Source organism: Bactrocera neohumeralis, chromosome 2, assembly GCF_024586455.1.
Source record: "Bactrocera neohumeralis isolate Rockhampton chromosome 2, APGP_CSIRO_Bneo_wtdbg2-racon-allhic-juicebox.fasta_v2, whole genome shotgun sequence".
Classification (NCBI taxonomy): domain Eukaryota; kingdom Metazoa; phylum Arthropoda; class Insecta; order Diptera; family Tephritidae; genus Bactrocera; species Bactrocera neohumeralis.
Window position 1 is genome coordinate 79,905,681 of NC_065919.1, and position 72,089 is coordinate 79,977,769.

The 72,089-nt window shown below is 36.5% G+C and overlaps 1 protein-coding gene across 3 annotated transcripts; it reads left to right on the top strand.

Moving 5' to 3' along the window:
- Positions 1–4,823: 4,823 nt before the first annotated feature.
- LOC126751592 (dopamine receptor 2) lies at positions 4,824–37,477 on the top strand. Of its 3 annotated transcripts, none has more exons than XR_007665896.1 (4): positions 4,824–6,798; positions 10,883–10,964; positions 16,111–16,696; positions 30,961–31,032. XR_007665896.1 is itself a non-coding variant. In XM_050461974.1 (3 exons), the coding sequence occupies exons 1-3, from the start codon at positions 5,027–5,029 to the stop codon at positions 31,048–31,050; spliced, it is 1,944 nt and encodes a 647-aa protein (XP_050317931.1). In that variant the 5' UTR covers positions 4,824–5,026; the 3' UTR covers positions 31,051–37,477. The 3 variants fall into 3 exon arrangements, 1 of the variants encoding a protein (XP_050317931.1); XR_007665897.1 differs by lacking the exon at positions 30,961–31,032 and adding an exon at positions 26,681–27,531; XM_050461974.1 differs by lacking the exon at positions 16,111–16,696 and having other exon boundaries at positions 30,961–37,477.
- Positions 37,478–72,089: the final 34,612 nt, after the last annotated feature.

A 72,089-nucleotide genomic window follows, 5' to 3' on the forward strand; every position in this document is an offset into this window, starting at 1 on the left:
TTAACGAAAAAGACAAGATTTGCATGACTCTTTTTTTGAATTTCGACATTTTTTTTTTTAAATGAAATTGACAGCCGCTATCACCATGACCAGTGAACTACTTTTTTTTGTTGGGGACTACTTTGATTTGAAAAAAATATATATTAAAAATGAAAAAAACGAAAAAAAAAAATTTTTTGTTCATTTCAAAATTCAAATAAAAATACGTTAAAAAATTAAAATTGTTGAATTTTGTTGTCGCATAAAAAAAGTTTTCTTAAAAAGTGGTAAAATGTATGCGTTCACATGAGAGTACCCCCTTAAGAAAGGGTACTCAGTTGAGTACGTACCTGTAAATATAGAAAATTTATACCGGACTTATGTTGGCAGAGATAACAAAAGTACAATTTTAAGTAACTACTTTAAACAGATCAAATACCATACACTTCTTCAAACAAAAAAATTTAAAATATCTGATCTTTATATAGAAAAATTATGATTTTCATCTTAAATATATTTTCAACCTCTTTTTAATGAACTCATTTCTGTATTTCACCGTTGTTACGCCTCGCGAACCAATCAAATGAGGATTATAGTTAATATCACTCGGCAAACTTTAGACTTTGCAACGCCACAGACTTTAAGCTGTTTACACTAAGCTCAGCATTACTGGAAAGTTGTGCTAATAAAGATTTAATCTATAATTTATATAGAAAAGAAGCCGTATCCCACAAACTCGCATTTTAATTGAAGCTTGTGAAGCATAAAGCAGGGATTGCTTAGCGTTAATCTGTGTGGAATGCAACAATTTTGCTGACTGGCTAATTTTACCGCAATATAATACGAACGCATATATACAAGTACATATATATGAACATATGGGTAGTAACAGGCACACTTATGTATGAGTGGGCACATAGTAAAACCTATATTTAGAAGCAGTCTCGTATGAAGCCACAGTGTAAGTAAATTAACATTGAGCACATTGCATGTGGCATGCAACATCGTTAATGTGGGCGGTTTGTAAGTGAGCGCTTTTAGATATTATATTGCACAATGCAAATTAACATGCTGCGCAATGATACTGTGATTATAACATACCTACTATGTAAATATGTTTATTGGCTTTGCTACGGCATGGCATTGCAGCAAATTGCGGCTGGTGAAGCTGGCTGCGGTGTGGCGTAGTAACGGTGTATAGTGTTGCCAGCACGTTTTGCTAATTAAGCGAATGCACTAAATGTACATATGTATGTTTGTACATATGTATGTATGATAATAAATGCGTGTATGTGCTTGAATGTTACCACATAACCCTCAATTGACTTCGCTGGCATGGCTGCACAATTAAAGCGTATTTGCACATTGCTAAGCTGGAAATAACAGTGCCGGCGAGTGAATTGAAATCGTTATGACAATTCGGTAAATTGTCAAACAAATGTGTCACTTACGAAACAGATACTGATGTATTGAGCATTTTTGTATTTCAATTTTTTTGTTTTTTTTTTTTGGAACGTAATAAAGTTATGGTTTTACATTTCATTATTGAAATTCCTTGCGTTTTTTGACTTGGTGAGAAGATAGGGGTCCGATCTAGTTGATGGTTTTTCGATCCGGTGACAGCCAGGTTGTTTGATGTATTTTCTTATGCTGGAATATAGTACTACAGATAACCATATTTCAGGCCCCAGCGAAGTCAATCACCCTTTTCGATTTGGGGACGTTTCATCGTGGAGGTTCAATTTATCGACTGTTGTGCCAAAGATACCTACCTTGTCCACACTGGAGTTAAAGTCACCCAGCACGATTTTAACATCATAGATTACATCTTTGATCCCATCGTTCCTCTCTTCCGTTGGGGCGTGGGTCCAAATCAGCAATATGTTGAAGAACTTCGCGGATTGTATCTAGGCGTTCATTTTCCGGGGTGATTCCAGGACGCGACGACAGAGTCTCACTCTCACCGCGATATCCACACCGAATTGGCCACTGTAGTAAATGCCACAAGGACCTACTCGCTTCAGTGCTTGTCCCGTCCATCGGATTTCTTGGATAGCGGTGATGTTAGCCTTGACTCTTATGATGAAATCAACCAACCAAGCAGCGACACCTTCCTAATTAACGGACCGGTCATTACCTTAAATCGTAATCCTTAATATGCTTGCAGTAGTCATCATCAAAAAGGGGTTCTCTCATCCGAGGCTGTTTTGTTCTGTTCATTGGGTGTATTTCTTATCTGCGGGCCTCAAGCCCAGCGCAGGACACTGGTCACTGGTGAGGGATGTTTCGTCTTCTCGCTTTAGCTCGCCTTCAAACGGATGTTCTTAGGCTACCCACAGGATACTTGGTCTAAGACCAAAAGTCGTGAGCTGCTTGAGCCATATGAAAAAGAATCATTTCTGAGCACTCCCAAGTGAATGGCGATCAGAGAACTTTCCTCACTTGCGTTAACTTCTACACATCCTCCAATACATCTTATTCAGGGAATAAAAATAAATAGGTTATTATACGGTTTTGTGTTTTTGAAGAAGGAGGAAAAAAGATTGTGTGTTCCTGGACACGTTTCCGGTCATATGGAAGACGAAAAACATTACGTATCCTCGATTTTCACAAATGTTGTATTAACCAACAAAACTATTTCTTCATAAAAATAGAAATTATCGTGATTACGAAATAGTTTGTAATCTTAAGTTAAAACTTAACCGGCCAAGTTCACACAGAAATGGCAAAATAATTGGAATCCTTTGAAGGAGCTGTCTCACATACTATTTAATTAATTTTAAGTTATATCTAAAGTGTCGGAATATGATAAAAAATATTGCTTTCTGTTGTTTTCAAATTTTTCCTATAAAAAGAAAAAAAATTTATGACATTGCGTATAAGTAACATTTTGCAATCGTTTCCAACATGATTAATTCTCAGATGGAAGGTGGAATATTCATTCGCAGCGGGTGTCCGAAGTATGTTTTCCAGTGCAAAATCAACTCACAGCAATATGGTTATGCATTTTTAAGTGTTTCTAGCGACCCTAGCATAGTTTTTAACTGCCTTTTGTAGGGAAATTATAAACAGAAAAAGATCATTCAAAATTCGACGCTGATTTCCTATATTTCGATGCTCGATTTCTTGTACCAAAGACCTACAAAAATGTATCAAAAATAATATTTACAATAAAATACAGATAATTGTATCAAATCGAAGGGAAAAAAATTTCAAATGTTTGACATCAGCAGGCGACAGTCACAATCGTGCCATCCTAATTCGAAAATTCCAATGTAATCATAAACAATAAGTTCACTGTATGTCCTTTTCTTATTTACAAATAAAAAATTTATTTGACATTAGTAAAATGATTCAATTAAGCCATAGATAATCTCAAACCCAAAAGAGATTGGTAATATTTATTTACCTACACCATGCAGCAGTTATTCATTTTGCAAGATAATAGCGCAAATTTGCAGATAATAGAGAAGTTAAAATCTGTTGCTGTTTATGCTATTTCTGTGCTCAAATTTATGAATGTCGAAGATTTATGTTGCATGTAATTTTCGACGACAAATTGTACCTGGCTGCCTGAAATATGAACTCAATTTATAAAAAAAATAAAAACATAAAAACACAGCCAGGCAAGGATGTTGCAAATTACGCCCGACATTAGCGTTGCTGTTGTTGTTTGCAAGCATTTAAGTAACACAGTGGCTCTTCTTCTTCTGCTTGTTGTGCGCACTTTTCCCTCACATTAATTTGCGCATTTGTCAACGTTGACATTAACCTAAATTGTTGCTATTGTATGCACATTGAATTACGATGTCAACAGACGGCAGTACTGCTCAATGTGCTATCCACTCAAAGTGAGCTACAGCTAGCCCCATGAGTGGCAGCAAAGCCACTGAGCGAATGGAAATTGATGACAGAAGATGCGTGAAGGCTCTGTGATGATTTTGTGAGGTGCGTTCGAGTGACAGGTTAGGTGGGGGAAAAGGGATGGGTGATGATGCGTACAAAGGCTAAAGGACCGAACAAAAGTCACAAAATAAGGTGTTTGTTTGATTTAATTCTTTTTCGCGCTTTTTTCATTATTTATAGCTAATGATAGGGTGGTGCTTATTTTTATTTTATTACTAAATAATGCCAACGTAATGAAAGATATGAAAATAAAATGTTGATAATGATTTTAAGCTTTCAAAAACTCAAGTTTTGGAATCATACTGAACTTGTGGAACACCAAAAAAATCAACTTATAGAACACTTATGAACTTGTGGAACACCACAACCAACTGAATAATAATATAATTTGGAAGTGCAATATGTTAGATACAAAAAAAACAGTAACTTGACAAATAATTTTAAGAACTACCCTAATAATTATATAAGTACAGAAGATAAGGGAGAAGGCAACAAAACGACCGTTATCTGCCAAGTGTTTCCTGATATCCCTTTCACGACCAAATTTGCGGAACACATCTTAAAGCTCTCCAACAGACATCAAAACTTACAAGTATTTGAAAGATTAAACTATACTAATTTACTATACAAATTTAAGCACCACCCTAATTTAAGCATTTTAATACTGCACAAGCGAGAGCAAGAAGCAACGCGACCGTTATTTGTCAAGTGTTTTCCTCCCTTCCAATTCTAATTAATTACCTGGCGGCTGACAGGCTGAATGAGTCCCTTAGGAAGCGAAAAGCAGGAAGTGACCTAAAAGATTACAGTTCAAGATTCGCACAATTAAATTAAATTAAATTAAGACATTAAGCAAATTAAAACTCAGTTAGATGGCGCCTTTGTATTTACATATATTTGATTTCACCGCTCTCTTTTCTTCTCTTCTCAGGGTCATAGTCGCACAACTACTGGGACCAAATTAAAGCAACTGAGAATTCTTAAGAAAAATGCAAAGCTCAGCAAACAACTGTGATATGGCTGCATGCTAAGAACTACAATATACAGTTAGCGGCGCACACATACGCAACCAACTTGCGAACAAACACTCACACACTTAGGCTTCAATACATTCGACCGCGAGCAAATTGCGCATGCGTCAATGGCGATAATAAGATATGCGCCCACGCAAGATGTCGCCAGCAGCATCGGTAGTACGAACACCACCACGATCACTACCACCAACAACAACAGCAACAACAATGACAGCAATAACAATAGCTACCTACCGTATGCACGGAATAGCAGCAGTAGAGTCGCCGCGCCGGCTGAACCAGCCGTCAACGTCAACAACTCACTCTACTACTGGGAGTTTGCTGCGGAAGAGTTGCCTGAGTTCTCACTGGTCGCACCAGAGTTAGAACCTTCCATACAACAACTCGCCGCTGCAGCCCAAGAACCCGCGTCATCCTCCTCGTACTCATATCAAGAAACGAATGCCCGCACGGACAATCACACGACTGAGGTGCAAGGCGAGCCACCGCCTTCTTTCTACACAAGTTTCAATATTTCCGATGATATCTTCGATTATTTTAATGGATTTCTCGAAAGCACCGAGCAGCAGCAGCAACAACAACCATTGTTGACCACCACCAGCACAGAGAGCGTAACGAACGCGATCAGCAATAGCGTGGCCACGGCGAACTTAACGCTCACCACGTACGTACAGACTGTTAGTAATGGCTCACGTGACCCAGCATTGGGTGAATTTCTCTGTCTACTACCCAATGAGCGTATTTCGTTGCTGTCATTTCTGTTTCTCTTCTCCTTCGCCACCGTGTTCGGAAATGCACTGGTGATACTGGCTGTGGTACGCGAACGCTATCTGCACACGGCCACGAATTACTTCATCACAAGCTTGGCGGTAGCCGATTGTCTGGTGGGCCTGGTTGTGATGCCCTTGTCGGCGCTGTACGAAGTGCTCGAGAATACGTGGTTTTTCGGCACCGACTTTTGTGATATCTGGCGCTCATTGGATGTGCTCTTCAGCACCGCTTCCATTTTGAATTTATGTGTGATATCATTGGATCGTTATTGGGCCATAACGGACCCATTCTCCTATCCGATGCGTATGACGGGAAGGCGCGCCGCCTTTCTGATCTGCGCCGTGTGGGTGTGTTCGAGTACCATTAGTTTTCCAGCGATTGTGTGGTGGCGTGCGGCGCGCGACGGTGAGATGCCCGCTTATAAGTGCACGTTTACGGAGCATCTTGGCTATTTGGTCTTCTCATCGACGATTTCATTTTACCTGCCACTACTAGTTATGGTCTTCACCTATTGTCGCATCTATCGTGCTGCGGTCATACAGACACGTTCGCTGAAAATCGGCACCAAGCAAGTGCTGATGTCATCGGGTGAACTGCAATTAACCTTGCGCATACATCGCGGCGGCACGACACGTGAACCTTCGACAAGCGCGTCGCATCATCCGACAATTCATGGCTCGTTGGGTGGCGCACCGAGCGGCGATGGCTTGCAACATCATCGCCATCATTCACATCAACATTCGACGCTTCACAATCACAGCGCATCGGGCACGACGACTTCAACGCCCGAGGAGCCTGACGATGAACCACTATCGGCGTTGCATAATAATGGTCTGGCACGTCACAGGCATATGGGTAAAAATTTCTCCTTGTCGCGTAAGTTGGCGAAATTCGCCAAAGAGAAGAAAGCAGCCAAGACGTTGGGTATAGTGATGGGTGTGTTCATCGTGTGTTGGCTGCCGTTCTTCGTTGTTAATTTGCTATCCGGTTTATGTGTGGAGTGCATCGAACATGAAGAGATAGTGTCGGCAGTGGTCACATGGTTGGGCTGGATCAATTCATGCATGAATCCGGTGATATACGCTTGTTGGAGTCGAGACTTCAGGAGGTGAGCGATAATGTCTATATGCAAAATTTGTTTGAATTTGATGAAGTTATTGGTAAACAAGAAAAAACGTTAACTTCGGCTACACCGAAGCTAATATACCCTTCACTGGTGCATTTATTTTAGTAACTATGTTTCCAGTTCCTATGGAAGCTATATGCCATAGTAATTCGATCTGAACAATTTTTTCGGAGATTATGTTATAACCTTAAACATGTCAAATTTCATGAAGATAGCACGTCAAATGCAAAAGTTTTCCATACCAGCACTAGATTCCGATCGTTCAGTTTGTACATCAGCTGTATGCTATAGTAAGCATCTGATAATTTCTTCGTATATTACATTATTATCTTAGAAAATAACCTGTGCCAACTTTTGTGAAGATACATTGTCAAATGTGAAAGTTTTCCATATAAGAACTTGATTCCGATCGTTCAGTTTGTATGGCAGCTATATGTTTTAGTGGTCCGATATCGGCAGTTCCGACAAATGAGCAGCTTCTTGAAGAGAAAATGACGTTTACAAAACGTCAAACAAACGGGCTCAACAGCATCATCAGCTCAACATACTGATTATAAATGTACACTTATAGAGTCTCCGACGCTTCCTTCTGAGTGTTACAAACTTCGTGACAAACTTAATATACCCTGTTCAGGATATAAAAATAATTTAAACTCTAACTGTAACCTTAATCTCAACACTAACTTTAACATTCACCTTAAGATCAACCTGAACTTAAGCTTTAACCACTATCTTAAGCTTAATCTTAATCTTAGCCTTAGCCTTACCTTTCAACTTAACCTTAATCTGAACTTAAACAATTACCTTAACATTAACATTAACATTAACATTAACATTAACATTAACATTAACATTAACATTAACATTAACATTAACATTAACATTAACATTAACATTAACATTAACATTAACATTAACATTAACATTAACATTAACATTAACATTAACATTAACATTAACCTTAACATTAACATTAACATTAACATTCACATTAACATTAACATTAACATTAACCTTAACCATTAACATTAACATTAACATTAACATTAACATTAACCTTAACCTTAACATTAACATTAACCTTAACATTAACATTAACATTAACATTAACCTTATTACCATTAACATTAACATTAACATTAACATTAACATTAACATTAACATTAACATTAACATTAACATTAACATTAACATTAACATTAACATTAACATTAACATTAACATTAACATTAACTTAACATTAACATTAACATTAACCTTTACCTTAACCTTAACCTCAACCTTAACCTTAACCTTAACCTTAACCTTAACCTTAACCTTAACCTTAACCTTAACCTTAACCTTAACCTTAACCTTAACCTTAACCTTAACCTTAACCTTAACCTTAACCTTAACCTTAACCTTAACCTTAACCTTAACCTTAACCTTAACCTTAACCTTAACCTTAACCTTAACCTTAACCTTAACCTTAACCTTAACCTTAACCTTAAACATTAACTGCAATTCAGCGGCAATTTTTTCTTAGCCTTAACATAAATATTAAATTTAACCTTAACTTAAACCAGTAAATTTTAAACTTTTCTACAAATCGGAACTTAATCTGACGCAACTTTAACTCTAATCTTATAGTAAACCTTATTGCCATTATTTTTAATGGTCAAATAAGCTTTAAAATTTAATGGCTTGACAAATCTTTAGTGCTTCCATATTAAGTTTGGTGTGGTAAATGCCAAAATTTTATCATTCCTTATCTTAAAGAGTATCCAAAATGTCAGGCAATCACGCTTACATAAAATAATTTGTACATACATATGTACACACTCATGTTTCGCCTCAGTTTCGGTAATTGCCACATTTTAACGTCGAGTCATTGCTGCAGCAAATGATGATGATAAAATGATTACACAGATTTACCGCATTCTTCGCTTGTAACACAATCCAATCTAATATTTACATGCATAATATATACAAACACACACAACCGTATTATATCTGTTTGCTTGCGAATATTAAGCCAACAAAATTATCGAACACTTACAAAGCAATTTTCTTAAACAATAGCCTTAATATGCCCTTGGGAAAAGCTCTTAACTCTGAAGCCACACTTTGGCAGTCAAACTGTTGGCTGATTTTTCGTGCACACAAGCAAACTTGTTTATTCTCCCTGCGATTTGTTTGTGAAATGAGAAAATGATAATATGGCACCTCAGCGTGTTTGTGTGGACGTGTGTTGCGCAGATTGTGGATTTCTTGTCAATGTCTCGGTGGTGAAGAAGAACAATATCGACATTAAAAGGATTTATTGATTGGCTTATCAATTAAGTGCTGATGATGCATTGTTGGTTAATATTTCTAGCAACTGTTGAATGTCAGATGCAGAGGCTCACTTATTGCACAAAGGGTAGCAGACCGAAAGGATATCCTCTTGAGTTTTACGTCTTCAGCTACTATATATATTTCACTTTACTGCTCCATAGTAGGTTTTTAGCTTTATGCTTAAGGAATTCTAAAAATCTAATCTATAAGCTAGGATGGAGTCATGTGTAGAAGTTCATGCAAGTGAGGAAAGTTCTCTGATCGCCATTCACTTGGATGGCCAGTCATGTATACTCAAGCAGTTCACGAGTTCCAATTAGACCAAGTATCCTCTAGGTAATCAAAGAACATCCGTTTAAAGGAGAGACAAAGTGAAAAGGAGAACCATTCCTACTCAGGGTTGTGCCACGTGCGCCACACAATCGCCAGCCTATGAGAGTAGTAAAGTGGAACAGAAACAAAAGCCTCAATCATTATTCATGGAACAGTGCACGATGACAACATCTGATGAGTCGACGTTACGAGCAGAGTTGCCAAGACTATGAGCAAGAGCTCCAAAGGAAAATATACATGCGTTTTACTCACGAAGATGGTTGTTGGCCTAATCACAAGTCATAAGTTACTGGCATCATGCAGGAAGTGCAGGGAAATCAGCATGACAAAGACTCTGGTATACCCACTTTAGATCTCTTCGCCCTTATCTAGAACTCCGCTTATATATCTAGGAGCTTCGCAGTTCACGGGACTAGATGAAGTATCGAAAATAGGTTTAAGGTTTCCCCTAAACTTTGCCGAAAGTACTGGCATTCTGAGTGACGATTACTTCCGCTTGTATCAAACTGGACCTCTATCTGGCTTTACCGAGAACCAATAGGTCTATGTATAACATGAGAGTCAACCGATATATCCTAACCTAACATAATCTATAAGCTTGATATTGACTAGCCTTAATTGCAAAAGTAAATTTATTAATGCCCTAAAAAGTTTTTTTGGAAGAATACTAAGAAGAAGCTATATCAAAGCAGAAGAATTTATGGCGAATTATACCACGGTATAAACCAGAATGCGATGAGTATTATTTTGATTTTTGACCAAGTTGGACTTTTTTTTGGTTTCGGATCATTTTTAGAGTAACAGTCGCTAGATTCTTGGACAGTTTTCACCAGAAACAGTGAGATCACTGGACATTGTTTATGCAAATGAGCTGACTTTAATTTGGACTCAGGTGGAAATTATAGCCGGTTGGCAAAATATCAGTTTACCGTTGCCTGCCTTGGGTCTTGAATGAACCCGAGTGTTCATTAAACTAGACAAACCACTTTTCCCAACTAAAGTGACGTATCGTGCGATTCTCTCATTGATTTTACAAATTTTCTTAAATTTTTTAATTTTGACTTGAGGCTTTTACACAATTTTTTGGTGTAAAACTACAAAACATACCTTTTGTAAATTTTGAGTTATCAGCACCTTACCTTTCGGGTACATTTTAGGGTAGTTTAATGGGGACTTGACATCAATCAATGGAAGAAATTAACCTCGCTATATTTCAAGTTTGCACATTTTGAGCCAAAAATGAGTTGAGCAATCAGTATAGACCTTTTTTTCCAACTTCCAAATCTTTTCGCAAATCTGTTAAGTGGATTTCTGTGCGACTCTAACGCGCCCAATTCAGCCACATTACTTAGAAATAATGCTGATTTACAAATTAGACGCATTTTATATGTATTTTCTTATTGCACCTTTCTTTCAGAGCATTTGTGCGTCTGCTGTGCGTTTGCTGCCCGCGCGGAGTACGCCGCAAATACCAACCGACAATGCGTTCCAAATCGCAGGTAAGTTGGTGGTGTCCCAAAATGTGGCGCGCCGCCACGGCCGCTTTTGCGGTCTACTGCCTTTCTTTTGTTTTTTTTTATTATTTACTAATTTTTTTTTGTATAAATTTATGCGTTATTGTTGTTGTTTTTTACTGCTTTTGCAGTTATTCGCTTTAAAGCCGCTATAATTCGTTTATGTGCTATTTATGTTTTGTAAAATTTAACAGTTATTTTTGTAAACCGAAATAAAAATATGAAAACAAAACAAAACAGACAAACCAATAATAATTTGCGCAAACAACAAAAATAATTAAAACATAATACTCACTCAATATATATACACATATCTAGAGAAAAGTAGGAAACAAGAAATAAGTTTGCTTTAATAGAACCATCTACTCAACCAAGCGAAAATGATTTACAACACAATCAAAATGAATTATCGAATCCACAAAATCTACGACAATCCCACTGAAATTGCACCACGTCACAAAAACTTACTTACACATACATACATACACATGCATACAAAGCAAATAAATGAGTAAGTAATCAGCAAAATTCCGGCGTTGCTCAATCACTTTCGCCACACCGACCACTGCCAACGAGCTGAGTCGCTATCAAATCAAACACAGCAAGGAACCAGAGCGATTTCGCACAGCAACAATAATAATAAACAACAGCAACGAATTGAATTGAATTAAATTGAATTGAATAAATAACAACAAAAGCTTAGCGCAGCCCTGACGTCGACGTCTCACCCGAGCACTTGCGATTTCTTCCCTCCCACACCACTGCCTGTGTACCGATTTAAACTTTCGATTTATTTTATCTTTATTTTTTCATTTTTGGTTGTTGTGTTTGTTTGTTGTTATGCTTTTCCTGCAATTTGGTGCTCACCGCGGCATTTCGGCTACGGGTCACCAAAATATGTAGGAGTAAATTGAAACTTTTTAATTGCACCAACTGCCGAGGAGCTTATAATTCATTACCAAGTTATTTGCAAAAACAAAAAATAAATGAAAAATGTAAAAACAGCTTAATATTTGCCCCGAGCCGGGTTTTCGGCATAACTGTACTGTAATGGTGTGCCACCACAAATTATTGTGAAAGTAAACACACAAAACCACTGAAAAGAATATCTGCGTTCTCAATTACAGCAACACAAACGTTGTACACCTGAGTACCGAAATTCATTTTTAATTACGCAATTAAGAAATTTGTGTGTTGGAATTTGCTGCAAAAGTCAATTGGCGCTAAAAATGTATCAAGTTCTTTTTTCAAAAATTTTTTAGGATATACTGTCCCTTCTATTTTTACCTGTCATTATTTTACGTTCTTGCTGTAATTACTTGTGTAATTTGAGTAATCTATGAAGTCGATAGAAACCTCCAAACTTGAAAAATTTAATTCTTCAAATATTTCTTTAAAATTATTATAAAAATAGCACACAATTTTTTCCCCTCGAATATTTCAATACGCTTGTCTAGCTCAGAATACCAAAAAGGTAAAGTCAGAGACAAGCAGGCTTTTTCAATTTTTTTCCTATATATGAACCTATATTTATATCAAATACTCAAACTAGATATATATTGTGACAAAAAAGTACCCGCAAATTGTAAATAAAACGCAAAATATTTAATTATTCATCAGTATTTATTCTGTCGCTTTCAAAGATGCAATATCCCCACCAGACACTTATGCCAACGACATTTCTAGTCTACGCAACACTTTTCACTTTTTGGGATGGCCTTCAGCGAATCTCGTTTTATCTCTTCGATCAACTGCAAACGGATTCCACGGGAAGGCAATTTCAGTTTATGAAACAAGAAAAAATTACACGGAGGCAAATCTGGTTTATATAGTGGTTGAACGATGGTGTTCATTGCGTTTTTAGCTTATAATCGTGTAAAATCTATAAATTGTTCATGCACAATTCCAGCCGTTTTGGCGGTTGTTCTCACGCAAATGCCTCAATGCGGCCAAATACATTTATCTCCTTATTGACTATCTGTCTCTCCGGAACAAATTCGTGACGCACCAAGCCACGAATATCCAAAGAATAATGAGCATCACCTTGATTTTTTAGCGGTTTTGGCGTGGATTTTTCTTTTGGTTTTGGGTCCAGTTCCCCTCTATTCCAATGGTTGTTGGTTTGTTTGCATGTCAAACTCATAAGCTCATGTCTCATCGGAAGCTATAATGCTTTCCATGAATGTGGAATCGGAATTCGCACGTTCAAGGATGTCCAAACAGATTTGCTTATGGTACTCTGCTGTTGTTCAGCTTTATCAGGATGAGTCGAGCAAGAAAGCGTTTCATACCCAAAATATCCACCAAAATCATTCGAACAGACTAGCGACAAATGTCGAGCTCTCTTGCCATGTCTCTAGCACTTGCCTGACGATTTTCAAACACCATATTCTTCACTTTTTATACTTTCGCAACAAAGTTGCTAAGGAGAGTATTATAGTTATGTTCACATAACGGTTGTTTGTAAGTCCTAAAACTAAAAGAGTCGGATATAGGGTTATATATACCAAAGTGATCAGGGTGACGAGTAGAGTTGAAATTCGGATGTCTGTCTGTCCGTCCGTCCGTCCGTCCGTGCAAGCTGTAACTTGAGTAAAAATTGAGATATCATGATAAAACTTGGTACACGTATTTCTTGGCTCCATAAGAAGGTTAAGTTCGAAGATGGGCAAAATCGGCCCACTGCCACGCCCACAAAATGGCGGAAACCGAAAACCTATAAAGTGTCATAACTAAGCCATAAATAAATATATTAAAATGAAATTTGGCACAAAGGATCGCATTAGGGAGGGGCATATTTAGACGTAATTTTTTTGGAAAAGTGGGCGTGGCCCCGCCCTCTACTAAGTTTTTTGTACACATCTCGGGAACTACTACAGCTGTGTCAACCAAACTATATAGAGTCGTTTCCTTCAGGCATTTCCATATACAGTTCAAAAATGGAAGAAATCGGATAATAACCACGCCCTGCTCCCATACAAAGGTTATGTTGAAAATCACAAAAAGTGCGTAAAACTTTACACAAATACGGTATTTGAAAAATATGTAAATGACGGATAATGAAATCTCGATTATCACTTTATCATGCGAGAGTATAAAATGTTCGGTGACACCCGAACTTAGCTCTTCCTTACTTGTTTAAATATCATTTACCTTGGGAATTTAAATTACAATTTCCGGTTTTTTTGTCACAATATATAATATATTATTAAACTATTAAATAAGGGCAGATATATATGTATAAATTGCCTTATAAACAAAATTTCCTGGAGGAGAAAAATTTATATTCTTGTGTTTAACATTCACGTTCAGTAGACTCTGCCGGTCAGAACTCTAAATAAAAGGGTTTGTGAAGTTGTAATTGGAATACGAAAAGAGAATCTTCAGGCGTTTTTGTGTCTTAGCTCGTTGGCCGGTATGGCCAGTGCAAGCCTTTTGAATGGCCTCTATGTCTGCATAACGCTTCCTTTCATGGGCAAATGAATTTTTCCTAAAAAGGAAAAAGTCGCACGGTGCCTTACCTGGTGAATACGGGGAGTGGTTAATGGTTGAAATGTGATTTTTGGTCAAATAATCGTTCTTCGAATGTTGGATTCTGAGCAATTTTTGGTCGTCAGTCAATTTGTGCGGAACAAACCGTGCACACACCTTTCGTAAGCCCAAATGTTCGGTCAAAATGCGATAAATCGATGTTTTCCATTACATTTCCATGAATTTCAATGATGATTTCGGCTGATTTTTGATGAATTCACGCACAGTTTCGTTGGAATTTCCGGTGATCACGAATTTTGATTGGCCCACAAGTTGATCGTCATTTATGTCCTCACGACCACTTTGAAAACGTTGAAACCACTCGTGCACTCTGCTACCGGATAGGCAATCATCGCCATAAACTTGTTTCATCAATTGAAACGTTTTACCAATTTTGAAACCAAATTTAATGTTGGCTCTTTTTTCGAAGCTCATTTTCGCAGCGATAACACAAAGATACTGACACTTAAAACGCAATAACTTCACTTTCAATCTATGAAATGTCATGATAACAGATTTTAACGTATTAGTCGACATATAGATGGCGCCACCAGGCGGCGCTAGCTTCAACAAGTCCTGTTTACTTTGGAACCCACCTTGTATATGTATATTGGGGCCTTTAGTTTTAGAGTCCACCCAATGAGGTTATACTACCACATTTTCTAAATACTAAATACCTTTATTAGTTGCCTGAATGTGGCGTATACGAAAACTATAACAAGGAGTGGTAGTAATACATATTACTACAAAAATTATGACTAAGTACTCTGTTACCTGTGATCAGTAGCCGGTTGTTTTGTCTAATAAAATATTAGTGTACGTAGTGTTGCCTAAAGACCACGCGCCAGTTGCAATACACAGTAGGTGTTGAGCTATTATTATAATTTTGCTACAATAAACGTTTTACTATTATTTTTTCGAATTTTGCAAATAACTTTTGGTCCAACTACATTTATAATTCATGTTAATTATTCTCTTGTGAGCGCAGCGGGTCTGCCATGCTAATCTCCGCTTAGTTGCTATAATTTTTTGTACAAAGCTAATAATAACCTAACCCAGCAAAAACTAAAACTTTTAGTGCAAGCAATTAAATCAGCGCTATGCAACAACAACGCCTGCTAAGCATGCGCCAGCAACAAAAACTATTTAAAACTTTGTTAAAATAGCAACAGCCAAACACCAAAGTCCCACAAGCAGCAGCCAAACTAGAAGAACAACTCGACAGAAACCTCGTTAAACAGCAACAACAAATTACAGCAAAAATACACGAAAACATTTACCAACACTTAAATCCGCTTGCCACTTTAAGTACTTAACCCACAATAAGCACGCCAACTACGCCCCAAACCCCGCCTCACACACACATATGTATACACGCAAGTGCCGACTGCATGTCAACAACAGCAAAAACATACAAAATTTTGCAAAACCCAAAACAAAACAGCACTAAATCCTCAAGCCACAAAACAATATTCTGTTATATGCAAACAAATTACAGCAACACACATAAACATAATAACCTATACATACACACACCTCTATGGAAATTTGTAGTGCAGTGACAAAGCGAAATTTCGTCAATTATCTATTATTTTTGCAGAGATTTGCGACGCGCCGTTGCTATTCGACATGCTCACTGCATGGCATTCAACATGTGCGACACAACTCCTGCGAACAGACATATATCTAGTGTTAGTTGAATGGGTTCTGGTGCGACAAACGCCAAGGGGCCGTCATTAGAGGCATGCGAATGCTCAAATACAAATACAAGCTCAAACAAATCAGACAAAATGAAAAAATCATAAAACAGAAACAGAATCAGAAACAGAATCAGAAACAGAATCAGAAACACAGAAGCAAAAACAGAGCGACGTGGCATAATGTGCAAATGAATGAATTAGCGGTGTAAAATGGCGGCAAACCAAGCAAGCGCCACTACCAATACAAAAACAAAAAACATTTGTTCAATTCACAACCTGTCGTAAAGCATCGTAAAATCGTAAAATTATAAATTTTTACACTTGTTTTTTTTTATAATTTTACGATTTTACGATGCTTTACGACAGGTTGTGAATTGCTCAATTGTTAAATTTTGAACAAAAAAAAAATACAACTCGGCATCCGTTATATTGCTCATAACAATAAAGTTGTTGCAATTACAACAAACAAATTGTTACTACAACAAGGTATGTACGATTTCCCGGAAGTGCCGTTATGTAAACCCCGCTAATGCGTACATATATAAACATATATGTATGTGTTTGCTTCATATCCGGTATCATAAGTAATCGTCCACCAATTCACCGTTCCACAATTGTACCGAAATCACGCAAATTGCCTCAGTCGGTATGAGCCGACCATATTTGTTGTAAATATGTTGGTTGTTTATATACATACATACGTAATCAGTTGAAAATTTTACCGTTATGAGTGTAGCATATTATGAAATTTTTATTCAGAATATTAACAATTTGTGGCATTCACGCCGAAACCGTTACTTATTCAATTATTTACTTAGTATTATATATTTTAATTATGTCAATGTTCGCTGTTGTAAATATATATAACAATGTGTATATATCTCATTTATTTTTGCGTTGGTCTTATAGTTGGTTTTGTTATTTCACTTGAAGCTTTTCTTGTTAATCACTATAATTGTTAATGTTTTTATTCATAAAGAATTAGATTTTCGGAGCGTGAAGTAGTAAGCGCCCTTCACTAAGCCACACACTCTAAGCAAGCAATTCATAAAGCGGGTTTATTCAAGTTGTTGTGAGATATAAAATGTAAGACACCCTATGGATTGAAGCGTGTGTTTCTAATTTTATATGTACATAATTCATTTTTACAGTTATAAGTCGTTTTACTAGGCTCGTTCCAGAAATGTGGAAATTAATCAAAAATAGTGTTAATATTTAACAGCGGAAAGCTTTTCATTTGAAGCTTTCGAGTTTTCATCTTTTTTAATACATAAACTGATCTCCTTTTCAGCATTTAATAACAGCTCTATGATCCGCAACGAGATAAAGAATGATAATCGCATAGAAGAAACACTCTTCCAAAAAGCATGTTACAAGCATGTCTTCAATCTCTCGACCGTCTTTGAAGGCTTTGCATCACTCGTAGGCTAGTGTTTTTGCCAAAACTAGATCAAGAATCTATAGTATAATGAAAAAACAATATATCGACATATCTTCAGTAAAATCAATTTTACATAACTTAACGAAAAAAGAAAAATAAATATACATATATATTCGGTTTCATAAATCAGTTTATAGCAAACTTATATCGACTTTAAAAACTTTCTTATTTCAGTTAGCGAGGAAACATAAGCTCTATTGAAAATGTGTGTTTAATGTCCTATTAGCTTAAGGTAGGTGGAGTGGATGTTTGACTAGGCCTTAAGAAGGCCAATTGTGAAACCACTGGGACTAAAAACACTTCACTCTACAATATCCTCTCCGAACCATCCTGTGTTCCTGATGACATTCAGCAACATAAAATGTTGTAATTGTGCAACCTCCGGCATTGTCAAACAACGCTCGGACAATAGTTGCGATTCTTTTTCTACACGAAGTCTTCTATGCGAAGGATGATATTCTATAGTCTCTTCCTCTTCCACCACTTGACAGCTTTTACAACAATCATTGTATGGTGTTGCAGTCTATTATTCTGGCTAGTTCATCTGCTTCACAGTTACCAGAAATATCAATATGTCTTGGAATTCAATGCGGTTTTATAGCGAAAAAGAAAATTAGATTCCCGAAAGGATAACGGCATTCTTTTACTGTTTTAGATGGAATCCTAAGAGTCTTTAGTGCTTCCAAAGCCCCTTGGCTATCTGTATATATAGATATGTTTGTCTCTTTGCCAGAACAAGAAGGCTCTTTTTACTTCCTGTGATCGCCGCTGTCAAGACACTGCAGTAGTCAGACGAATCTGATATACATATATTTTAGCTGAAAATACACAACTTCGAATTCAGGCGTATAGATACTTATACATGTGTTCCTGTCCACTTCACCACTATCGCACACTTCACTGGAAGGAAGGCAAAATTGGGGACCGAATTTAAGTTTATTTCTAAGGCATTTCAAAAATCCAGATGTTGCGTAGAAACGGGAACATATTAAATATCTTAAAATGTCCCTTATTACAGTCGCCTTAAGAGAAGATTCCCTCAGTCAAAGCGCTGATTTCGTTGCCAGTTGCATGCAGAAGAAGTTTGTGGAGAGTAAAGGAAAAATAACGGCTAACGTCTGGCCTGCCGTTGTTCTAAAAGCTTCACTGATTGTTTTCTTACTTTTCTTTTATGGCGTAGACACCGACGGTTATAGCCGAGTTTACAAAAGCGCGCCAGTCGTTCTTCCTTTTCACTATTTGACGCCAATTGGAGATTTCAGGTGTAGCTAGGTCTTTTTCCACCTGGTCTTTCCAACGGAGTGGAGGTCTTTCTATTCCTCTGCTTCCCCTGGCGGGTACTGCGTCGAATACTCTAAGAGCTGGAGTGCTTTCATCCATTCCAATTGCTGTAACTACTTTCTAGCGTCCCATTTGGTGTCCATGAGACCGTCCTGTCTAAAATTAATCCCTAGTGGCCTGCTTCTCCCTCTCTTATTATCTTGAACTCGTCAAGAATTCAAAAATTTTCGTCTCCAGTGTTGAACGACACATAATTTATGCTCTACTCTCCCAAAAAAAATGCTAATAGTTATAGTTTAGAAAGAGCCATAATGCTTAGAATCTCCGCAAGTGCTTATGCGGTCAAATGGCACGAAGAAATCTACAACAAAAATCGAACAACGCAAAACAATTTTAAGCATCAACCAGACCGAAGACAAACCATAGCTTCCGCTAGATTTGCATACAACAAAAGCATAAAATCATAAATTCCCAGTTTGATCGCAATCACAAAAGTTCATCGAAATGTCATTGTGCAAGAATTAATATTTCGCCTAGCATTTAACAACAACAACAACATGCCCGCAGGCAAATGTTAACAAGCCATTTAGTCATTCACTGCCAAATTGTGCAGAATTCTGTGTGTATTTGTAAATAAATAACTGCATATGCTGGTTAAATCCCATAACTACACATTGTTGTTGTTGCTTGTTAACTCGTTTGCACATTTGCTTGGCACTTTTCATTTGTATTTGTATTTGCATTTGTGTTTGCGGCGAAACTTTCGAATTTCATGTTCTATGTCACTTTATCACTTTCGAACATAACCAAACAAAAGATAATGTTTGCATTCAAAAATGTGGCCACTGGTGCCCAAACTTGCACACAAGCACTTTTGCATGCCAACGAGTGGTCGTTGTTTTTGTTGTTGACCATGCAGTCGAGGAAGTTTAATTAATTCGATAAAAAACAAACTTTTTTTGTCAGCGCCTCAAGGCAAATGCGCACCAAAATATTATTTCTTCTACTTCCACTACGCTGCGCACATGCATTTTTGTATGTATGTATATATGTATGTATATACGTTATATATTCATATAAAATATATGTTATGCTGTGTATGTCATGTGACCATATTTCTAACTTTATTCGACCGCACCAAACTTGTACACACAGCCCATTAATCTGCACTCTGTGCTCCTTGTACTAGTTTTCACATATAAAATATATACATACATATGTGCAAATATACTTCGGGTGCATATTCGGTCATGACAGAGAGCACTTGTAAATCTCCTGCTTAAACCTTAATCCTTTGTAGTTTGTCGTCGGTGGTTTTATTCACCACTTGGACGCTCACATCTTTATAAGCCAAGCTGACATGTTTTACTCTAGTTTCCTTTTTAAATAATTTTCGAAGATTAAAATTAGCTTAAAATAAGAAAGGAGAGATTAGTGGAAAATTGAGGTTGGAAAATAACATAAAAGTACTAATTAAAATATTTTAGAATTTATGATATAATTCTCATAAATAGAATGAAATGCACGATAAAGTTGTCCCAGCAGCCTAATAGCGCATCCTTTATAAGAAGAGTAGTCGGGTCATTATTTGCGATACATACATATATCCTATCTCATACTTTAAGCCAAGAAACGAACCATCTTTGTTTCACTGAAAGTTAAATTGTGACCATAGCTAAAAAAAATGTAAAACAACAAAACGCCTGGAATAGGTGGCATACACAACAGAGCCCTAAAGGAAGCCTTGACTACAAAACACATTTTTTTTGTAAAACTGTACAAGACGTGTATAATAGAAGAAGTATTTCTCGACCCCTGGTTCTACTCCCAAAACCTAAAAAGCCACTTGGAGAATCCTCATCCATCGTCTTTTGTGTATGCTCGACACGATTGGAAAAGTTTACAAAAGCATACTAAGAAACCGCTTGGAGTAAGCAATCCAAAAATCCGGTAAAAAAAATCCACTGTCGACGCACTACGAGAAGTCGTCGATACTGCGAAATGAGCAGTAAGTGCCAAAAGATGGAAAGGTGGCACAAAAAAGTATTGCGCTTTGATTAACTTAGATGTGAAGCATGCGCATTCAATTCTGCAAAGTGGGAAAATATAATCGAAGCTCTATACGAAAGACGCGCCCTCCAGTATCTCGTACCTATTATAATGAGCTATTTTGAAAATTGTAGATTATTATTTGACACGGACGACGGCACTCAGAGCTACGCCATCTCGTGGGGAGTACCGCAAATGGTCATAGGGCCTTTACTATGGAACTTGATATACGACAGGGTAATAAGAATACACCAACCAAAAAATGTGATAGCAATCGCATATATGGAAGACGTCATAGTGGTAGCAGGAGCAAAACATCTAGATGACCTCCGGCTACAACAATGAGTTTAAAGCTAGCTGAGCAGAAAACGGAAATCTTGCTCATAAGTACAAGGAAGGTGGAAGAAAGAGTATCGTATCATATGGGAGTGTGAGATTACTACACAGCTGCAGCTGAAATTTTTGGGAGTAATATTGGACTCCAAGTTAAAATTTAGGGAATACTTGGCGTACATTCCGAATATATAATGCTCTATCGAGAATCATGGCCAACAGAGGCTGCGTGAGTTCCAGCCGTTGATTTTTAATAGCAAAAGCAAAGAGTTCCTGGATACTTGATATGCAGCTCCAATATGGATACAGGCGCTGTACATAAAATCATAAGCAAGACTAATAAAATCAGTGCATAAACTTTCTACAGTTCGAGTATTAAGTGCTTTCCGAACGGTATCAAGCGGTGCTGCTGAAGTACTAGCTAGCGTGCTGCCTTTTGACATCCAGGGGAATGAGTTCGCGCGACTATATCAGCTATCAGAAGAACTTTTGAAGCTTTTACAGAACCGTCGACATGGTGTGAAACAAGCAGAAAGAACCAAGAGCCCAAAAATATGACAGCAGCGGTGGCAAACCTCATCCGAAAGACGATGGAGCCACAGACTGGTTCAGACATTCATTCGTGGATACATGGGGACCTGAATTTCCACCTAACCCAAATACTGAGTGACCATAGATGCTTTAGGAAGTATCTGTTCCAAATTACTCATGAACAGGTTGCGTAGAAGAATTTGAACACGTACTTTTTCGGTGCCCCGTGCAGGGTCCGCAGTTACATTGTCAAGCATCTCTTTCGACCTCTACTCGCTGTTGGTTCTACAATATGTAGATTCAGGTCTTTTGTTACGAGTCTATCATTAGCATGCTTAATATCCAAAGCATGCTTAATATCCACCAAATTAGCCAATTTACGAAAACATTAACCAAAACACTAACCAAAACTTTAACCAAAACTTTAACCAAAAATTTAACCAAAAATTTAACCAAAAGTTTAACCAAAACATTAACCGAAAGATTAGATGTGTAGAGCCGTTTATAGGAGCCAATAGGTTGAAATTGTAATTCGTAGTCAAGTAATTCAAAGTAACGAAAAGTGAGGCTTAAGGGAGAAGCTTGCTTTAGAGGCTTCGAAAAATAATTTTTTTGGGAAGGAAAGAAATAATTGAATAAAGCGAAATTTCTAGGGCTTATAGTTATATATTTAAATCATCCGAAAATTGTTTGGATACGAAATCTTTGATATCTGTCTTTGGGAAGCAATTGCCCATGTACATTTGTCGGATGACGGGCAGGATGCAGGTTGCAATTTCTATCAGAAACAAAAAATTCAAAGAGATTCATATTTTTTAATAACTTATCTTTTAGTTAAAGAAAAGTAAGAAAATACCAAATAAAAACTGAAAACTTCTACAGTTTTTTTTAAAATTGGAAAAAAGTGATTTTTGACCAAAATATTTTAATTTGTGTTGTTTAAAAATATGTTCAAACTTGACATTTCTTAATTTTTTTTACTTTAAATAGAAGATAATTTAATGTAAAAGATTATAAACTTTGCCCCAATTCCATACGACGTTTAGTTTTTTTCTACCCTGCCCGTCAATTAAAAAAAAATCGCAAAAATGAAAAACCGAGAAATCGCGCGTCAAAGTTTTCGCTTTCTGCCCAAGCGCTCATATATCTGCTAGACGCTCGGTCACTATTTCCCTTCTAGCTTCGACAATATTTCGAATTCCCAACTACAACTTTGGGGACATATTCTTAGATATTTTTAAAGAGATTTAAGCAAAAAAATATTTTTTTTTTGAAGCTTTTACTTATTTTTAGAATCAACATTTGTACTATATAGATATATTTATGCTCACTAAGAGATTATAACTAAAGATTATTTCACAAAAAACAACCAAAATATAACTTCTATTAATCCTCAGTAGTCTTGTAAAATCTTATTTGAAAATAGATTATTCTCTTAATTGCAAACACTTTTGAGTTCTTACCAAAAGTTGTTCAACTTTCAGCAATTTACCGAGCACCGTAACAGCTGCGACAACAATATGCGGCATAGTTATACATATGTATATAGCTCATACATACGTTAGTACTTATGAGTTTATTGTAGTCTACTCTGCCAGCATTGTGTCCTTACATTTAGTGCTCCGCAAAACAGCTTAAAGCTCAGCAGATCGTTAGTTCCACATTCGAATGCAGTTAAAGTTTTGGCCGGCAACTTTGCCACAGCGGATTCACCAAACCTGCACTTGCCCTTTTCTTGTTATTGTTGTACTTCCAGTATTTTTTTTTTTAATGGAGTGCATTAGTAAATACAAAATGCGTCGACGGTTGCCACCAACCGCAGAGCTGCAACGGCCGAGCAAAGCCTAATGACACTCAGCCTGCAATTACGGTGGACTTAGCTGTACAGCTATGCTGTGTGCCCACCCTTCGTGACTTTACCCTCGTGTGTAGTGTTCGTTAGAGCACTACAATACAATTATTTGTCGCTGCCTGTCCGCAATAAACTTTTAGTGGATTATGCAAAACTTTTGCAAGCTCCACTTACTACAGCCTCGATTTGTTACGAACTACTCTAGGCCGTTCTGCGGAGCGGTTGCACTGCGGTGGATAACTGTGTAAGATTTCATTACTGAGTCGTTTTTGTGATCCATCTTTAGTCATAGAACTTTTTTGTAGCGCAAATATTTTACATTACACTGTGTGGAAAAAGTTTGACAACAGAATTTGATTTATTACGAACAAATGGTGGGCGCGCTATAAATAGATATTTCTTACAGAAATTTTGAGATTATATCTCTTTCGAGATAGAGACTGACCACCAAATATTTTGTACAAGGAATGTACTTGTAATAAGGTTGTTATACTTTTCCATTTATATCCATTAAGTATTTTCCAAACAGTAACAAAACTAGGGTATCTAGTATCTATTGAGCACCAAATGAATTCAAATGCATTTAATTAATACTGAAGCTATAATTTAGCGTCCATGCAAAATTAAAATTTCAGCAGAAACTTATTAGTATGCAAAAACGCTTCTGCACTTTGCAGAAAATACTTTTCGTAGGAATTTCTTGGCATAACTGCTTTTAGTCAAATTTGAATTGTATGCTGCTTAAGCATTTTGTGGGCCGTACACCACGTGCCACAGTACACTTGGTAACCAACCGACTCGAATCTTTTTTTGAGCGAACGACAAATTGTGTGGTATCCAACGCGAACAAATATTTTCACAGTCAAATGGGCATGTATTATTGAATGTTTGCTGTTCCCACTAATGCCTATAGTTGCCTATACAGGTCACATGACGATCAGGCAATATTAGTTTGTGCACAGCATCCTGAACAACAACTGAGTTTGAACGACCTTTACGAAATTTGTCTTGGAATGATCTACAACCTCGATTGAATTCTCCACATCATCCATAAATACTAGCACTGGATGGCACTTCATCGCCAAAAACTGAATTAAGTTCATCACTGCGCTGTTGCTGAGTTAATCCACGTCGAAAGTTGTAAAAAATAGTCGCTCGGAAATTTTCGCGCTTTAATTCCACTTTTTGGTCGAAAAGAATATTTTAGGTTACTATAAATAACACAAATAGCGCTCGCACGTCTAAGTGTTTTGAGTATGTATAACAACAAAAATTTCAAACTTACCAAATACCGAAATATAAAGGGCAACCTTAACAAACATTAAATAAAAACTGATTGCATTTCAGATGGAAAATGTAGATTTATTCATTAGTATTTTTTATGTGATTTTTATTGTCATTGAACGAGCCATCATAAAATTCACCTCCACTGTAAATACCTATAAAAGAAAAAATATAAATTTTATGGTATCCTCTTCAACACAAATACCTACATATGTACCTCATATCTACATTACTACTACATGCAAGGCATACGCCTACAAAAACTTATCGAAACGTATTTAAAAAAGGCCATATATGTATGGCCTAAATGTATATACTTTTTTTTAAAGTAGTTATATTACAGTAAACCATTTGTAAATAAAAAATGTTGTTTCATATTACAGTTATTTTATCTTTACATTCTGTGTTAGTACCATGTCAAATTGTTTCCACATAAATGTTTTTCAAGTGATTGTAACGATTGCCACTTACTTGACCCCCATCAGGAAATTTATGTAACTAGAGAATGTGTTATCTTTTCCCAGCTGTACTTCTATAGCAAACTGTTAGTTATTAACTACTTGATCTGGTATCACAAAGGACCAAAACTGGTCCATGCTTGGCAATGGCCTACCAGATTAACCTAGCCTGTTCAATAACTAAAATTTTTATGTCCATTCCTACTAATATAATATCATAAAATGTCAACAATGAATTTGGCTTATAAATATAAAGATAAAACAATTGGCATCCGTTGTTGAGTTCATTTTTATGAAGTTGCTAAGGAGAGTATTATAGTTTTTGTTCATAACGGTTGTTTGTAAGTCCTAACCTTTAAATCGGATTAGAAACTTTTTAATTGCCTGGTCATATAATTCAAGTGGAATTTTTATGTCACATTTTTAAACTATTCCTACTAACAAATATGGTAATATCTTGCAATAACTGTATGTCCAACAATATAATCATAAAATTGTCGATTTGGCTTATAAATATAAAGATAAAACAATTCGCAATGGCATCCGTTGTTGAGATGCATTTTAAGTTATTCCATTGAACTGGCATTCGTGGTGAAGATCTGTCGTATGTATTTAGTTTCGTTGGCAATGAAATATTGCATGTGTGCTCCGCTGTGTATAAATGTGTAATCAGATGAGCAACTTGACCACTCAGCTGTTGACAATTGAACAAGGTCATTAATTTTTCCAAACAAACTCAAATGGATTCATCGAGAAGTAATTGTGAGCTTTTGTAGCTGAAGTATTTTTGTGTATTTATTTTATTTTAAATTTTGCAACATATCTAACATTCCTAGAATTTTTTATATTCATTATTCATTTATGTTTTTCTCCATACTGATTTTCAACGCCCGTTGCGTGATTTATTGCTTCCAGTTAAATTCGAAGGGATCACATTGACTGATGAAACCCAAATTGCTGTCTGGTGATTTTTTCAGCTGAACTGCTTGTTTTACTAGTTTGCTTCATACGCATCATTCTAAGAAATCATTCTAATAAATTGCAAAAATGTCTGTATATATGCTTAAAAGAAAAGTGTGCAAAGCTCTTTATACGCTTTTTCGAAAATCGCTTAACTTATACCGCTAGCTGGCATGTCTTTGTGCGCTACGGCAATGTTTGTTGAATTGGATTTTGTTTTGTTATTGTTAGGAAAAAAGCACAAAAAGTATACATATTTAATAGCCACGAAATGATTTCAGCGCATATTACAGCGACGTGTCTGTACCACAAGTGACCTCTTGTCCTTTGGCGACATGGATCTTCAAACACTGCACTGACTAGCGTCGCACAAGGCAAGTTTTAAGGCCGACATTTATAATTTGATTTATTATCTGTGTGTCTAACATTAACATGTGCATATGTACATTGTATGCTTACAGCGGTGTCTGGCATATTTCCATATTTCATACCAAAAGGACCATATCATATACAAAATCATGAAAATGAAAGAATATTTCTTTTTCTCATTTTACAAGCGTTTTCGTATATGCTATAATCGGGAGGAAAATCAAATTTGTCTTAAGAGCATAAGATTTTTTTTAATCAGAATAGGATATATTTAGTTCGCCACGCTGTTTGTAGCACCCAAAATGACACTTCAGAGACCCTATAAAATGCACACCTCTCCGACTGCCTGTATATATATGTATGTGCCTTACTTTTCGAGATATCGATTTGAAATTTTGCACCTCACCAAGAATCTACTTATTTGTGGAACGGCCGATATCGTACCAAAATAGCATATAGCTACCATACAAACTGAACTATCCGAATGAAGTTCTTGTATGGAAAACTTATCATTTTATGAGATATCCTCACGAAATTCTACATGTCTAATAGTCTAAAGCAGTAGGTTAATTCCTGAAGAAATTGTTTAGATCGGACCACTATAGCGTGTAGCTGCCTCAACGAACGTAATGAAGTTTTTGTATGGAAAACTTTTTCATTTGACGAGATATCTTGCCGGAACTCGGCATGAATTATTGTCCAAAGCAGTAGACCAATCTAAGAAGAAACGATTTAGATCGAACTACTATAGCTTGTAGCTGCCTTAGAAACTGAACAAACGCAATGAATTGCTACTATAGAAAACTTTTTCATTTTACGAGACATCGTCACGAAATTTAGCATGAGTTATTTTCCAAAGCAACAGTGCAAACTCCGAAAAAATTGCTCAGATCAAGTCACTATAGCATATAGTCATACGAACTGAGCGATCAAAATTCTTGTAAGGAACTTTTTGTATATGTGATTTTTGCCGAGAAATCGTACAAAAGAAAAACGAATTGTCAAATAAAGAAAAAGCTTCAGTAAAAAGTTCTTTTGTAAACCATTTTAATGGATTTGATTATTATATAATTTAATTAATAATTCCAAAGCAAATTAACACCTTGGTTTTTCTATTTGAATAATAATAATTTTGACAACCAGGTATATGTATACATAGATAAACAAGTGTTCTTAGAAAACCCATATATTTTAATTTGCTGACAAAGGCAATTTAATTTTCAGCTTTACTTCCAAAACACACATTTCAAAAAAACACTCTATACTCTTACACATACAAATGTGGCAAGTCCAATAGCGCAGAAACCCGTACTAACCGCATTAGACACCGCAAAACCACAAACAACTTAAAGCGATAAAGCTATTTTATAAGTTTAATGAATTTAATGAACAACATGAGCTGACAAACGAATATACAAGTAACAGTACTAATTGAATTGAACTAGTTTGTTTGGTACTGGGTTTGAACTAGTTGTAAAATGACTATAGTGAACGGCAGAAGCAGACAAATGAATATCCAAGTAACAGTTTTGATTGAATTGAACTAGTTTGTTTGATACTGGTTTTGAACTAGTTCGTTTGGTACTAGTTTTGAAATTGAAAAATGTTTATTCGAAGCTTCATAAAGCTTGTACGCCTTATTTAGTAACAGTTAAATACATTTCAGACAGGCATTTATTTTAGTCAATTTGCCATGTTAATTAACTCAATTTAAAGAATTCATTTTTTAAGGATTAAACGGCTTGAATGCTGTTAAGGAAAGAAATACAAAACATATTGTAGAAAATGTTTTTAAGTATTTTTAGTTTTTTTTTTTATTTAATTTGTAATATCACAGGAATATTGTGTCGAAATTCAAAATCGATTTGGGCAAGATTGAGGAAGTTATGAGTTTTTCACACCTGCTTTTTTTGAAATTTCGTATACAATTTTTGCGCATAATTTACGAGCTGAGTAATTTTCAAATTGGAAAATCAATTTTAGCTTACAATAACAAATTGGCCAAGTTTTTCGCAGAAAATCGCGTTTTCTCTTCAAAATGTTCGGAAAAATTAAAAAATAAGCTCCAAAAATTCCATATAAAATATTTGAAAAAAGTAGGAACATGATTAGAATACTAACTTGTCACTATCTGGTGGTAACACACGCCCACAGGATGAGGCTGACAGATCGAGGAGACTGCAGGAAATGTCTAGAGTAGAGCACCAAGGAAACGATGGAGCATTTCTTGTGAACTTATCTCGCATTGCCAAAACTACGATGTTAGCATCTGCGGTCTTTACGGTATGATAAACATACAGGTATCTATACATAGTGAGGCCGCAGAGAAAAAATCCGCGTTAAGCGCAGGCATTCTAAATGATGAATACTCCTCTTGAACCTAGCAACTAAACTCTATCTGGTATCGGAAAGGACCAAACTGGTCTATGCGTGGCTTATTAGCTTACCAGATTAACCTAAACTAAATTTAAAATAAAGCGCTTGTTTACATTTTTAGCTTTCGGGTAAAAATTAAGACTTCAGCTGGAGTTTGCAAAACAAAAAACAAATTTTGAAGTAACGGGCATGCGTATATATACTTTATATAAATAAACCGCCCAGTTTCCTCTATTGTAAGCGAACTGTGTTTAATCAGAACAACGCTAGAAAGTTTGGTTGGCATTTGGATTTGGTTCTTATGCATCTGCCCGATCGCTCGTACCTGGCATTAGGTTAGTACTACCTTTTCCTGTCTATAGAGAATGCTTTTGCTGTTGAAAATTTGTCTCAAAAGAAGCTTTTGAAAATCGACTATCCTAGTTCTTTGTTAATATGGTAGTCTTTCTATGAGAGTTGCATTTTGTAATTATTTTCAAATTCTCAAAAAGTTACCAACCAAATTGGTGCATATTTAACCCAAACCAGATCATTCCAACTATGCTAAATAAAGTTTCAATTTAATGTGAAAACAATGGATTTTTTTTTACAAGAACTACATACTACAAGTATGTATATCGTCACCTATAATGCAAAACAACGTATCACCAGAAAAAAATTGAAAATCGTTATCAGATATAATAACCAATATATAACCATTTCATAACGAAAACTCAAATTTTGTTTCCATATGCGTGATGTATAAGCATTTAATAACCAAAACTCAAACTCTGTTTCAAAATGAGTCTATGATGACCAATATAAAACCGCTTAATAACGAAAACTTCAATTTTGTTTCCATATGAGTGAATGATAACCAATATGTAACCACCTTATAACCGAAACTCAAATTTTGTGTCAATATGAGTGTATAGTAACCAATATATAATCATTTAATAAGCAAAACTCAAACTCTGTTTCAATATGAATCTATGATAACCAATATATAACCAATAGTGGTTTCTATTATATCGTTTTACCTTCGCCTCTAAACTTATGAAAAGTGATTTTACGTTATTTTGCATTTTGGGTGACGATATATAGAGATATTACCCAAAGCGTCCATGCCACCAAGCACTGTGGTATTCAAAAAGCTTTTAACCAAATTTTCGATAGAAGATAATATCTAACTTTCGAATTTCTGGACACGTAAAGCCTATAGATTAAATATATCGATATTACAATAATAACGAGTTCCTTCCTTGGCTTTAGTGAAAATAGTTTTTTTTTTTCAATTTCATCAGATATCGACAAAATTTTTATTATAAAATTTCTACTTGTTCTTGTTATTAAAGGTAACTAATAACACCACTTCCAAAAACATTTTTATATTACACACACGCACATATGTATGTACACCCAATCGGCACTCTAAGCACAACTATACGTACTAACACAACACATGTGAAGACCACAAGCCCTGCAAATAATGCATATTAGTACATGATTAATACTGTAAATACACACAAACACACAAACAAATGTAAACACACACCCTTACAAGTATTCGCTATTCTAATTGTACAACTGTTCACACACAAACAAACAAAGCACCAAAGCTAGTTCGATACCTACACAACCAAACATAAGAGCATTGAGCCACTAGTAAAAGCATAGACACCACCAAACGCACACACATACGCACACATTTGCATTATCATGTATTTTGTGTTGTTCGCCCCGCCCCCAAAGAAAATTAATATTCTCAAAAGTTACAATAAATAAATTGAATACTAAATTTATTCTTATTCTCCTCTCCTCCCACCCACCGATGCAGTGCAAAGTTGCTGCCGCCATGGTAGCCGCCTCAACACCCTTCAGCTACACTTCGGTGCAACAATTCGACGGCAACCGTTCGATCATGTGACGACAGCTCAGCAGCTGTAGCTCCTGTAGTGGGAGCAGCAGCTGCGGCCGCAATGCCATACATCATCATCACCTACACCCGCATCCGCATGCGCACCACCAATTGCAACAGCAGCAGCAACAACAACACTTGCAACGCAGCTGCACGCGCTGTCAAAGCTTCCACCGGCATCACCATCGCCAGCGACGACGCAGCTCAATGCTGCGTGAGGATTTCACCAGTTTGCCAGGCTCGTGCCAGAGTGGCGCTAATGACTACGGCGCCGACCACGTGGACCTAAGCGGTGGCAAAGCCAACGGCGCTAATGGTAACGGCAGAAATGTACACATAACCAAGGCGATTGTGACGTTTTCACCACCAGTGGCGGCGGACTCCTTAAATGTGCCGTCTTCGCTGTCCGGCTCCATGCTAACCATCTCATCGGTGCCGACAACGCTCATGTTGGGCGCGTCAACAACACCAGCCGGCAGACACTCATTAAGCGCAGCCACCACACCGCTGGCCAATACGACAAACATCAGTCCGAGTAATGCCAAGCACTGCAGTTTTGCGCTCACGCCACTCCTGCCGCCGCCACCAGCGCCTAGACAATTATCGTTCCTCACAACGGCGCGCTTCCATGCGAATGCACAATGCGGCCCGACGGCGTCGGCAACAACGACGACCACAATGACGTCTACGGTTTCGGCCAATACACGACGCATGCCGTCGACCACCGTCTCGGCGCCGGCACTTATCGAAACGGCGGGCAATTGGCCGACGACGCCACTCACGCCGCTTACACCCGGTTTACATGCGCCGCAGCACATACACGGCAAGCATGCGACGCTGGAGGCGCGTCACAGCGCGGTCAGTCAATTCACCACTTTGGAGGACTTGGATGCGATTGTTGTGGACGAAACGCCGAGTGACATGATGCGGAAGCTGGCATGAGCAGCAAATGAGAGGTGTGTGAATGAGCGGTAAATGTCAAGTTGTAAATGCGAATTTATTCTAAGAGGAAAAGAGAGAGAAAGAAAAACAAAGCTACTGCAAATGCAACGCTGTGCCCCGCTCATGCACACTTCTCACGCACTCACAGTCACAAAGGTAAATGTCAATCGTCGCTCATTAAAAGTGAAATTAAAATTTTAGTAATTACTTTTGTAAAAAAAAATTTGAACTTTACTTTCCTATTACACTTAAGCTCTATTTATCTGTACTCATACTAATTGTAAGTAGTGTATTTTAAAAAATAGTTAGCTAATTAAATGCGTATTAAATGTTATAAACATATTATAAATAGCTCATCCACAAGCATTTAGTATATGATACTAGTATTGGACATCAATTACTGCATCCCATCAACTCCAAGCATTTCCATTGCACATGTACCTGTCACCCTACAAGAAAATACAAAAACAAAAGCAACCACAAACACATCATAAATTATTATAACTATTTCTATCTACTTTTACTCTTAAATATATTGCTTAGAAAATTTTAACCGAATAAGCAGATTATGATGAGATTAAATACGATGGAAACCCAAACAAATTTAACAAATTTCAAAGCTGTCGAGATCAACAACAACAGACGATTTGTAAATTTGATTTTTGATTTGAGGTAATGTGAGGTTAAAAAAGAACTAATTATTTTATAAAACACAGTTTCAATAAAAAAACATTGTGTTAGGCCACCGCGAACCCAGAAAAATTTTGTTTCTTAGAGTTTACATCCACAAAGAAAAAAAAACGGAAACTTCAAATTCTATGGAGAATGTTTATTATCTTTCGAATGAACATTCTTTGTCATTTATTTTTTGAAGATTATTTCTTTCAAATGTTGGCCGCGGCTACTTTTCAAATGATCCATCCGTTCAGTCCAATTTTCAAACACTCTCTCAAGCATTTCGACTAGTAACTGGCGAATGACTCACGCGATGTTTTGCTCCAAGGCCTGAAGAGAAGCGGAATTGTCCACATAGACATATTAACATATTCTCACAGGAAAGAGTCTAACGATGTGATAACACACGATCTTGGTGGCCAATCGACTGCCCAAAACGTGAAATTATCTTCTCACTGAAGTATTCTCTCAATAAGTCCATTGATTGATGCGATTTGTTGAAAGTGGCGCCGTCTTGCTTAAACCAAATCTCGGCGAGATCACGAGCTTCAATTTCAAATTGCTCTTTGATTGTTCAGGCGTAAGTATTTCCATGATGAAATGCCAAATAAAAATAATATGACGGATTGACGGGACTCAAGTGTGATCTGTCAAAAAAAAGGGTATAGAAAAAGTAGCTCTACTTGGATCTCCAATTAGAACATATTGAAAGCAAATATTTTTGAAAATATTATCCGTTAATTTGAAATTGATCCGACCAACAGTTTCAGAGTTAAGAGAATATTTGTAAAAAAAAATTTAATTTTGCCTATTAAGTCTCAAAACTTTAAACGCGTTTTTTTCGAATCGCTGTTTTAAGAGCAAGTGAAGAAATTCCTCCGAAACGACTTTACCGATCGACTCGGCTCGGCTCAGCTCGGCAGTCCTACCTACGCCGAACCAAGAGACATGGCCGAAACTGGCATTAGCCGTCTCAACTTATTTGTGTTAGGTTCAAAGCGCTTTGTAGATCTGTAAGGGTCTTATGAACTATTATACAAGTATAGGTTTTAGATACCACTGTGGACCGGTGTTCTAAGCTGTCCAAGTGAGATCCCTCAAAGGATTGACTTCTTAACCTAATCTAACTAACAAGGTATGCGTGCATTTGTGGGATAATGGTCTGAGTAATAAGACTTTCTATAATTATTTCGATATTTAAGCCGCTTTGAAGCTTAAAATTTTTGACAAGAAATGGCTTTTCTTGGAAAGCCGCCATTTTGTCAATAATCAAAATTTTGAAGAAATATGCGATCATTACGGGATGTCGACTATTGTGAAAATAATTTCTTTTGGTTTTTGAATTTGAGATAATTTCAAGCACAAAAATCTTTCTCATCGCCAAACACCTTGTTTGGAAGTTCCTTCTTAGGTCGGCTACGCATTTTTTTCAAAATAAAGCACTGATTTCTAAAGTTCATTATTTTTATATATTTCTTTTACAAACATGTCTCTGAAACAAAATCCATGAATAAATGCCTTTTTACTGAATTACAAGTGGATATAATACTTCAAAGCGAAGAAGTTCTCAAGACAACATACCGAATCTTACCCCAGCATAGTAACTGATTAAGCACCGAAGGGGAGAGAATCACTCTATTTGTTATTCCTCTCACACTTATCTTTATTTTCATTTTGATTTGTTGTTAGAAGACTTTGATAATTTCTTATTTATTATTATTATTTTAAAACATTAGCTTTCGATTCTGACGATATCGACCAACAATCAGACCGAGGCGAAGATAATTCACAACATTTTCTATATTCTACGTTAGCAAACTGAGTTGTCAAAGTTCCAACAACTCAATTTAAAGTTCCTTAATGTATTTACAAACACACGCTTTTGCATAATCAAAAAGGCGGCGATAATTTAGAAACAACAAAAACCATTAATTATCGGTGTCAATTTTTCAAAATACATATGTGAAGGCATGCAGGTAATTTCAGACACAAACAAAACGCCCCAAAGCGTTTGTGGTTTGTGTGCAAATAAATGTCAGAATATTACTAAATTAATTGATTCGCCTGTCTAAACTGTCAGCATGCACTGCGATTACTTTCATAATGTAATTACTTTGACATATTGTAATCTGATTGCTTTTCAATAACTCACTGAGACTGTAAAATTTTAATGCAATTATTTGCACACTGCTGCAAAAATATTATCACGCACATAAAAAGGTAAAAGAAAATTATTTTATTTTGAAGCAAATCGCATATTTTGCCTCTTCAAGCGGCTTATTCAAATAAGCAGCTTTGACACAAGCTATATTCCTAAAAAGTTTTCACAAAAGCTGTCGATAAAATATGCTTAAGAAGCTTTCACCCGAGCTTTTGATAAAATAAACCTAAGCAGCTTTCACATAGACTTTTGATAAAATATGATTAAGATGCCTTCACATAAGCTTTCCATAAAATAAGCCTAAAAAGCTTTTGATAAAATATGCCTAACAAGCTTTCACATAAGCTCTCGATAAAGTGGGCCTAAGAAACTACTATATAAGCTTTCAATAAAATAAGCCTAAGAAACTATCACATAAGCTTTCGATAAAATATCACTAAAAAGCTTTCACAGAAGCTTTCACATAAGCTTTCGATAAAATATCCCTAAAAAATTTCATAGCAGCTATCGATCGAATACGCCTAAAAAGTTGTGACCTAAGCTTTAGAGAAAATAAGCCTAAGAGGCTTTCACATAAGCTTTCGATAAAATAAGCAGCATGCTTTTACAATTCACTCCTTGATCTAAATTCTATTTTGCTCTTAATTATCTTGATTTCGGTGTATATACGAGTATGTAAGTGTTTTAAACCAATAAATCCAAACTTTCTACAAAGCAAATTGTCATCCATTAGCAAAGAGTTGGTTCAGAACGCTTATTTCTGGTTCACAAGTGGTTATAATGCCTTTAATACCAAAAGGTCAATAAACTCCTGACAAAACATGACTTTAGGAGACAAATGTGAGATGTCAACTAAAAATCCTCGACCAGCAAGCCTAAATGAATAAAATGGCTTGCTCCTCTTACTCAGCTCTCGTAGTGCAAAGAGACCTTATGCATATATAGTATATATACATATATTTCAAAACAGAAACGTTGAGAGTAAGGAAGCTTCAAAAACAGTATTATATATCCTTTATACATATATTTGAAATATTAAAAATTATTTTTATAAGTTTGACCTCGACTCCTTCGTATTTGTGGCACACTTATCAAGCTTTATTTATGCACTTCAATTGCATCTAAAAACTGTGCTTCTTAAATTTTGTTAATTTTTTTTAACAATTTTTCCAGATTCGCTAATTTGAACACAAACTCAGCACCTCTTAATATAACCTCAAATATTTAAAAAGACCACTTTGAAAACCATAAAATCCGAAATGTATACAGTTGATAATATATCTTCAACAAAATGCACCCTACACAAATTATTATTATAAAAGCCTGATAAATATTTATTACTCTACAGATTGCCACTATAAGCCAGTGCAAGCTCAATCTGTTGTTGTTGTTTTACAAAAATTTTAAAACCTACAATTATCTAGACAGAAATTAACAACTGCTATTTTAGACACATTCCGACATTTGGGGACAATGAATCAAACATTTATGACACCACTAAAAGTGCGTAGGCGACCACATAGCTATGCCGCAAACACAGAACAGCAACTCACACACGCACATAGGAACACAGCAAAACCAAAATGTACAAACATTTGCATTAACGGTAACACCAACCCTTTCATAGCTCAACACATGCATATATTTGTATGGTAATGTTTATTTTAGACTGTGTAATCACACACATATGCATGCATAGTAAATATACATATGCATTTACTTCGATGTTAGATTTGCATACATGGCGCCGGTGGCGTATACGTAACATGTGTGGGCAATTAGTTTCAATTAAGTCGTACAAACTATTAAATAACTCAACTTTTGTATTGTATTCAAATATTTACGAAAGCAACAACAACAATAACTACTACTGACCCACTATAACGGTATTGTATACAAACATACATACATATTATATGTATATATGTAGGTGTGTGTGTAATAGAGCAAAGCAATTGTTTGCTCTTCTAGTGTACTTGTAGCGTAAATAATAGGCTAAAAGTGAATTCAACACTAATTACAAGAAAATTGCGCGCATAGAGAACTGTTTGTTTTAAAATTTCGTTGCTGCGAAAGCAAACATTTATATGTATATGTATATAAGCATATATATAGACAGCAAACATTTGCGTAAGGACACACATGTTTTTGTATGTGCGTGTGCGCGCATTTAATTAAGTTCTTTTAGTACTTAGGTATATATGTAAGCATTCGTGTGTGTGTATGTTAAGCATACTTATACATACACGTGTACTAATTAAATTTAGGCCACAATAATGCGATTTCACTTAATGCGCTGCATTAAATACGATTAATTGCGGTTAGTTTAAGTGTGACAAGCGCAAAAATGGCAAGAAATGCGCTTAAGTTAAAAATAAAATTAAGCTAGTAAATAAATAATACTGTATTTTTGCTGTCAATTTGTAATCTAGCATATAAATTATATATACATATGTAAGACGGAAATTGTTTAATTTGGCTAATAATACGTATGGAAATTAATTTTCGTTGTAAATTTTTTTGCAAAAAAATAATTATGTTGAAATTAAATTTAATTAAAAATGTAAAATTTAATAAAATTAATATTTTTAGTACTTAATTAAACGAACCCCGAAAAAAGAAATTTCTTTAATTCAACTCAATATGAGAGAATTTAATATCCACATTGCAATTAAATACAAAAAATTAATTATTTAATTTTAAATACATTTTTTTATAATTAAACTTAGTTTTGATTTTTCATTAATTTAATTTAAAGCATTTAATTATACATAATTTTTTTCATTATATAAAAATTAAAATATTTTAAGTCAATTTAAAGCGCGAAATTTCAATATCTAATTTAAATTTTTATACTCAAACAAATTTATTTTAATTTAATTAAAAAATATATTTAATTATAATAAAAATTTAATAAAATTAATTAATTGAATATTAATTTATACCATCAAAAACTTTAACTATAATTTAGTGTACTTTTTTGAAAAGTAAATTACAATTTCTTTAATTTAATTTAATTGAAAAACATTAATAAAGCTAAGAAAATTAAGATTTAATTTTTTTCCAAAACTATATACTAGGTAAAACTATTTAAGTTACTTTGATTCTGCTTAAGGGATGAAAAATTAATAGCTAATTAATAATTAAATAAAATTTAAAAAAAAATTAAATAAAGTTAAACTAAAAAAAAATATATAAACAAAACTAAATAAATTGATATGTTTTTATTATTACAAAATATAAAATTACAAAACTTAATTTATTTTGAATATATTTAATTATTTTATTTCAATTTAATAGGTGAAAATTGAATAGCTTACTAATAATTAAAAACAAAGAAACAATTGTTTAAACAATTTAATATTTTGAAAAATATAAATTACTAATTAAACTGATATTTTTTTACTATTTTAATAAAATATCATATTCCAAAAACTTTAATTATTTATTAAAGTTTATGTAAAAAAAATTATACACAAAAATCGCTTTTTTTTATTATTAAAACTAACAAATAATATTCAATCTGATACCAAAGTTAATATGTTTTTAACTATTTTTATGAAATAAAACAATCTAAACTACTTTTATTAAATTTTATCCTAGAAATTATAAAAATTATAAAAAAATTAATATAATAATTGAAAAACAATAAAATAAAAATTTAAAAAATTATATAATAATATAATAATTATTATAAAATATAAATAAAATTAGATGTATGTATGTACATAATTACGTGCAAATTAGAAAAAAAAACAAAATATATAAAAAAAATTATAATTATTATTGAAGAATTATATATAAAAATATTATAAGTATTTTCTTTTATTTCCTCATATTAGATGAAAACAAAAAATAATTAATTATAATTTTTGTAAATTTTTTTTTTAATTTTGTTCAATTCACAAATTTCAATTATTTTAAATCAAAAAGTATTTTAAATAAATACATCTTATCTACTTTCATTTAATGTAATGCGATAAATTAAAAAGAAATTGTTGAAAAGCAGAAAAATTTTAAAAGCAGATAAAATTATAATTTAAAAATGTGTAAATATAAATTACATATGCATAATTACGAGCAAATTATAAAAACAAATAAATTTAATTACATACAAAAAAATTATAATTATTATTTTTTATTTCCGCATTTTAAAATAAAAAAACAACAAATTATAATATTAGTAATTATTTTTTAATTTTTGTTAAAAAAATGTAACTTATTTTAAATCAAAAACTATATTATTAAACATTTAAATTTTTTTTTTAATTTATAAATAATTTTTTGAGTAATTAAAAAAAGGTATATCATTTATTATTATTATTTCTAATTTTATAATTTTCTTAATAATTAAAACGAAAATAATTTCAGTTACTTAAAAATGTAATGTATAAATTTCTCTTCATTTTTAGTTAAAAACATTTTTAAATTGAAAAAAAATTATTACTTCGAAAAAAGAAAAATTTTTAATTTTCCTGAAATTTAATTAAAAATAAAAAATAAAAAAAATGTTTAATTGCATATTAAATTTCAAGAAAATTGAAAAAATCAATATAAATAATTTTTGTTTTTAATATTTTAAACTAAAGCGTGCTTCCAGCGGCTCATTGGAACTGCGCTTTGGCATATTCAAGCAATAAGCTCAATGCACAGTTTGACTCCAGCGAGGCAAGTTACAAAAACATATAAATATGCTGCCTCACCGGAATCACTCTCATTGCATGAAATAACTATATTTTTTAATTTTTTTCTTGTACTTAAAAAACTATTATAAGAAATTAGTGTCTAAGTAAATAAATATAAAACACTGTTAAATACTGCTAACTGTGGATATAATAAATACAATATAACACAAACGGCTAAGCACTTCGAAGAAGTCACATAAAATATTGCATATGTATAGACATTTAGTTAATAAATTATCCTTACAAAGGGGGGAAGAAGTTATACCCTTATTTGCTAAGTCATATTAGCGCCAAAACACACACACACATACCCAAATGAAAATGTACATAAAGGCTAAGAGATACATACACATACATATTAGCAACTCAGCAAGCACACAATGTAGACATTAAGTAGACAAGAATAAATAGCGAATTTACAAACGCACAAACAAGTATGCGCTGAAAGTGACAGCTGCAACAACAATAACACAAACAAGTATATGTACATAAGTATGCGCATAAGAAACGGCGAAAATTTCGAGGCGAGTAAGCACATGTCCCACGCAGATTTGTTGCGCAAACACAAACACGCACGCCAAGTAAAGCCAATGTACAGTTATCAAACGCGTGTGTGTTTGTGCTTACGCTGTTGTTGGCATTAATACTCAGCAACTCTGAGCGTGTAAAGTCTAATAAATCTAAGTTAAGGCGTCGTCACAGCAGGAAATGTGCATAGTGTAGCATACTTACAGGCGCGCAGTCGGCGGCGGACAAAGCAAGCAAAGCAGTAGCAACATTTACTCCCATGTACATATGCATATTCATGAACAAAAGTCTGCGCCTGCCTTAATAACTCACTCACAGTTTCCGCTGCCTCACACACACACACACACATTAACACATATACATACATACATGTACAGAAACATATGCAAATAATACTCACTTAGATTCACATTTTCGCTGCCGCTTTTGCTACACTATGCACTTATCTCTTTCTTTTGCTGTGTTTGAGCTGCGCTACTTTATCAATTATATGTGTTTGTATGTACGTGCACACACATACACAATTTTAGTACATACATAAACATGCATATATAAATAAAATGAGTTGTATATAATAAACCCGCATAAATGTGTAGAAAGTTCAGCTATATCACATTACATTTCTAGTCTACTAAGCTTATGCTAAGTATTTAAGCATCCTCATAAGCAACTGCTTAAGTGTATAAGTATAAATGTAACTGTACTTCTACTGTTAACTTACTAAGTGCATCATGATAATAATAAAAGACAAAAACCAAATCAAATGTATGTATGTATTTATGTAATAATATAAACTTATGATGGCACTTGCTCCTTAAGTGTAAATGATGTAAAATGTGAAATTTGTGAAAACAAAAAAAAAACAACAACTACAAAATAACAAACACTGTAATCTTATAGACTCACTGACTAACTGACTCAACTGCGTTATTGAAAAAACAAATACTCTCTCCAGTGCAAATAAACTGAATTTATATTTGTAAAAAAAACACAATTGGTCTTTCATTTGGACACATATGGTTCGAGGTTGGTAAGTAAAAAGAAAAAAATAATAAATTACAGCAATTAATTCTGAAGTTAATTTTTCTATCTATTATACACTTGGTATTCATGGGAGATTAGTATCACATATGGGCGGAATCTGCGCATCGCCACACTTACAAATGATATACATAATACGAAACTGTAAATTTGTTCAGAGGACCACAGTAGCGAAGATCACCTGTGGACTAGAAAAAAGTAAAAGTAGGCGAGGGCACACCAATGCGGCCCTAAAATGTTCAATCTTCATATCTTCCAAGCCCCTGAAGCTAAATCAATCAAACTTGCTGCAAAAGTAAAATTTAAGTGTACGACAACTCACTGAATAAATGAGCCACAAGCGTTAAACTACACAACTAGAAGGCAAGAACTACTTATGCTCGTGTGCAAAAATTAAACAAGGTCGTAGACCGCCTACATTTGGATGAAATCCTATATCACCAACCAAACCTTTCAACCAAATTTAGTGTGTGAGGATAACCAAAAATTCATACTAATTATACGTGAAAATGGGCGATATCGGGTTGCAATCACGTCTACTTCCCATATAACAAATCTTTCAATTTCATTTACATTCACTTTAGAGTATTCAAATCAAACACCAATGAAGTTTTCAGAATAAACCTTTGCACAAATAACATAGTGCTCTGAATGTGTTTCATCTTCCGCCCAAAGATTTTCGAAATCTAATTATAATTTTTCAAGGATCTTCGCACCTATTAAGTGAATCACAGTGCATCTGACTGATTTCTTACCGAAACTGTATATTATTGAAATTCGACTATAGTATTTTTGTTATGACAACATTCCTTATGTCGTACATAAGGGGTCCCGGTGGTCTAGAACCCTCAAATTAAGGGTGTTTTCTGGATTTTTTTTTAAGTTTAAAAAAAGAGCAATCAATTTAAAATTTTTACAGTTTATTTATACATATTTATGAAAAGTACAAAAATATTTTTTTGTTAAATAAAAAAAATTTTTAACAATATTAAAAATGGCGTCCAAAAAAGCTATCTTAAAAGACGACTCGCGGTGCCGTTGTTGATTTTGACTCTTCTGAACATTTGAAACATAAAAACCAAATAAATTATTAATCAGTAGGAGTGCAGCTATCGTTGGGACTACAACCAAAAAAAATTGAAAATTAAAAAAATTTCGCGCTTTTGAAGTTCAGATTCTGAAAACAGCTATTTTTGGACCAGTTTTAGATCGAAAAAAAATCGAAGTTCTTAAAATTAAAATTTGATCGTAGTCCCAGCGATAGATATTGATCTTATAAACACCATATTAAAATTTCAAGTGATTCGGATGGATAGTTTTTTTTCATCAACGGCACGCCGAAAAAAGTAGTTTTGAGATAACTACGTACAAAGCATCCATTCATCGAGCCCCTCGACCGCGCGCTACCTGCTAAAACGGCTGTAGAAGCTAAAATAATGTGAATATCCTTCCAAAAATTTTACAGTATATTCTTAAAGGACTATACTCTCGAACTATCAAAAAAAAAACGATTTTTTGAAAATTCTAGACCAATAATATAAATATTTTCTGGTTGACTTATCTACCTCACCTATCGGTAGTAAGAAATCTTAATGAAATTCGTGAATAATCTCTTCTTTCAGAAGTAATCTTTTTCTAAAAAATCGCGACTCATCTTGCCTAAAATTAATGAAATCAGGGCAAAGTCTCCTATTTTAATATAAAGCTTTGCCAGTATTTTATTGGCTTTGATGCATGCATCCTTGCCCTACCTTACTTGTCTTTTTGTATGAATAGCTTCGCGAAACGACCTGTAACAATCAAATACTATTTCTTGTTGACAGATCGACCGGTCGGAAGGAATTCTGACTATTAATTGACGATTCTTAAGCACCAATTCCTTTATTTTATTGACGTGTTCATCATCAAATTATGTTGATGGCCGTCCTGAACGTTTCGGTACCAGAAATTTAAGTCCGCACACAAAATTTAATGGAACTTCTTTGTTGAATAATTTCACTCATTGTAAAAATCGCCAAATCCACTTTATGTACTTCAGGAAGGCAAGCGTATACTAAACATTAAAGTATACTTTCATGTGAAATTTGGTACAGATCTCACTTGCAGTCAAACTAGCCTAAAAAAAATATTACGACGAAAAGTCTTACTATTTTTTGCCCACAGTATTTAATTTTATCTGGTGATTTTCATACAAATTTTTTGGGTATTCATAATAATGAATATCTTACTTTTCGCTCCCTCAGAATTTGACAGATTTTAAAACTTCGAACTAAGATTTACTAGAGGCTGAACCTTATATTTACTATATATTCAGACCGTCATTTAGGTTTCTTAGTTCCCGAAATTTCTATGTATATAATGCAGAAAATCAAAAATTATGTATTTTAGCCAAGAGAAACTCATTCGACACACTGCAATAAACAGCTCAGGATCTCATATTAGAAACTTCTGAGTGGTATGGTGAAAGCCCTAAATGAAGAATCAGCATTGAAATGCGGCAAGGCTTCGTTTGAAACTTATAATCGGGGAGTGTCCTTTTTCCAGTCTCCACCACCTTTTTATCATATCACTAATAACCCATTACATTTCAGCTCAGAAATAGCTTAAGTCTCCCTAAATTTAGATTAATTGGTATATAACATAACAAAAGGTTAATTCCAGCATTAATTGCATCAACAATTACAAAGTCATAAAACTAATTACCACAGCAATTCAATTCATGCAATCAGTTTTATAGCCCAAATACATTTAACTCAACCCAGAGCAATGAAATTAATTGAAATGTTCGATCGAAAAGAAAATAACCGATAAATTGTTACAAAACACAAATAAAGAACACTAAAAAACAACAACAGTATGCGATAATGAAAGATAAAGTTAATGGTGGGAGTAAATGACGTATGACCAGCCACGAAAGTTCAAATTTGGCAACGCGAACGCTAACAATAAACAATAATAATAGTAATGCAGAGATTATGAACTAATCATAGGAACAATAAATCACTGAATATATTCAATTACGTGGGAAAGCGAGATATTATAGAGGATATTGCCTAAGTGAATATACAGGCATGAGCACATTGATGGGAATAGGTTCAATCTGGCGATGTTGTTGTGAAGTTTAACTATTGTTTCATGTTTCACCGCCTACTCGATTAACGATATTTTATCAATGCACACAACCGAATTTACAGCCTGGACAGCAACCCGCAGATTTAGACACAGCCAAATTGAATTTAAATAAAGGCAATATATATAATTTCTTGAAGAAAATCGCTGTCTACTCCTAACGTTGTGCAACAATAGTAAAATCTAACTGTATTGGCCTCTCAAGTTTTCCCGCCGTAATCATTGACCGGCAATAGTCTACCTTCAAGGCAAATATAATTTAAGCAAATTAGTGTTTTAAGCAATTTATTGGCAAACGAACACGCAAAGTCCTTTATAAGCCAATATTTTATGCGGCGCAAGTTTACTGCTTAACCCTCAACTAATGCAGATGGTAATTAGTGATGCCTTAATTGCTTTTGTCTCAGCTGCTGGCGTTTGAGACCTTTTACTTTGTTTATTATTTTTTACTTTTACTCCTTTTGCCGAAGAAAAATAAGTCATGCCAAAAATAAGTTTGTAAAAGCGCTTAGTGCTTTGAATGCCGCAGGTAAAGCAGCTATAATTGATCATGTATCATGGCCGCTTAACTGGCTGTGGATGACATTGGAAATTAATTGCCTTGGTACGTGTCAAAGTAGAAAATATTTCGATGCAGATTAAAGGGTTTTGAGATAAAAAACTAAGCGATGAATTACACAAATATTTTTTTTTAAATTAATAGCGCAAGTGTGAATTTTTTGTTTAAAACTAAGTTTATTGAGGTTACGATATACTACGTAACGAGGTTAATATTGTTCTGACTTGCGAACATTTTACAATGATTTTGTTTAATCTTCCGATGGCAGCTAAGGAAAATAGAAAACTCGCCTTACATGGTTTGTTATTCACTTCGTAATCAACGAGATGTTATCTTAATTGAGTCAATTAGGAAAATGTCAACTCAATTATATCTAAACTCGCCTTCTATGGTTCGTTATTCACTTCTTAATCAATGAGATGTTATCTTAATTGAGTCAATTAGGAAAATGTCAACTCAATTATATCTAGTTAATATAGTATATTAATTGACTAAATCAAAAATAATATAATAATATTAAATTATTGACTTTCTTTCCTACAAGTTTTTGCCATCACTTTAAATAGTCTAATTGACCAGATTAGTAAACAGTATGGAAATATTACATGATATTAACAAATTAAATTATTGACCTTTATTGTAAATGGTTCTAACAGCAACTTAACTTAGCCAATTCCTAAATTGGCTGCACCAATATGTATAGAAAATAAATAATAATTGACTAAATTAAAGGAAAAGGAAGGAATCAAGTTGGATTACCGGTAATTTGTGTCTCACATAGCATTTTAATTGAGGCAATTACCGAATTGTATGCGTATAAAATTAATTGCAAATTTACTTAATTAAGTGATTACCTGAACAGCGTGTTATATAATAAATTAAATTATTGATATTTACTATAAGAAATGCTCTCAACAGTGTACTTCTCTTAACCAATTACTTATTAGTCATCAGTAGCATATGCTTCTTAATTGTGGTTGCTGATTGTTAATTGAAAAAAATGCTAATTGACTAAATTAAGCGACTATTTGAATGTCTTATGAATTATAGCTTATGCCAATTTAACTTATTATAGACGGAGATGCATATTTCAGACCTCACCTTAATTTAGTCAATTAGCAAATTGCCTACATTTATATATAAAGGACAAAAACGTTAATTGACTAAGTTAAGGGATTATCTGAAAGGCGTATCATGTCATACAAACAAATTAAGTTGTTGGCCAGCAGCAACACATGTTTCATAAAATATCTTAATTTAGTCAATTAGCAATTGGGATACCCATATGCGTGCAAAAAAACACTGATAATCGACTATATTAAAGGTCTATCTGAATGTCTTATGATTTATGACATAAAAAAAAAACTTAAAAAAAACGGAGATGCATTTTTCAGACCTCACGTAACTGAAAAGAAAATAAATGAGAGACATGTCAATCGACTGAAATAAACGGGTTCTCATAACAGCGCATAATATCGTATACCTATTTGCTCATTTATGTAAGTCCCCCATATCTCAGTTAGTAAAAACAGTTCAACAATTTTTAACTCACACAATTTCAAGCCTTAACAATCAATTTAAAGTAACAGTATTTTTTCAAGTTTTCATACTTCGCAGAATTTTCTACGAGTTGTTTTGAAACAATTGCGAAATACATTCTTCGCCTACTTAATTTATGTTTCATGCAATTCCGCTAAACAGTCCGTAGAAAGTTTGTCTGCCAAAGCGAATGCACTGAGCATGCAGTAAAATGAAAAAAATTGTAATAAAGCAAAAGCAACAATAAGGCAAAATAGAGGGGAAAAAGAGGGGTATAACTAAGTTTGCCAGTTGAAATTGTTGTCTTCACAATTTATTTACAACTGTTAAGACATTTGCAAAAGTTGTTTGCGCAGTTCAGTTCAACAACAACAGCAATAATCATAATGTTTTGCGCGAATAAGTGACAGCTGAAGGTTGAATTTAAGTCGAAATTAATGTCGATGCGGGAAGACTGACTGTTAACCGAATTAGATCCCCTGCAACGGTAAAGATTTGGTCGAATTACTTATACACCAAAAAATCTCGGTAGGTTTATATTGCTAGGGAGAAAAGAGTTAAATTTAAATTAGTGAAGTTATCGACCGAATTCACTAATTTTTTGCATAAATTTGCTTTAAATTATTTTTTCATTTTACTAATTCTGAAATTTTATTTTATTTACATGAGATTTACTAAGCGATTTATGTGATATAATCTCAACCAGTTGGATATAAATCCCCATATTCAGTATATGGCAAGCTTCGAGCTTGTTCCGATGGATTCAGGACTACATGCTCAGAATGGATCGAATTTTTATACGATATAAAGGGTGATCCATTTCGAGGTTCTCTAATTTTTCACAGAAAACAAGCTTCAAATTTAATGGGTAATGTATATTGTCATTCCAAAGAACATTATTTGGCATTTATTTTTCCGTTGAGTCCAGTTTTCGATGACTCGTTCGAACATTTCAACTGGTAACTGGCGAATGACATGCATAATGTTTTGCTCCAAGGCCTAAATCGAAGCGAAATTACCCGCATAGACTTTAAACAATACGTATCTTCACAGGAAAAAGTCTAGCGGTGTGATATCACAAGATCTTGGTGCTCAATCGACCGGCACAAAACGTGAAATTATCTGCCGAAATCCATTGATTAATGCATGTGGACAGTAGCCCAGTCTTGCTGAAACCAAATATCGCCGAGATCACGAGCTTCAATTTCAAGCATAAAATAGTCAGTTATCATGGCGCGATAACGGTCGCCATTACATTCTCTCCAGCATCATTTCTGAAGAAATATAGACCGATGAATCCACCATGCCACAAACAATACCAAACCGTTGTTTTTTTTTTTTTTTTTATTTTTGGATGAAATGGCAGCTCTTGAATCTCTTCAGTTTGCTCTTCGTCCCTAATGCGGCAATTTTGCCTGTTTACATACCCATTGAGCCAGAAATGGGCCTCATCGCTGAACAAAATTTAGCCCCAAAACGTCGGATCTTCTTGTAACTTTTGAAGAGTTTACAGAACGAAGCGTTGTCGCTTGGGAAGGTCGAGCGGCTTCAGTTTTTGCACCAGCTGTATTTTGAGCGCCTTCAGATCTCGTCGTAAAATGCGCCAAGTCGTTTCATACGTCAGTCCGTGTTGCTGCGGACGGCGCAGAATCGGCTCTTCACGGTCTTCGTGTACACTCTCAGCTACGGCCGCTATATTCTCTTCACTGCGTGCTGGACCTGGTCTATGCGGTCGAATATTAACCAATAATGAATGCTGGTTCTCAAGATGGGTGATGGTATTGCGAATAGTACGTTCCGGGGGCCGATTATGTTGACCATAAGTTGAGCGAAGCATGATCTGTGAAAAAGAGGCTATTGAAAAAAATTAATCCACTTGGATCACCCATTATAAACTTAAATTCTTTAGATTTGCCTCGATTTTCTCAACTGTTACAAATAGTCATTAGGTGACAACGTCTGATAGTGTTTAACGTGGGATCCTGCTGTCGACAGCTTAACTCCACGGTGCTCAAAAGCACAACGGATCAATACAATGCGTCGATCAGCGCCCTGAAAACTGGGTAACGATTTTCAGTACCAATCGGCAGTGTGGCATGGACACACTAACCACCTTGGTAGGGCTCGAGGCCCACTAAAACCTCTGCCGTACTTTGGGTCCGGCACCCGGTTGCAATGCATCTCCACATTCGACTGACAAAGTCAGTTCTTCCCGCGATTTGGGTTTTAACCACAGCCACCACGAATCTCCACAAAGAGCCAAACCCAATGAGCAGACTGGAGCGAACTCCAGGGGCTACTGCTCCCCGTGGTACCAGGTTAAAATCTTTGGTATTGACCTTGTAGCCGAAGCTACGACCAGTTGAGCTTCCATACAGCCCTGGACTGGTTGCCAGGATCTTAGTCGCCTCTTACGACAGGCATATCTTACCGCGGGTATATTCGGTTTCCCCTCGAACCCAGAGGGGTCCCCCCGTACCCGCAGGGGGAAGTAATTAGGTGACGTCAGCTTTCATACTCAGCTTGCCACACGTTGTGAGAGTGTAGAGAAAAAATATTTCTCTCTAAAGAAACTCTTCGCACTACACGCCGCACCCGCCAAACGCAATTTCTTGAGAAATGAAGAAAGTCACACTATTTCAGGTTCGTTAAACGCATCACGATAACACTATAGCCATCAAACGCTGAGCTGTGGAAGTTCCTGACAGCAGGAGCTTTAAGGCTTTAAGTGTTGTCACTGCTTTTTCAATACATGGCTGGCCAGGCGTGGGTGCTGAACTTTATAGAAGTTGCTACACTCGCACACATACATACATTTCTTACTTTTATAGCTGTCTGTATTCGTTTATTCGTCGTTTTTTCGTTCCTTTCTTCGCGCTGAATATCTATGCATTTGCAGCTTGTTGTTGCTGTTGTTTCATGTTTTGCTCTTGCTAATTTTTTCCGGTTTATTTTCGAGTATCACAACAATTTGCAATTAATTTTTAACTGCAGGCTAGCCATCGTAAGCCAACCCGTCAGCCAAGGTCTGCAACGGAGTTGCTTACATCATTACAATGCGGCCAGCTGTTTCGCCTTCCGCTTGTCGTCGCCCTCCACCATTCGTTATCCGTAATCCGCTTCGGGCTTGTCGCTGGTCACTGGCAGCTTTTCTGCGCTTTGTTGCACTTCCAGCGAATTTGCTAGTTTGTCGCCGTTTTAGCTACCTTCGTGCACTTGCTGCAATTGCTGTTAGTCATAGTTGTTGTTGCCGCTGCAGTTACAGTTATTCGCGCAGCAATTCGCAACGCACGAATAAAAGTGACTATAAAAGACAAGCAATTGTGGAAATTCCCGTGAAAGAACTAAATATTTTACTCATACGTACATATATATTTTTTATTTTTATTTCCCTTGCTTTCTGTCTTTAAGACGTCAAGTGATATGTGTGTCGTGAAGTGTCGTTACTGGCGCTGGCGGGTTAAGCAGCCACACACTCGCACACGCAGTGTTTATATGTGATAGTGTCGCATGAGAATGTGGAAAAGTTCAGCGACTTGGCATTGGGGTTGCATGCCACACGCTCCACGTCTCCGCGCTTGCCTCAATCAACGGCACTTAGCGCGCGCATAAAACTTGCCAACCTCGTTTACTTAACAAATGCGAAATTTACTCGTACGAGCATGTAGTTGCACTTTTTATGGACATTAATATCGCCAGCTATTCGCAGTGTACAAGCAATTCAGCGCAAGTTGTTCGCGTACTTTTACAACTTCAACTTGTTTATGCTCCTTGCAATATGAACGCAGCAAAAACGCTTGAATTTATTTTATACCTTTTGCTTTCTGGGGTGATTTCTCCACAAGCCCCCTGGTGCTAATCCAAATTGTAATAGTTTGGCGAATTGATCACGTCGTAACTGACAAAATATTGAAATAGGGGTCAGCATATATGCACCCACGTATCAAATCTTTAGTGCAGCTCCTTAAGAAAAAGTATTTTCTTAGCAAAAGTCATTAACATCAAAGGACTTGTCAACAGCGGTTAGTTACCCTTATCTATCACTATATAAGTAAGTATGTATAAGTAAATATTAGACATGAATACCTGATCACTTCATACCAATAACACAAATAACTATAATGCTTTCCGTTATTTAGAGACCAGAAATCAGTAGTGCCTTACAATACTTCTCCAAATAGGATTCTCACAGTTTAGCTCTAGATATTAACAATGATTGGTGATCCAAGTGGAGGTACTTTTTTCAATAGCCTTTATTGACAGTGACACCAGTGAGTCATGTCAAGCTGTCATGTATCTAAGTTTGGTTCACTATTGTTTGGCATTTCATCATGGAAAGACATGCTGTATACCTGAGCGAAGTTTACAAATCTTTATTACGAAATATTGGATAATATTCGACCGAACAGACCACGTCCAGCAGGCAGTGAAGAAAATATAACAGCCTTAGCTGAGAGTGTACAAGAAGACCGTGGAGAGTCGATCCGATGTCGATCGCAGCAACTCAGATTGACGTATGAAAGACTGGGCGCATTTTGAGTCGAGACCTCAAATAGTTAGCTTGCGTAAGAACTAACGCCGCTCGACATCGCTTTGCTCTATGGACTCAAGAAAAGTTCCAATAAGAACCGACGTTTTCGAGCCAAATTTTATTCAACGATGGGTATGTAAACAAGCAAAATTGCCGCATTTGGAACGAAGAGCAACATGAAAAGATTCAAGTGCTGCCATTTCATACAGAAAAAACAACGATTTGGTGTGATTTGTTGGCCGGTAGACTCAGGGGCGGATTCAGAGTAGAATTTTTTGGGGGGGAGGTTGTGTTGTTTGGGGACTATATAATTTTGTACTTGGAACTCAAAGTCCTTTTCTTCGCGGAGTGGCACTTATGATGGAAATTATGTATAAGTTTAGTAACTCTCAATTCAGCCTTTGGAGCAAAACATCACGCGTGTCTTTCGCTAGTTATCAGTCGAAATGATCGAACGAGTCATCGTAAATTGGACTCGACAGATGGTCTACCTGAGACGTAGCCGCTTCCAACATTTAAAAAAGATAATATTCAAAATTTGAATTTGAAGTTTCTGTGTTTTTCTTTAAAAAAGTTGGGAACTTCGAAATGGATCACCTTTAGTTCTATCGTGCCAAAACCTACGTACTTGGTTGTGTGACTTCTATACTTCCTATACATTTTCTTTAAATTAATCGACTTACTGTATATATGCGAGTCTCCCAATTCTTAGATAACGATCTTTTCCTTCAGTATAGCATATAGTCTTATAATCTGAACGATCGAATTCAGGCCCTTCTATGAAAAACTGTTATATTGAACACAATTCGACTTCCCTGTTTTTATACCTCGCGACAAAGTTGCTAATGAGAGTATTATAGTTTTGTTCACATAACGGTTGTTTGTAAGTCCTAAAACTAAAAGAGTCAGATATAGGGTTATATATACCAAAGTGATCAGGGTGACGAGTAGAGTTGAAATCCGGATGTCTGTCTGTCCGTCCGTCCGTCCATCCGTGCAAGTAAACTTGAGTAAAAATTGAGATATCATGATGAAACTTGGTACACGTATTCCTTGGTTCCATAAGAAGGTTAAGTTCGAAGATGGGCAAAATCGGACCACTGTCACGCCCACAAAATGGCGGAAACCGAAAACCTATAAAGTGTCATAACTAAGCCATAAATAAAGATATTAAAGTGAAATTTGACACAAAGGATCGCATTAGGGAGGGGCATATTTGGACGCAATTGTTTCGGAAAAGTGGGCGTGGCCCCGCCCCCTACTAAGTTTTTTGTACATATCTCGGAAACTAACATAGCTATGTCAACCAAACTCTATGGAGTCGTTTCCTTCAGGCATTTCCATATACAGTTTAAAAATGGAAGAAATCGGAAAATAACCACGCCCACCTCCCATACAAAGGTTATGTTGAAAATCACTTAAAGTGCGTTAACCGACAAATAAAAAACGTCAGAAACACTAAATTTTACGGGAGAAATGGCAGAAGGAAGCTGCATCCAAACTTTTTTTAAAAATTGAAAATGGGCGTGGCGTCGCCCACTTATGGACCAAAAACCATATCTCAGGAACTACTAGCCCGATTTCAATAAAAATCGGTATATAATATTTTCTTAACATCCTGATGACATGTACGAAATATGGGTGAAATCGGTTAACAACCACGCCTTTTTCCAATATAACGCCATTTTGAATTCCATCTGATGCCTTTTCTGTATAATACGAGTATATACATTAGGAACCAATGATGATAGCGGAATAAAACTTTACAAAAATACGGTATTTGAAAAATATTTAAATGACGGATAATGAAATCTCGATTATCACTTTACCATGCGAGAGTATAAAATGTTCGGTGACACCCGAACTTAGCCCTTCCTTACTTGTTGTTATAATGATTACACAGGGACTGCTTGGAGGAAAGCAAAAACGTAACTGTCATCGAAATCACTTAACGGTAGGCCCAGAAGACGTGTTGTTTCGACGGGTTCGGACCATAGAAACAAGGGGGTAAGTGAGTTGGTATCACTAAGTATGCAAAGAGGTGATTAGTGTCATACGAAGCCTCATTGCATGTGAGACGTAAGTTTTGATTGCCAGACAAAGTTTTGTTCACTCTTGTTTCACGCGGGGAGCCGAGCTCTTGTGCTACAATAGGTGCTGTTTGAACTGCAAGTACGTCATTCACAGGGAGGGACTCAATGCAGAAAATAATAGCTCGGAAATTGCTCAAATCAGAAACTTAGTTGGTATATGGTTCTAGTTCACATGTTGGCAGAAAGTCCTCTTGATGTTTTCAGCGAAAACAAACAAGCGTAAACTTTTTGGAGAGAAGTATGTTATTCTCCTTTACAGGAATCATGCGGATCTCACTAATTAATGTATCGATGGGAAACCTTAGGAAACATACTGTTAAAGTCCGGAGTGCGGTATTTCGGCAGGTCTCTATCCTCTCCCTGTGCACCCTGTTGGATCCAGGCGATCGTGTGGTGGCGTAATTAATGACCCACCGGCTGATATCCTTCTATGTTGCTAACAACATACTTGCTGCTGGCAAGAGACTTCAGCATCATTTTGCGGCGCTGTACTTTTGTAGTTAGGTTAGGTTAGGTTGGATGGCCGATCGAAGATCACACGTGGACTAAACGTAGTCCTTTGTGATGCCATAGAAAATAGAACTCCCGTATTCGGACTTAAAGATCGGCAAAACGTCTGGTGGCCGATACAAATGTGCAAATGCGCTTGATATCTACTCCCACCAGTTCGGAAGGATGTATGAAGGTATGTGCCCCCAAGTATCTAAGTCTTAACCTCCCGAATGCGGGACAGTCAAGAAGGAAGTGCTGACTAGTTTCTGCCGCATCTTCTTCTAAGCAGCTTTTGCAAGCGGCATCCGGTAAGATTCCTAGCCTTACAGCATGCGTACCAATAAGGCAATGGCCTGTCAAGAGCCGCACTACAAGAGAGGCTTGCCTTACTGAGGGCGAAGAGATTGTTAGACCTTCTGTGATCTATCTTGGGCCAGAATGTTTTTGCGACCGCGCAAGTACCAGTGCTGGCCCAGCGTTGACCAAGCATCCGCGAGGCCCAGCTTTCCAGTAGTAGGACACAAGAGGACACCGGAGCACCGACCTGTTGCCATTCTACCGATAGTGACTCTAGGGTACCCTTCCTTGATAGCTCATCAGCTTTGCAATTACCCGCTATTCCGCTGTGGCCCGGCACCCATACAAGCCTTATGGTAAATACTGTCGCCGCCAGGGACAGTGAAGCCAGACACTCCTTAACCAGCCCTGAACGCACTGTGAATGAATTCAGGGCTAGTATTGCCGCTCTACTATCTGTCACTTCCCTGACATTATGGGCTTTACTATGGTATCATAGAGCCAGAGGACCACCTTCGGTGAGAAGCTCCACCTTTTGCCAATAGCTCCTCTACAGCAGTAGGTGAAACACCTAAAATTTTAGATTTATTTATCGTCAGGATTTTAACATCATCGACGGAAATGTTGATGTTCAGTGTATACTCCTTCGTCCAGTTGGTAAATAAAATGGCCGTAGAGAGTTTTGGGCCCCTAGCAGCGAAAAAGCGAGAAATTTCTGGGAGATAATCGCTCACTTTTAAGGACATGCCTTCAATTCCAGTGTAAGAACTCATTATCGTACAATCTTCTTCCTATAAGGAAATAGAAACTTCTTCTGATGGTTTTGGGAGCTACAAAATATAGTGTTGAGCAATTAATACTTCATAAGTCAGATTATTCATCGCGAAATAATACCGACGATTGACCTACGCTGAGATGGTCCAACTCTTTATTCATGGAGGCAACGTAATTTGTTTATATTTTATGGTTGGCTATGTCAAAGTGTGTCAAATGCTTTTGACCAATCCAACGCTACAAGGACGGTCACCTCACAGAGGGTGTTCAGGCATTTATGACGATGAGTGATGTGGTGGTTTTGGCTAGACATTATTTCAATTTCCGAAAATTTATTTGTAGATCGGACCACTATATCATATAGCTGTCATACAAAGCGACCGATCAAAATGAAGTTTTTGTATGGAAACTTCTTTATTTGTGGAGGGTATTCTAGCTTCGATGCAGCGGACGAAGTTTACAACACCCTGAAGGAAACTATCCGTCTGTCCAACTATCTATAAGTCCCTCAATTATTGAGAAATCATTCTGAAATTTTGCACACGCTCTTTCCACTCATAGCTGCCATATAAACTGAACAATCGAAATCAAGTTCTTCTAAGAAGACTTTTGTATTTGTCAAGCGTATTATAGCGTCAGTGCAATCGAAGATAACTGTATTTCTTGTTCCATAATTTATTAACTCACCTCATCATAGAAGTCACTGTCATTCTTGAAAACCGATTCTGAAAAGATGAAAAATATAACTTTCAGAATTATTTGTTTTTCATATTGAATAAATAATACGTGGTGCATTATAAAAATGGATAGAGCCTCCTCAACCATTGCACTTTACAGTTTTCACACATCCGAAAGTTATCAAGGTCATGGAAATCGCCTACACGCAACGTTTCCCAAAATTCGTTGGACTTACACGCTCACATATTGGCAAAGGCAAAGGTTCTGGCGTGAGTACAAGTTTGGCATTGATGCGTGCGGTAAACCAGCTCAATTGGCATTTGATTTTCAACCCATTTTTTAAGTGAAATGAATAAACGCATATATACAACATATACTACATACATACGTATATGTATGTATGTATGTGAGCATGTAAATTCGTCCGAAAGCGAAACAATTGCTCTGCTGGCAACACGCCAATTCGCAAATTAAAATGCATTTATTACTTTGGCGGCGGAAAGCACCTTGAATTGTTTCAATATTTGTTGTTGTTATTGTTATGATATTGTTTGCCTGTAAGTCATTGACATGGAAATCAATAAGCGCAATAACAGTGGCGTTACTGACTTCTGCAAAAAATAAAAAAAAAATATTTCAATTGCCAAGTTATTGTAACGGCACTTAAGCTTTGGCACTCGTTAAATGTAAACTCGTTTCCGAATGGGGGCATTAATTGAAACTCACTCACTTATGTGCATATATTTTTGGTGGCTTTTGATTTTCCAAACAGCAATCTACGCTAATGCATTTCCGTTCGATTTGAACCGTTATTGCAATCTAAACGGCATAAGCGGTTGCGAATGTGAGGGGAAAAGAGATTTGGACATTTATTTCGGCTATGAATGTCAAATGAAGGTGAACGGTGTTCAGGGTTTTAAGTGGAAGGATACATTTAGAAAAACTAAAAATATCGCAAAAGGCATTGAATAATCTGCCAAGTGTTTGACGCCGCTGGTTTGAAAAAATTCCATCAGAGAGATCCGTTTTTCTAGATCTTTTTGCAGCAATTAGGGTCATATACCAGCAATAACGTACCGAATATTCACTTCCAATGTGCCAATCGTCACGGACTTATCTGCGTAGACAAGCGACTTCGCACTAACCCACTACAAGTAGTCCAAGTGTGTTAAGGGGTTACAAGGGTTTCCTCAGGTGGAAAACAGCATTTTTTCAAAAATTTTTTTTCTCATACAAAAAATTAAAAATTTTATTAAATTTCTTTATTGCTGCAAACATACACTATTAACAATGAAATTCTGAAATTTTTGGAAAAAAAATATTTTAAACTCGGCCATTGCGACGCTATTTCTGGTAACACCTCGGCAAAAGGTGCACCCGCGTTGGCCGGAACTCCTTATAGAATCATCTTAAGTGAAAAAATAAGTGTTGTGTGTAAAACCTTAATTAAAACTTTTCTATAAATCTTGCCAACCGACTTCAAAAACACAGTTTAGTCGCACTTAACCAAGTAGTCTCAAGCCCACATGTTCACAAGGCTGTATCTCCGAAACTATTACTCGGATCAACTTGAAAATTTAGGATTTTTATTCTGTGTGTGTTGTAGAATTTAATAAGATAATAAAAAAATACATTTTTGAAAATCGTAAACCAATATAACCCCTTAAATCGCTCAACAAAAGTTTCCTTCTATAGATTTGTTGTTTCATCGACTCTATGTATGTAGCGCCGATTTATTGGAATCAAAGGTCGCCTACATCAACATCCCCTAATCCAAGGTACGAACAAGTCAATAATCATGGTTCTATAGCGTTCCCTATTAACTGTAACATTAATTTTAAAGAAATATCGACCAATGATTCCCTCTGTTCAACGAGCATAAGTACTAATATGTGGCCTATCATCACTCCAAGTGCGACATCGTACGCATTCAACCAAAAGGGAACTTCATTGTTGAAGAAAATCTTTTTCTATCTCGTTCGCCCATCTCGTTTTGGCCCATTTGCCGAACCTGCGATGCGCTTGATACCAACTCCGAAATAAATATTGTCCCATTGGAAACCAGTGCATTTCGTGAGAATATCGTACGTATCTTAAATATATTTGTATATTTAGATTCGTTTCAAATGAGCGGTTTTTAGGTTTACAAATTGGATTAAGCTTTTGTCTTGAAAACTTTTCTAATTTTGAGAAACTGGTCGTAAAACTCAACATTCAACACCATTTACTGCTAATTAAAAAGTTCTTAAAATTTTCAGGTAAAATTAAGCAGTTCTAGACTAAGTGATCTTATAAAATTCTGAGGGCAATATTTGTCAGCCTAGAAATCCAACTTCAGAATAACTCGTGTGTGTACAGGTGTTACAACCCAGTAAATGAGTAGGCAATTGAAGAAGCAAAGTCCTCTCTCGACAAACAAAAACCAAACTCTATAAGTCACTCATAATTCCCGTCCTGCTATATGGTGCAGAGTCTTGGACGATGTCAACAACGGATGAGTCGACGTTGCGAGTTTTCGAGAGAAAAATTTCTGCGAAAGATTTATGGTCCTTTGCGCGTTAGCCACGGCGAATACCGCATTCGATGGAACGATGAGCTGTACGAGATATACGACGACATCGACATAGTTCAGCGAATTAAAAGACAGCGGCTACGCTGGCTAGGTCATGTTTTCCGGATGGACGAAAACACTCCAGCTCTGAAAGTATTCGACTATACCCGCCGGGGAAAGCAGAGGAAGAGGAAGACCTCCACTCCGTTGGAAGGGCCAGGTGGAGAAGGACCTGGCTACGCTTGGAATCTCCAATTGGCGCCACGTAGCGAAAGAAGAAACGACTGGCGCGCTGTTGTTAACTCGGCTATAATCGCATAAGCGGTGTCTACGCCAATTAAGAAGAAGAAGAAGAATATTTGAGAACTTCTTCTTTCTGAGGTCACTTTGTGTCAAAGGGGCTCCAAAAACCTTTTATCCCTACACGAATGATACAACCCACTAACTGAAATATTTTACTCAACAAGGCAAGAAGAACTGGCAATGACAGTTTTTTTCCAGACCCAGACATCGATTTCAGCTTTTGATGTTCTGAAATAAGGAATAGGACCCACGTATAAATTTGAAGCGAACCATTAAGTCGATAAGTAGGACTAAAATATATGTATATGACATATTTCGTGATGATACCTTGTGAAATAAAAAAGGGAAATTAAAGGATATGGATAACAAGGACTATGTGCTATAAAGATTCAATATTGGCGATTGCAATGCATGAACAAACAGACTTAATCAGCTTAGAGCGTCACGTTGATTATATATAATATGTATATATTTTACAGGGTATCCAGCGATTTCTAACAAACTTCGTGCCAAACTTAAAATAACGTATTTAGAGTATAATTCCGCTAGATGTGAGATATAATAATCATCAAAACTCAGTGCAATCCAATATGTCAAAAGATTTTGCTCTCAATAATGAAAGTAGCGAAATTTTACAAACAAATGTCTTGATTCGTGTTTCAACCAATCTTCCGACAACATCCCAAGAACATGGAGCTATAATCATGCAACTTTAGACTTAAGTTCAGTAGCTCTAAAAACGGGTTAAATTTTCTAGTAACAGACAAAATTTAGGCTTCATTTACCTACAAATGTAAAACTAAAATTATTTCCTTAGCTTTAGGAGGGATAAAACTACTTATCTCACAACTCGCTGATTTTTAACTAGCAAATGAGCCTTGCATGGAGAACTTTTAAGTCGAGCACTTTTGCAGCAATGCATTTTGCTTATGACCCGAGACATAACACAATGTTCATAAATTTTTGGGTTATAAAAAGCAACCGTAAATGCACACCCCAGAGCGCCAGTGCAACAGCAACCCTGCAGTGCAAAATACGCATTAAGCCAGAAATTTGCGAGCACACTTTAGATAAAATACAAAAACAAAAAAATATAAAAAATTGTTCGTATCAATTTGCCAAGCGTTCAGTTTCACACAGAATTTGCGATAAAAATAGCAAACTAGTAGCATATGTTCGCATTTCGTGCAGATAATAAAAATGGTTACTCTCCGCTCGGTTCGTGGAATATCACTTACAATGTCTTTAGTTAACTGTTTGTGCAGAATTTCTCACACAAGCATACATACAAATGTCTAGTGCAAAAATATATGTGTTTATATGTATGGGTGAGGGCTTTCTTTTGCGTGTGTGTGTGTGTGCATATGATGCCACTTACTAAATCGTCTGGCAATTACCTTACTTTTGTTCAAAGCAGAGCGAAGAATGGACGATAAATGGCTTGAAGGCAATGCTAGCATATATATTTTATATGTATGTGTGTATCCACTTGCATATATACATGTAAGATTTACACTAGTGAATATTTTCATATGCGTCAGAGACACTTTACACCCAGAAGGAATCACCGATAACGAGCTGAGTCGATTTAGCCTTGATCGTCTGGCTTTAGACTCTCAATTTTTGAGATATCGCTATGTAATTTTGCGCAAGTCTCTTTCTCCCTCAGAGCTGCTTATTTGTCGGAACTGACAAAATCGAATCACTATAGCATATAGCTGCCATACAAACTGATCGATCAAAATCCAGTGCTTATATGGAAAACTTTTTTATTTGATAAGACATCGTCACGAAATTTGGTCCAGGTGGTTCTACATGGCAATGCTACAATCTGCATGCATATTGTTCAGATAGGACAAGGATAACATATAGCTGCCATACAAACTGATCGATCAAAATCCATTTCTTATATGGTAAAATGCCTATAGCCCCGCAGTTTTAGAGATATCACTGAGTAATTTTGTACACGTGCTCTTCACCCTAAAAACTAGCTTATATGTCGGAACTGATGATATCGGACCACCATAGCATACAGCTGCCATACAAACTGATAGATCAAAATCTGGTTGTATATAAAAAAATTTTTTATTTGATGAGATATATTCACGAAATTTAGGCCAGATGATTGTACAGAGCAATGCTATAATATTCATAAATATTCTTTAGATAGAACCATTATAACATATAGCTGTCATACAAACTGAACGATCAAAAACAATAAAAAAATACTTTTTATACCCTTTATGATATAATAAATGTACCTGTGAAGGGTATTAAAACTTCGGCTGCCGAAGTTAAAGTTAATTCACAGCTGATGCGAACTGACCAAACATTTTAAGCGTCCCTTCACCCTCTCACCGCCATTTGGCGTTCTGAGAAATCATTCAAGCTCTTTGCAACTAGAAATCTTTAGTTATACAAATATAAATATGTTTTCCAGTGGCACGTAGCGCCAGCAGCGAAATCATTAGTTGAATGTGCGATTCGTAGGAGTGATAAGGATTTACATTTTCTATTTTGTTGCATACGCGCACATTTGGCATTTTACTACTTGCCACTTGCCACTTGCTGCCAGCTTACCAGCCATCAACTACCAGCTGCTCGCCGAAGCATACACAAGTGCAAGCATGCTGGTTTTTGTGTATGTGTGTGTGTAAATACTTGCACTTTTATTTGCATACATATATTGCTGCCGTCAGTATGCTCATTGCATTTCAAAGAACTTGTGGCATGTTGCATGTTGCACTTTGTTGTTTGCATGCTTTGGTTGTTGCGCTTTTTGTTGTTGCTGCTGATAAAATGCACAACTTCGGGGCAATGTAAGTACTTCACTGCTGACGTTATCTTCAACAAGTTTTATTGAAAGTGAGCGAGCGCACTTAATATGCTGGCACGAACGAAGAGCGGCAACAACATTAACAGCTTACAGCTACAGCAACAACGCAAAAACTACTACAACTTTGTGTGCGTGTTAAAGGCAGGGCTTGTTGGCTTCAACTCAAGGGAGCATACTTGTAGAAAAAATAATAAATTTTCAACGAACACAATTTAAAAAGCTAAAAATACAACAAAAATAGACTGGTGGTACTCATTATTAAGAATCACCATAAACAACCTCATAGCATTTTAAGCAATAAAAATAGCTGTTTGTTCGATTAACCACTATCTAACGGATATGTTAGAATGAGAGGAAACTAGGCAGAGTTAAGTCTTAATGCAAAAGGATGGATGGAGTCATGTGTAGAAGTTCACGCACGAAGGGAAAATTCTCTGAATACCATTCACTTGGGAAAGGCCAGACAGGATTCTTTTACTTATGGCTCAAGCAGCTCACGATTTCCGGTTTTAGACCAAATATCCTTCGCAAAATAACAGTGCGGGATACATGGTGGGAGAGAGACGAGTCGCTGAGTTCTGGCATTCACTCCGGTGAATGAACGTCTAGCCACAATCCGTATCAAAGCGAAGTTTATTAACATATCGGTAACTTGTGCCTACACCCCGACGGAAGGGAATGACGATGTGTCTTCTATGAGAATTTCCAGCATAGAAAAATGCACCAAACTACCTGGCGGTCTCCGGCTCGAAAAGCCACCAACCAGATCGATCATGTTGTGATAGACGGAAGACACGTTTCCAGTGTTTTAGACGTGCTTACGCTCCGAGATCCTAACATTGACTCGGAGCACTATCTTGCTGCAGCCAAGATACGCATCCGCCTCTACCCGACTTGCACTTCTGCTCTCTAATAGCACTCTTCAGCAACTCGATAAAAGGGAAATGTGGGACGGCATACGTACAGCTTGAAACGAAACCATTGGTTTTTGGACAAGGCAAAAAAACAGCTGGTACGATGACCAGTGTCATGTCAAAGTGTAGAGAAAACAGGCTGTCTACCTCACAATGTCACCATCGACCACAACACGCCTGTGATGGGATAACTACCGAGAGTTGAAGAGAGAAGAGAAAAATAATGCTGAAAAATTCTACGAAAAGATGCGGTGACTATCAGAAGGTTTCAAGACCGGAGCATACTCTTGTAGAACCCCCACAGGTGATCTAGTGCCTGATGCACAGAGCATACTGAAATTATGAAAGGAACATTTCTCCAACCTGCTGAATGGGAATAGACCCGTGAAAAGAGAATCGACACGCACCACCTCTTCTTCGATTTTAAAGCTACTTTTGACAGAACAAAAAGGAGCTGCCTTTATACTGCTATGTCTGAATTTGGTATGCCCGCAAAGCTAATATGGCTGTGTAAACTGACGTTGTGCAATACCAAAAGCTCCGTCAGACCGAGCCGTTCTATACCAAACGAGGTTGCAGATAAAACGACTCCTTATCGTGCGACTACTACTGGAGAAAATAATTCGAGCTGTAGAGCTTAAGGTACAATCTTCTATAAGGGTGTACAACTGCTGGCGTACGCCGATGACATCGATATCATTGGCCTTAACAACCGGCCGATAATTCTGATTTCTCCATATTGGACAAAGAAGCAACGCAAATGGGTATGGTTGTGAACGAGGACAAGACAAAATATCTCCTGTCATCAAACAAACAGTCATCGCTTTGTAGACTTGACTTCCAAGTCACTGTTGACAGAATCCGTTGTGGTTTTACGTGAGTACCTGCCTGCGAAGGCCCACGGTGTTTTCTATTTCTAGAAGAACGTAGATCAACAATTCGAAAAGCATAAATCGTTTACCTTGGTTCCAATTGGTTCGTCAACCTAGCCGCCTTGGTCGGGTAACCACCTAAAACCTAACATCCACATTGGACAAAATGCCCTGCCTGCATTTAGGTTCGAACCACCGCGAATCTCCACAAAGGGCCAAACCCAATGAGCAAATTGGAGTTACCTCCAAGGGCTAACTGTTCCCCGTGGTACCAGGTTAATGTCTCTCTCTATTCTGACTTAGACCATGCTGATATTTAAAACAAGACTTGTAATGTCAGACACAGTGCATGTGGATTTTAGTCGCCTCTTGTGACAGACATGCCTTACCACGGGTATATTCTTCCCCCTCCACACAGGGCGCCCCCCTGAGAGATCCATCTCGTCGAACAAATACCAAATTTTACAAGTCACTCATCATCCCCGTACTGCTATATGGCGCAGAGGCGTGGACGATGGCAACATCTGATGAGTCGGCGTTACGAGTGTTCGAGAGAAAGGTTCTGAGAAAGATTTATTGTACTTTGCATTGGCGTCGGCGAATACCGTAGTCGATGGAACGATGAGCTGTACGAGATATTCGGCGGCATTGAATAGTTCAGCGAATTAAGATACAGCTCCTACACATTAAGACCAGGGGGAGAAGAACCTGGCTACACTTGAAATCTCCAATTAATTTGAGGACTATTTCTCAAGTTTATGAAAATATAAGGTCACTCATACCTAGATGTTGTCATTACAGTCAATAGTTGCTGTAATCAAATTCAAAACCTCGAAAGGTCATGTTTACTAAAAACACAATTATTTCTTACAAAAAACCGCCACGTCAAATAAGACCTATCATAAATTTCCTCTGTGCGATGACAACATGCTAATTCCGTGCATATGAAGCCGAGATTCGAAATTTGCATTTAAATGAACTGTAATGTGACAAGTGAGTGAGCGAGTGACTTATAAAGAAAAATGCGAAAAAAGGAGAGTTAAGAGAAAACGTGCATTATTTGCTTTTGTTGTAATTTTTTTGCAATTTTCATCAAGCTACTAAACTCATTACAAGTCTAAAGCGGAATGGCAAATAATGAGTAATTTTGAGTATTTCTTTTTTGGGATTTATTTACAATTCGGTTGAAGAGAGTGAGGGGATTCATTGAACTCTTGTGCTGTTGAGATTTGTGGGTGTGAGTAGCGTTGTTGGAAGGGTCCTGCCTTGGATAACTGCGGGGCTTATGTGAGCAAATTAGATACGCATCAGTGAGCATTCATACTCTCCAGAGAGTTTTTACGGTTGTTGTGTTTTTTCAATGAAATCTAGTAATGTCATTCGTTTGTTATTGTTTTCTCTTACTCTACGTTATTCGTACACTGACGAAAATGTGTGTGTGTGTGTGTGTGCGTTAACCTTCTGCGAGTACAAGGTGAAGTGTCAATGTTGGCGAGGAAATAAGCCAAAGCCAAGCAAGCTGGCGCATTAGCGCGATAATCGCGTGGGACTCTCACTCATTACTCAATTTGTCCAGCTGTAACAAAAGCAAGCGCTGCTCATCAACAGACAAAACTTAGCAAAAACAAACAACAACAACGAGCAAGTACAACAATAATTTTATTAAGCTGCCATAACGAAATTATTTGCCACGCGCATAACCATAAACAAACAACAAAAATATGCGCACAAATCCAACACCCAAGGACTCGGTTACATCTTTCGGCTGCACCGCCAACTTCCATGCAACCGTATTGGCGCGTAGTCAACTAGACCACAACAACAACACCGTCTATACTACAACCATAGATGGCAGCATGAATCTCTGTTATGTTTTAATAAAAAATTTATGCACAATAATTCATTTCCGTGTGAGAACAAATTGGTTTTAAGCGTAATAAATGCGAGAGTTGTTAAAGGAATGATGGCGCCGTCCTTGCAAATATTGCTCGCAGCATTGAAATATATGTATGTGTTTTTATTCGCTTCAATATCAACTATATGCACTCGCATTTGAAGGTCAAAGGGTTTTTGATATTCAATGTAAAAATATAAAATTTAAATGTGCAAATATTATTTATAAAGAATTAAGCGCAGTTATTTAAAGCAGGTACTCTTTGAATTATATAAAAAATGTATTATAATTTTGTTTATCTTAAACAAGGTATATTAATTTTGCCACGACGCTTTTCGACACCCAGAAGGAAAAGTCGGTGTCCTTCTTCTTCACCTTTACTGGCGTAAGCCGCCATTTAGCGCCAAAGGTCCTATTCACCTGGTCTCTCCAATGGAGTAGAGGTCTTCCTCTTACTCTGCTTCCACCGGCGCGTACTAAATCGAAAACCTTCAAAGCTGGAGAGTTTTCTTCCATCCGGACAACATGACCTAGAGATCGCAGCCGCTATCTATGACTGTCAACAGTGACGTACGAGCCTGGTCGCTAATGCGATGACTGTTTGTTTGACGAGCGGTTGTATAGGCCAATGATATTAATATCATCGGTGTGAGCCACTCTTATAGTATATTGAACCTTCTCTACTTGTATATAGCTCTGCAGCTCGTATTATTTTCTCCAGTAATATGTAGGTTGAAGAAGTCACGGGATAGGAAGTCTTCTAGTCTGAAACCTCGCTTGATATCGAAGGGCTCGGAGAGGTCTTTCCCAGCTTTTGATATTACTCAACGTCAGCTAACATAGCCGTATTGGATTTGCAGGGATACCACGTTAAGACATAACGGCACAGAGGCAGTTCCTTTCCTCACTGTCAATTTCCAAGATTTGGCGTATGGTAAAAATCTGGTCGATAGTAGATTTTCTGGTCAAAAGTTTTTTGATGGTGGGCTTTAGTCTTTCACTCCCTACGCTCGATAAGACTTTATATGCGATATTCAGGATGCTTATCCCACTTGGCGTAGATTGTGGGATCCCCTTTTTGTGGATTGGGCAGAGTACACTTACGTTCCGGGTATGCTTTCAAATGACCGTATCTTCCAAAAAATCTGAAGGTGCTGATGACTTGTCAGTTCTTCACCGTCATATTTGAATAGCTCGGCCGGTAAACCATAGGCTCCTACTACTTTGTTGTTTTTTCAGGCGGGTAATTGCTATTCGAACCTCAAAATGGTTGGACAATATAAAATTTATTCCATCGTCATCGATTGAGGAATCTGCTTCGCCATTTCCAAATGTGACACTTTCACTGCCGTTCAGCAGGCTGGACAAGTGCGCTTCAAAAATGGATCATATCCTTGACGTCTGATAAGAAAATCACAGTCGTTAGCGAAACAAATTTGAGGTACCCATAGATATGTGAAGCTTCAAAATTAATCCTAGATATTTCTTATGCATTTGAAGGTCACGTTAAACAAATTTATTTTTTTCAGCAATATCTCGACGATTTGCATTGACCAATCGACATCGACTTTATTTTAACCACATCGGCTTCAAGAGTCCTTCCAAGACGTGGTGAATCCTCAAGATCGAAATTGCTGTAACAAAATTATGCAAGCCAATTTTGTAATTAGTGTTCGGTCAACACATTTTCTCCGTGCACATAATATAATTTTCGCGTTGCTTGAACTATATTTTTACCCTTTTGATAGTAAACGCCGGTTTGTTGGTTTCGAACTCTTCGATAGGGACCGAACCAAAACTATTCCAAAAAATTCAAATAATTTAACAGATAAGCCTTATTATATCAGCTGTTCAAAAAAATAACGGTAAAGCGGCGAAGTGTGAAGTTGGCTGTGATAAGTGAATAACCGAACACATACAGGCAAATGATCAGCTTGACGAGCTGAGTCGATTCATCCAAACCCATCCATCCGTCCATCTGTCCGTCAGTCTGTATATGTATATGAGTTCTTTTCTTCCCAAGAAGCTGCTCATTTATCGTAGTCATTGATATCGGACCATGCTATAGTGGCTATAAATACTAAACGATCAAAATCAAGTTCTTGTATCGACAACTTTTTCTATTTTTTGACAAGATATCTTCTTCCATGGATACCGTCAAAAGTCGGTTTAAATAAGGATCGCGATCGTCTTTATTTTGGGTCATGCGCAGGTGCCTCGAAGATAGCTACTACGATGACATCTCTAAAGACTGCGTGCGCCTTCAAAGAAATACTAGACATGAAAAAACAGTCCACTTCACGTTTATTCAAGACAAAGACAACCCAGTGCAGCAGTGCGATAACTTCACAGCAGTATTTGATGCTGTTCCATTGTCTGTAGAAAAACATGCAGCTTTCACCATTTCAACATATCTTTTCGCACTTTCGCTGGCTACTCCATCCAACGCATCATCCTTATTTGTCCTGTGGGACTTATAATTCCTTCCGTATTTGAAAAAAATCACACGTTTGACAGAAATATGAACCGTAAGAGCCAGTTTTCAGAGGCCTATTTAGCAGCCATATAACAAATGTATATTTTAAAATAAATATTTAATATAATTTTAATATTTGTTTTACAAATTAACATTTTTTTCGAGATTTAAAGATTTTTCTGTTTTAAAAGCAAAATATAAAATAACCTACAATTATTAATTACCCGCTGTAGATATTAAATAAAATAAAATTTTATTTTCAATAACACTTAATTTTTATAAATTTATATTTGCATTAAAACGAACAAATAATTTGTTAACCTTCAGAACACACTCCCTTAACATGTTCCACTACCCCCGCCAAACTAGCATATTAGTGATATGAATAATAAGTGTGAGTAAGTAAATCGCCAACAGCATAGTTATTGTTTGCTCAATAAAGAAAATCCACTATACGCTTAAAATTCAAAACAAATTCAATCAATGGCAAGGAAAGATTTCAGTTATTGATAAATGCTCTCAACTGTTACAAATAGTCACGTATACGACCCGGTGTACCCGCTGCGGCAACCCGATTAAATGAGCGCCGCATTGATGTGTGAATGAGGATAAACACAAATAAAGTGTAAAGGACCGTTACACACGAGCTAGTACACCAACACACATACTCACACACACATAAGTGTTTATGTAGTGAAAATATTTGTATTTATCTAATAAACGTGCGCTTTATGGAAAAAATGGGGTTAACTAGCAAACCCTCTGTGGACTGTGTAACCCTGTTGATACTACACAAATTTGTTTTTATAAAGTGCTGAAATATAAACACCTACACTTGAGAATGTGTAGGCAGGCCTGTAACGGTGTGTGTAATGTCACATATCGATAATCGAAAAGGTAGCCCTTTTTTGTCTACTTTACCGTTGAATAACTTTCGGGGATTGCTTTAAAGTGAAAAAAATTAGCACACACAATTTTTAGGTCGATCGAATGAAATTTTCATTTCACTAACTTGCCAACATTGCCGACATTGCCTACATCTACACACACACGACACTTCAATTTCCACTCAAGAGGAAATGCGTTTTCTCGGCTTTATGGGCGTCGAGGGGGAATTCGGCGTTGTCACATTTTTCAATTACCGCACGAACGCAACCGAGGCATTGGCAATGCATAGGAGATGCCAAATAAGCAGTCAAATAGTCTGGCATATAAACATTATATTAGAAGCACACATCTACAAATATACATACACACATACTAACTTACAAGTGTGTGGTCTTATGCATGTCGGCTGAACATTACTTTCCTCTAAAATAAGTTTTATTTTTGCCAAAGAAGATTCGCAACCGAAACGTACATTTTGCGTGACACGCCGCAGACAGTTGCACACACGCACACACGCAAACAATTTGCGCTCACGGCATGGAGCAGCGCCAAGGCAGAAGACCGCTAAGCAAATACTGTGTTGTTGTTGTTTGATTTTTTTCGTTGTAGAATAAAGTAGGAAATGTCATGCAAGATGTTGCTCGACTTATGTGTAGCAGCGTGCGCATTTCTGCGGCGTAAAGACTTGACAGTGCAAGTGAAATATTCTCTGGAGTGGAAATGCAAAACTGCGCATTAACACATCGACAAGTCTTTAAGCGGTAAGCTGAGTAAATTTAACTGGTGGGCGCACGCACCATATGTTGAATCAATAAAATTAAGGTCGCTATGAATAATTGAAGCAGGCCACTTAATGGCACCAGTTCTGATTGTTGTAAAGTTTTCCTTCGCATTAACAAGATTGGCTTGAAGAGCAAGAAACTTTTATATAGAGTGATTGAGAGAAATTTAATAACTAATTCTACTACTTGATTCGAAGCTGTTCAAACACTCCATAAACAATCCATCTTTCAAGTTTTGAATTTATTGGAGAAGCTACATTTTTCTTAAGGGCCCTGTCACACGTTCAATATTTATTGTGATATTTGGATTGTGATTCATATTGATGATTGAGGGATCGCGAGTGAATGCTATACGTTCCATGATTATCACGTCTGTATTTGTTCGAAATAAATCGATTTTTTGAAACCAAGAAAATAGTTTTGCTTTACTATTTGTTTAATTTTTCCCATTTTTTTTTTATAAAATTTCGAAAGAAAACTGAAGAAAACTTGCTTTGCTTACTAGCAAGCATTGAAAAAAATTTAGAGGACCTTTGCATATGCAAATTTTTTTATATAAATATAAATAAATAATACAACTTTAATAGGTTAGGTTAGAAGGGTGATCTAGAGAGATCGCGCGTAGATAAATGTAGTCCTTTGTGAAGCCATAGAAAAAAAGAACTCCTGTGTTCGAATTTATAAATTGAAATCTCCACAACTAGGGAAAGCTTAAGATACATAAAGAAACTCACTGCACGTCTCCACCAACGATGTCTTTCTACACACAACTCCCTCGCCGCTATGTGGGCAGAGAAGGAGCTGCCAGAGTTCGGTTTGGCGACTCCTTGATCCAAGTGATCCGGTATAAAGTCAATGTGTGTGAGGATTTCCTAGCTTCTGACACGTATTATTTTAGAAACGCAGATTCTCTGCGTCTGATAGCAACTTTCGCAGCCATACATTTTCCGACGATATCTACGGGCACTATGTGCAAGATAGCGTTAAGTGTCATGGTTGGAATGGACCACACATGCTGATGAGCGCCGCCCGTTGAACGCTACCGAGTTTCTTTGCAAGTGTGGTCTTTTCTAGAGCCCTCCATCACATAAAGGCTCCACAATGGGCTTGACTATGATGTCGTAGAGCCAAAGGACCACTTTCGGTGAGAGACCCCAATTTTTGCCAATGGCTCCTCTACAGCAGTACCTCTCGATACCTTTTTACTCTCGCTTCGATATTTGGTTTTCATGAAAGCTTGCTATTCAAGATGAGCTCTAGATATTTCACTGTATCCGCCGGTTAGAGACGGCTGTTACTCATTTGAGTCAGTTGTGCCAGGTTATTGTATATTCTAATAAATAAAACCATCTCAGTTTTATTTGGGTTGATGGCGAGACCACTTCCGACTGCCCAATCGTACGTGGTTCAAAGGAACTTTCCTTTGACCATAAGCGCTACATCGTTTGCATAGGCAATCACTCAGCAACCAAGACCCTCAAATTTTGTAAGCAGGTCATTAACGACCAGGATCCATAGAATAGAAGAGAGAACTCCACCTTGTGGGGTTCTGCTACTCACATTTCGTCGAGCACGTGCATTGCTTTATTCCGTATGAAACACTCTGTCGCACAGAATGAGGTGCTTGAAGTTTGATTGAACCCTAAGACCGTCCAGAGCAGTTACAACTGCTGCCGGCAGGACTGACAATAATGTCACCATTTCAGCGGAACTGCCGAAAAATTCCAAACCTTGAGATTGCTAAAGAGATTACACTTAACCAAATTCAATCGGATTGAGAGGGAGTCGGTAATTCGTTGTCTGTGTGCGCTCTAGCTGGGATCTGGATCTATACACCGCATATAAGCTCGATAAGCGCTAATCCATAAACAAAGATTGTGCGACTGCGAGACTCTTCTGGGAAGAAACGTAAAAGATCCTCTGAACTACTTGTTCCAAAGGCTATCTCACAGCGACTGTAGGTTTTCCGATATATGGATATCATAAAATAGGCACATATTCGTCGTGGCTAAATGTCTTGCTTGACGCATTTTGTAAAATCTGTGAAATAAAAGCGAGATGGAATCACCTACGAACTTTTAGAGCCACGCTGATATTAAAATATCTTGGTATACTCACCTTCGGCGAACCAAGTGAAGTATGTGGTATTGATGTTGATCATCCTAACAAAATTAGCTCCAAACGCTTGGGAGATCTATGAGGATCAGGTGTTTCATATTTGAAACTTTTGCTTATCATAAATAATCAGACGTGCGAGGTCAATTCTGCGACCTAATTTAACCCAATGCACTTTCCAAAGTATACATATAATCTGAAAAGGGAAGATCCAGTCGTAAACCATTGATTACCGAAGCGACAGAAAACCAACAGTATGACGTAGTGTTATACAGCTGTAGAGCAGGCAGATTAGGGAAACTCATATTACAATTAATCAAATTTTCAGAAGTTAATCAGTCACATTGATTTTGAATGAAATACCGTAAATAGGTTAAGATGTCGTAATAGCGCAGGTTCTAATATTAAAATGAAGTGATGCTTAAGCTTTGGTCATATAGACCACATTAAGCAAAGGGGTTTATAAAACGATAGCATAGTAATAGCTCCTTACGAAGTTAAGCTCTATTTCTGATTTACTTGATTCGAATAAGCATTCCTGAAATAACTAAAAACAGTTTGACCTTATATAAACTATTAAGGAATATTCTAAGAACATGTATAATTAAATTCTCTGTTGAAAAAATTCGTAGAAAAAAACTGAGCCGCTTGTGACGCCCAAGAATTCCGGCCATGATTCATTTTTCTAAATCAACTAATGGAATTTAACTTGAGCATAACATCCCACGCATACACCCAATGCAACCTTCGCAGTAAACTTGCAACTACTCTGTGACCCTTCACATAACAGCAGACGTCACGTGTAGCGTAGGAAGATATTAAATGCTTTGCAAGTTCAAAGGCAACCGTGGGGTTTCCTATTAAAATTGTATTTCCGCCCACAAGCAAAAGATGAAATAGCAACTCGCCATTCGACAAAATGCAACAATAAGGCAAGAAATGAGCAACAACCCACTGGTTAAAGCAATAAAGGGGCAAAAATGCAAACCATACAATAACATGAATACGAAGTTGAGCAATCCAGATGCTGGCGCACAATACATTAAAAGAGCGGTATGCTCGAAAGGACGAAGGAAGACAATAAGGCAAGGCAAAATTTTTCAAATGTCAGCATATTGTCAATGCTAAATGGTATGCTGAAAAACTGTATTACTAAGATGGGATAGACTAAGTGAGTATCAGAGCGAAAGATTTGCTAATGTGACGTCATAATAGCGGCTTTTATTGTTTGACAATTCACAATACTCGTAGACCATTGCTAATGAGAAGTACTTAAAAACTTATTATACCCTC

Bases quoted from the DNA above. Each gene is read 5' to 3' on its own strand.
- LOC126751592 (XM_050461974.1), top strand. From the start codon at position 5,027: ATGGCGATAATAAGATATGCGCCCACGCAAGATGTCGCCAGCAGCATC. The intron at 6,799-10,882 runs GTGAGCGATAAT...CCTTTCTTTCAG, and splicing joins TGGAGTCGAGACTTCAGGAG to AGCATTTGTGCGTCTGCTGT. The intron at 10,965-30,960 runs GTAAGTTGGTGG...CCACCGATGCAG, and splicing joins CAATGCGTTCCAAATCGCAG to TGCAAAGTTGCTGCCGCCAT.